Here is a 72,089-nt window from a genome sequence, read left to right as displayed (position 1 = left end):
CAGCCATACATAGAATCATTAAACAGGTTCTAGGCGACACATAGCTAAAGCAATGGTCATTTAACAGTTCTGACCAACAAAAGTACATAAGGTGCCATTTATCAGGTTCTGGCCGACAAATATAGAGCACTAATGCCATTTAACAGGTTCTGGCCACAATGCACACTAGGAATCCACAAAAGTCATTGTTTTTCATCTCCACGGCCTTGGCTTGTCTTATGTTTTCTTGATCTTGGAGGCCAGCTGCTTCCTCCTTGGAGTCATCTTCTTGGGCACGGCCTCCACAACTTATAGCTCTCCTTCTAGAAGAGGTTCAGCTGCACCCAACAATAATCTCCTGAAAAAAAAATAGAAAGTGAGGGATGTTTACAACAGCAAGCAGTGCAAAAATCCTAGTGATTATACCTCCTAGTGCTTGGACCTGATGGGGTGCTTGGACCTGATGGGGTTCCTGGAGCTGCTAGCTGAACCTCTATAGGCACAAGTTCAACAGGGAGCTCTCTGTTGGCTGCCCTTGTTGCTGCTTCAGCGGCTTCCATAGCTGTTGAAGCTCTGAGTTGAGCTTCTTCGGCCTCCAGCCTTGCCCTCACTGTAGCTTCCCTTGCTGCTGCAAGCCTTGTCCTAGGAGTGGCTTGTTTAGGAGCAGGGATGTCCCCTGTCTTGCTCTTCTTCCTCCCAGGCTTCACACTAGTCTTCTTAGTTCTCTTCCTACAAGCAAAAAAGTGAAATTTTTAGCACATTACAGCAACAACAATAATAAAGAAAAAATGTGTTGCTCCTACCTTTTCTTAGTTCCTGTCAAGCTACACCTCCAGCTACCTTGCCTGTGCCCATGTTCACCACATCCTTTACATAAGGCTTGTCTGGTTGCCTTCCCACTTCTCTCAGCTGGTGGTTTGGTCCTGTTTTTCTTTTGCCTGCCTGGCCCTCTCTTTTTTGCAATTGGAGGATGCAGATGAAATCCCTTGTTTACTTCAGGCCACTGAGATTTGTCTGTAATATTTGCTACTATTTCATTATAAGCAGCTTGGAACCTCTCAACAGAGTAGTAATTGTCCACATAGCTGCCCATGTTTGGCTGCCTTACGCTTGTGATGACTGCTAGTGCATGTGGACAGGGTTTTCCAGTAACTTGCCACTCTCTGCAAGTACATGCCCTCTGAGTTAAATAAACAACATGTCTTCTGACCTCTTCATCCTTATACATCTCAGTCACTTCAGTTTGCTCAGGATAGCCTTTGGTGACCTTTAGGTGGCTCAGACCCTTGGAAGCTGCATTGAGTTGGTGAATTACAGCAGGCAGTATTCCAGGTGATAAGGCCCTGGAGATGCTCCTCCTCTTGGCAAAAAGTATCACTAACCTCTCCCTTATACCATCTACCATGCAGTGAGGAGGCAAATCCTTCAAGTCCTTCACCCAAGCATTCCAACTCTCAGCAAGGTTGTTGTTAATGTAATCACATTTGATGTCTGCACTGAATTTACTTCTTGCCCACAACAAACTGTGATGGTCATCTAGCCACTTTGTTACTCCTAGGCTTGCTGCCACAACCTTGTCAAAAAAGTACTTGAACCCGTGTGGAGAGTAGGCTCTTGCTGCAGGCCACATATTTTTTGCATAAACCTCTCCAGTGTAGTACTTCTTCATGTTCTCCATCAAATGTCTAAAGCACTCTCTGCTCAGCCCATGGAAACACTTGCTTGACTACAGCTTCAAGCCCCTTGCATGCATCAGTGCAAACAGCCAACCTAGGCAGGGGCCCTGTTGCTTTACCTAGCTGTTCCATGAACCATGTCCAATTTTCTGTGGTTTCAGTGTCAAAAAAACCAAATGCTAGTGGAAATATCCAATTATGCCCATCTAATGCTAAAGCTGCAGGCATTTGTCTATTCCACTCTCCAGTTAAATGTGTGGAATCTATACTAATGTAAGGCCTGCAACCATATAAGAATCCATCTATGCAAGCCTTGAAGGCACAAAAATCTAGTGAAGTGCACTTTCCCATCAACTGTGACTATGTCTATCTCTACAACACTGCCAGGTGACCTCAACTCTACCTCGGCTTTGAATCTGTACAACCAATCATAAGAATCAGACCACTTACCAAATAGTTTGTCTGCTGCTCTCTGTCTCCCATACCACACAGTTTGGTAGCTTGTCTCAATTTTGTACTTGTCATCAAGAAACTCCTTAACTGCAGCAGCCCCCATACTTGGTTTTTTCTTCAATAGAGGTATAGCTTTCTGTGCAACCCAACCAATAGAAGCCATGTTGGTAACAGCCCTATTAGTTGATGGACACTTGTGGACACCACTGTTGATCTGAATCTGCACAACAAAACATACAATGTTAGAAACCAACTCAAGTCAAACAAAAAAAAGTATGCATGAACAGCCAGCTGCCTTACAAAACAAAATAATTGGTTCAAAAATGTACCCTGACACTCTTATCACGTTGAGTCCTAGCTCTAATAATCCAAGGACAGCTAGCTGCCTTGCAAAATCCCCTGAACCTCTTTTTGTCAGACTTCTCTGTCCCAAGCTCAAAATCTTTAACAATGGCATGTTGCCTTACTACCATCCTAAAGTCATCCATATAGGGATAGTGTATGCCAATTGACATATCTAGAAATTCCTTATCCCAATCTTCCATAGGCTCAGTAGGAGCTGTGTCATCAACAGTAATTGCAGCATCTTCCATCTCTCTTTCAAGTTCCTTAGAGATGGTAGGGATAGGAATTTCCTCTCTAGCAGCTTCCTCGGCCTTCTCATGAGCTTCCTGGAACCCCATTGCCTCATAAACCACATCCTCATCAGCTATTGCATTTGCCTCACCATCCTCAGCTTCCTCTTGGATGATAGTCAATGTAGCCCAGTCTACTGGAACTGCCTCATCACCATCCTGTGCTGGAGATGTACAGGTATCAGCCATTCCTTCTGAATTAGCTCCAGCATAAGAAGCATCAACATTGGTCACATCAGACATAGGAATACCACTGTTGTTTGTCTCATATCCATCCTTAGTAGTAACCTCAACAGTAATATATGCCATCCTTTCCTCCCATTTCTCCTCTATCATTTTCTGCCATTGCTCATCCCTTCTAATTTTCCATTCAGAGCCACTATCACTGTCCAAAACCCAAATTGACAATGTCTGGCTTAGTCCCCATATAATCTTCGTAGCAATTTTATCATGAAACTGAGCTAGACTGTACCCAACACTCCTATCTAGCCACAACTCATGTTCTTGGTCAACAATTTCAACAAGCCCATCATATTCAAGCACAGCAGTGTACTTAACGATTTTAACAACTAGCCTAAATGCATTGCCAGGTTCGATCCTGGCATTAATGTAAACATAAAAACATTGCATTGTTAGCCAAGTACCCCATGTAACTCAGTCCAACTGTCTTGCCTATAGTGAAAATAGAGAGACTCACCAAGGGGGCAGCCATCAGGTTCCATGGTCACAGATCTGGATCCAGCGCCTGCTACATCACCCACCTACAAACCAAAATTGTAGTAAAAATCAACGTTCAACCCTAACCCTAGCTCGGTAAACGAAGGCAAAATAAGAGGGCCAGCGAGGGGCGGAGGGTGGGGGAAGTGCGTGGTCAAACCTGCTTGGGTTCGGGGTTGTGGAAGTGTAGATCGAGGTCAACTTCCGGCCACCGTCCTACAGCCCACCTCACCGTACCAGCCGCTGCAGCTGAGAGCAGGGGCGCGGGAGAAGAACGGGGAAGAGAGGGCGCGGGCGACCGGCGAACGGGAGAGGAGGAGGATTTGGGACAAACGAAGGGCTCGACGCCGGTCGCGCGGGGCTTCTCCTCTGCTCGTCGCGGGATTCCGAGCGACCGCGAGCAGACCTGCTCCCCTTTCCGTCGCGGGTGGAGAACGGGGGAAGGGGACGACTCGAGAGGCGACAGGACCGGGATGAGAAAAAATAGAGTGGAGGATAGGGAGGTCTTTTTCCTAAGCCAATCCACCGTGGCAAGCTGAGGTGTACTACCACGATGTTAAAACGGGCAAATCTGTAGCACCATCGTGATTTGGGTGGCAAATCTATAATTGTCGTTCTAAAGCTGGCAAGTCCGTAGGAGCTAATCGTAAGGGTGGCAAATATATAAATGTCCCCAATGACTGATGCGATAGTTTCTCGGCGCAACATGCCCATGCGTGTGGCGACTGCTCCGACTGATGATAGCCTTCTTTGTTGGCCCCGGTGCCTGATGTGGTAGCTTCCCAACGTGGCATGCCTGGCACGGTAGCTGCTCTAGCGCAGTGCGGTGGCTAGCTTGCCTATCGTTAGACATGGCGGGCTTCTTTGTCGGCCCTAATGTCCAATGCGGACTATGTGGCACGGTGGCTGCTCTAGCCCGATGCGGCGGCTAGATCGCCTTGGACGCGGTAGCGGGCTTCTTTGTCAACCTTAGCACTTAGTGTGGTTGCTTGGCACGAAGATTGCTCTGGCTTAGTGCAACAACTGGCTCATCTTAGATGCGGCGGCGAATGAGGGACACCTGAGGCCGAGGTTCACGGGGTGTGAGGTGCGGCAGTAGCCCACGAAGCAAATGTCACACCCAATTTTAAGGATAAAATTGAATGCACAAAACTCGTGTGTGCCCAGGGATCAGTCACACACACAAGCTGACAAATTACCTAAAGTATCATCACGATGTCTCTTACATCAGATCCATAATATAACTTAGTCTTACATCACACAGTGGAATATAAAAAATAACTCTCTCGTGGGACTTCATCACAGGGAAGGTCAACTGGTTGACCACAAGCCTAATAATCCTCAGGAAATTCCTCATACCCGTTGTCATCTGTTACTAATCCGGGATTTTTGTCCAAATAAAGAAATAAACAAGCGTAAGTACTTCCCGTACTTAACAAAATAACATGGGGTTATGTAGCTCAAAAAGGACGATACTGGTTTACTGCAGTTAGCACTTTTAGTAAGTCCAGATTTTATTATCAAGTTTAATCAAGTTATGCTTAAGTTCCCATTTGAACCCACTTAATCAGATATCAGCATCATTTGGTTCATATCATCATAAACCATCATAACTGAACAACAATGAGTATCCAATTATTCTGTGAGTTTTTCGGGCCGCTCGTGACCGTGAGCACGGCTGTTATAACAGTTTGTTACCCTCTACAGAGGTGGTGCACATTCACCGCGAGTCATGATTCCCATATGCCCGGGTTAATTACTCCCATGTCACTGCCAAGGTGAGCGGGCAGGGTACAATATGAAGCCATTTCATAGGTTTCTCTAACAAGTTAGGGCCGCTAGGTTTCCTCGGTAGGTAGATGTAGGAACCCCCTTTCCTATGGCACATATCCATCGCGACTATACACATAGGAACAGAGGCAGCCCTATACCCAACGTGGTAAGCCCCTTTTGTGCCATAAAGGTAACCTCTAACAAGCTAAAAAAGGTCCTATTACTGAGCTAAAGTCAGAGCCATATGACTCTCCCGGTTGCACTGTCAGTCCCAGCTTTTACCGACAGATAAGTCCTTATGGAGGGCCGGGAGCAACATGATCAAAAGTCATTTGCACCTTCGCCCTATGGATCAGTTGTTATAAATCATGTTATACTTTTAGTTCCATAGAACCATTCACCATCATGTAGATCATGTTCAGTTAGAGCACTAGCAATCTACCCATATGCAATTAACCCATAGGAGTCAAGGGAACAAGTCATCAAATGACTAGAATGTCCTTATGGTTATCAAAATTAGACACATGCACATGAGTAAATGATTAAAGTGAATAGGACATCAAGGTAGACCCATGCTATACTTGCCTTGGTTCACAAACTCTTGCTGGTCCTGCTGGTCGTCGAAGAACTCTTGATCTCCAACGTTCTCCTCACCATCTGAACGCGACCAACACGGCAACATACAACATTCCAAAGGCATTCATACAAGCAAACAATCCTACAGTTAGAACAGTACACTAACAGTATAGAAAACAAGATAAAATGTTTATGAAAAGAACCTACGTCTCGCTACGATCACGTCAACGCGAAGTTCACAAAAAACGGAGCTAAAACGCGAAAGTTATGATTTAAACGGGATTTCCTATATCAATTTATTTAACTAAAGCTAACCTCAACATTTAAAAGTTGCAAACATGATTAACAGTAGTACTAACACGTAGATTACGAAATTACGAAACTAACGCAATTTGAACGGATCAATTCGGAGCTAAAATGAAGTTTTTATGAGCAAAACAAATCTAATGGCATTTCTGTAAATACTGAAAACGTATTTTGAACTAAAACAGTTTAGTTTACGTTTTCAAAAGAAGAAAACGCACTCAGGAAAATGCGCTATGGACGGCGGGTTCAAATAGACGAAACCAGGGGGTCTCTTTAGCAAATCCACCCGCGGAGGGGTATCGGCCTACGTGGGCCGTAGGATCAAGATCGGACAGCCTGAAATAGATCTGGGGGAGAGAGAAGGAGACGCCGGCGCCGGAACAGTGCGGCCGCGGCGGCTCAGCCATGGACGGCTGCGTGGAGGTCGCCGGAGCGCGCGGTACAGGGGCTAGGGCTAGGGGCCATGGTTCGAAGAACCGAGGGCACCGGGGAGTTGTGGAGGTACTCGCGAACTCAACCAGGCCGAGAATGGGGCCAGTGGACACGGTTGGCGCGGTGGCCACCATGGCCGGTGAGCAAGAGCTCACGGACGCCCGCGGATAGGGCTCTAGAAGCCACGAAACGGGAAATAAACCGCATGGGAAGAAAGAGGGGGAGCACGGGGGTTCTCACCGCGGGGGAAAACAAGGACGGAGGCGGCTCGAGGACGGCGGACCTCGGCGTCGCGGCAGTTGCGTCTTCCGTGCACGGAGAGCGCAAAGGAGGGAGCGGGGGCAACAGAGAGGGGCGGCGACGGGCTCGGCGCCGTTTTATAGAGGCCTGCGCGGGGAGGGCGCTCCCACGACGCGAGGAGCGGGCGCGGGGTGATTGCGGCAGCGGCGGTTGCTCCAGGCACGCGCGGGGCGTGCGGGAGGAGGTGGGGGACGGCTCTGACGAGCGGGGCCGGGTCGTCAGCCGCTGAGGAGGGAAGAAGGCGCGGCGGCAGTTGCCTGGCCGAGCTGGGCCGGCCCAGGAAGGTAAGAGGGGAGGGCGAGCGGGCCGCGGGAAGGAGAAAAAGGCCATGGGCCGAAATTGAGGAAGGGAGGGAAGGGAAAAGTAATTTCATTTTTCTTTTTCCAAATCAATTTCCAAATTTATTTTCAAATAAGTTTTGAATCCTTTTGAGTTTAAATCGAAAACCACTCAACATATTAAATACAATGCTCCAGCATGAGTGCATCAACATGTTACTAACCTTATATTTGATTTTATTTTCACAAAAATTATTTCTTTCCTATATTTCAATGCACACTTAATAACATAATTAAATCAAATTTTTCTTATTTCAAAAGACTGAAATTTTGGGTGTTACAGCAAACTAATTCCAGCAACACACAGTTTCGTGGAAGACAACCGGGGCTATGATGGCTCAATTCTGATGGCGGATGTGAACACGATGGGGGCGGCACAAGAAAATAACCGTTGCAGGAAAGGGAAAGAGAATGGAGCAATGTCCCCTTTGATTGAGGGATTGGTAGATGTTTGTGAGGGATTGAGAAAAACTATCCCCAAGTTTTAGATAACTATATATATAATACGCTATGTGTAATTTTTATTATTTGGCTCACGAGCTAAACGAGTTAGTTCAAGCTCGTGACAAAACAAGGTGACCTTATGTCTCGTTAAGATAATGAGTTAAGTCAAGCTGAGCTGAGCTGACTCGTTACGGAGGCCTTCCATTATCCGGCAGATACCTAGTGCGTGGGGGTAGGTATGGAAACGGTAACTTAAAGGACAAATACTGTATTTTGTGTCCTTATTGCATCATAGCTGGTTTGCCCGAGTGGTTAAGGGGGAAGACTTAAGATCTTCTGCACTGAAGTGCGCGTGGGTTCGAACCCCACAGCCAGCATCTAGTTAATATATATTTTTTCTTGCTCTTTATTTAATATTTTTAAATACTATTTTTTTTCTTACTCTTACTTTGATCCACAGCCAGGATTTACTTAATTATTTGTATTTTTTCATGCTCTTTCTTTAATCTTTTTTATATTTGTTTCTTACTCTTCATTTAATATTTTTTAATACTATTTTTTCTTACTCATAATTTGATCCTTTTTATATTTTTTTCTTGCTCTTAATTTAATCTTTTTATATTTGTTTCTTACTCTTTATTTAATATTTTTAATACTCTTTATTTTGAATGGAAATTGTAGCATCTTTGTGTAAAACTGTGACTCTAGAATTGTTTTTTCTTCTTTTTTTTAATACTCTTTATTTTGGGATGGAAATTGTAGCATCTTTTAGTATATCTTTTTTTAATAGTCTTTATTTTGGAATGGAAATTGTAGCATTTTCCTGTAAAACTGTGACTGCACAACTATTTTCTCTGGCCTGGTTCTCAATCCATCCAGAACAACAATGGAAAGCTATATCTACTGACTACAGCGTGTGTGCCATCTCTACTCATAAGTCATAGCCATGGTATTCAACGGCCATGTGGGTAGGGGTCCCAAAACAATACATCTACAAAATTCAAATGAAATCTTAGGGTTAATTCGGTAGAGCTCCCCTTCCTAATTTTTGAGTTTCACTTTCTATTCTCCGACTGAGTGATTCTAATGGGAGAGCAGGTGAAAATTGATTCTGAAGTGATTATCATAGTGATTGAACGAGGAGCAATGGAGAATGAGTTTTTTAGCTCCCAGTTCAATTTGTAAATGGAAAAGTGGTTTTCATTAGCTTTTCACCAAAATCTAGTTGCATTTTAAGCCTTTGGTAGAGATACAGAATGTGGTTCTAAAACACTTAGAGTCGGGCTCTACAAACTAAGGGCTTCAACGAATCCAGATTCCACTGGACAGCAGGAAAACACAGTCCCTAACTGGCCATTCCAGTATCAACCGAATATCAGCACAGAACATAACCCACCCAGTAACTCCATATCCCATTCTTGCAGCACGGCTGGCCGGTAGGACTCATAAGCAGGTATATCTATGCATGTAATTTTAATAATAAGCCTATAATGTAAATGCACATCACATATATATATCTAATGATTATTTAAAATAAGGGTTATGCACTGGGGCTTGTCTTGGACAAGTGGGGGTGTCAGCAAAGTCAGTCATTGGTGGCTCCGAGGCTCCCTCCTGTATGAGAACCTCCTCCTTATACTCCTCGATCACCTCCTCATACTCCTGTTAGCCCGCGGTCACGAACTCCACCAACTCGTTCTCTACATTCATACAATGATGATGCAACACTTAGTATTACGATAACAGCAACTCTTAAAATAACAATACATCTACCAAGCTACTAAGCTAACTGTAATGACTAAAATGCTAAGCTACCCATCCTTTCCACTAAATAGGTATGAAACATTCAAGTATTATCTTAGCAACTAAAATGCATTTCTTCTTTTATTAACGATTTAATGTATATTAAAACAAGGAGCACCTAACTACCTTATTTCTTGGTCTATTCTAGGGCAACAAAAATTACAGTGAGCACATAATAATATAATGAACCTACTATAAAAATTTCATGAACAAAACTATTACCAATTTGCCACAAAAATTTCTACAAATATTAACCTAAATAATGTTAAACACTCTCAAATGATTTAATAAGCCTTCGCATCAACTCAGACCTGCATAATCTAGTCATACCATCAGATAGACAATATTTTTAGGAACCCAACAAAATTTATTTCATAATTTTTGGACACCTATGCGAATTGATATTAATTTTTAAAATTCAGCTCAGAAATTAAAACATAAAGCTATTTCTAATTTCTTAAGAAAAGAAAAAACGAATTCACCAGCACGGCCCACAACCACATGGACTCGGCCCACTTGTGCGCAGCGCGCGCGCACGCACGGCCTGCAGGCGCGGCCCACTCACACAGGCTGGCCCACGGCGGGAGACAGCCCGCGCGCTGGCGCTTTTGCAGAGACACCCATGCGCTACCTAGTATTCGCACGGCGCTGTTTGCACTATTCCTATAGATAGCAACTTTGCAAGAACACCCTCACAATCTCCCTCCTTTACAACGATATGGTCCTTGACCATCCCCGCGCGCGCCGGCGTGGCGAGCGGTGGCACTGGTGCTTGCGCCGGCCACACGGGACCCACGCTGACCTATCTACGAGGCCGACGCTCACCTAGGGTTTGACGCGAAGCGATGGGTGGTGGCTGCACGAACTGAGACACAGTAGAAGGGCCTCTCCACGATGGCGGGCACCCTACGGCAATGGCGACTGCGTTCTGGTGAGCCACAATATTAACAAGGCAGTAGGGATAGCGGGTGAGCAACATGGACTCACCACTGGCCTAGCGGAGGTGGTGGTTCGGCCGGAGATGCCCCGATCGAGCCTGACCACGTGCACGCGGTGAGCTCAATGGTGAACCGCAGCGACATTGTTGTGCCAGCGGTGAGGAGGCAATGGTAGAGGTGCGGCTTAGGTGCGCATGACGAGGAGGCATTCTAGGCGGGGCTAGTGGTGTAGCTAATTCGGCTCGAGACGTTGAGGAGGGGCTAGGCACGGTGAGGGCGGTTGTAACAGAACCGACCAATTATACGAAATTAAGTAAGAAATCATCCGCTAGAGCAGACGATTTAGCAAACTTAAGCCCGTATAACCCGGTAGTCCGTGAAATCACGAAGGATTTCAAACCAACTCACATACCAGCCAAGATCGTAATAAAGTTTAGCGGTCACCATCACATATTACATAAAAGTTCGCATCACAGGTATATTAGAGTTTAAACATAGTTATTACAAACCGAGTTCAAATAGAAGTAGCGAAAGCTATTTGTTCAAAACCACACACACTCACATGGAGTTCAAGTACAGTGCCAGCTGATGATCATCTCCAACAAAAGCATTAGACGAGACGTAAGGAATGACCATGCCCATGGTCCTAAGCATCACCTATTGCAGGATAAAGGCAGTTGATACAGTAGCCGTAATATATCTGCCCATCTGCAACAAGTGGGAACAGAACCCTGAGTACGAGAAGGTACTCAGCTAGACTTACCCGACATAACCGAAAATAAAGTGACACCAAGGATTATGAAGGGCTTTATAGTAGGGTAGCTGACTCATTTGCAAAAAGGCATTTTTAGCATTTCAAGAATCTTTCCAAAAGCATCATTGTCAAGTTAATTATTATTAACCTGTCGACTACATTTGCACCTATACTAGAGCAAGCATGTGATTAAGCAAATAATGATAACCAATGATCATTAACAACTTCCATAATGTCATATCCATTATAACCGTCCAAGTGTTCCATCAACATTACTACGATGAAGTAACTCAAGTCAAGTGTTCACTATCCAGTGAACGATGGCGATTCGAATCGATTATTAACCAGCTGGTAATTTATTCCTTACACAAACCTCACTCACCCGCTAAAGTGAGGTATCGGTCACTGAGTCAACTATCCAGGAAAAATCTCTAGTTTGCCAGGAACCACATGTACCTGGGGGCCGACCGACTGCCTTTCGAACTTATCATCGCGCCCCCATGTCCTACCACACCTGCTCTGGTACAGTGCGCTGCGGGCAATCCACTCGGCCCGAATAATCTTCCAGCTTCGTGGTCGAAAGGTACGTTATTCGGCCAGCTAAATATAAGGCATGCGTTCAACATGACCTGAGGCCCAACAACGGTCGGTCCTTAATCGACACAGATGGAAAGCACTACAGTCCAAAACCCTGTAAGTCTCCGTCCCGTCTCAACTTCAAATTAACACTTAGTTATACCATGACTACATAGTTATCTGAGCAGATCCAGGTAACCACCTATAGCTCGCAGGTGACAGGAAATCACCCGACTTCTACCGGTCTAAGCCAGCTAAGCATTGACTCGACTACGGATACCAGGGTAACAAGGATATAGTATAACAAAGGTAAACAAGGTATAATGCAGCAACGGTTGCAAACAACTCCTGAACGTAATGCATCAATTAAAGTAAAGCATTAATTAATAATCGCAAACCAGGGAGAAAAATGCTCTGGGGCTTGCCTCTCTCGAAGGAGCTCGGGCGGTGATCGGGGCACTCCGAAAGTTCCTCAATGTCCTCCTCGTCTGCTTCGGTCACTTCTTGCGACTGCACCTCGAGCTGCTCCTCGGGCTCCTCGGGTACGACGACCGGGCTCTCGGTTTGCGATCCTGTATGATGCAGGTACGTAAGTGCTTATGCAAAAGGTGCATCAGATGAAATAAACACAATGAATATGCTTGCATGCAAGGTAGATGAGCATGATTCGCTTCAATGGGGAGAGTATAATACAAATCTCATACAAGGTAGTCAACATCATCCAAGAACATGTACTACAAGCACATGTCATATACTGCATTCTCTTCTACTACTAATATGCTAAGTCAACACATCTCATTAAATGCTTCAAAGATACACCAAAGCTTCACTAATTTCTTAATCATGCATAAAGCAACATTTGATTAAACCCTAATTAATAATATGTTTGAATAGCAACATCTATTTTTATAGCATAGAAAAATCTTATAAAATTACCATAGCACAGTACTACCCTAAGTAGTCTACCATCAAATTTTTATGGCATTTGGATAAGTGGAATAGCCTACACAAAAATGACAAGCTTGGACCTAAATATGAGCATGAAAATACTTTGTATTATGAAAAGTGTCAAACAACAGATTTAGTATTTTTCCCATGATCTTCATAGCATACAATCATTGTACAAAAAGTTTCACCTACCTGTATTATTCATATTTTTAGCCCTAGAAATTTTTACAAGAAATTAGCAATTAATACACATAGCATACCTAGCCATATCTTTCCACATAACATGTATGTTATATATTTTTAACAGAAAGTACATCACTTAAATAGATCAACAAAATTAGCACCATATTTTTCTGACCTATATTCTATTTACTATACATTTTCCAAGAAATCAGCATTTATTCAATTTAAATAAAGCTACACAGAAAAGTATCACAAATTTGACATGCAATATTTTTAACAGATAGATCTAGTCACAAGAAACCTAGCAAAATTTGTTTCAACAAATTTGGAGCTATTTTGAGCAAGTTATGACTTTTTGGAACATTTAACATTTTCTGGAAAATCATTTCCTAAATCCTTTTAAAAAACCAGCCGATGAAAACGTTGGGTGCACCCGGTGCTGTGCACCTAGACCCGAGTCAGGGCGCTGACGAGCAGGCCCCCACGGGTCAACAGCCCCCACCTGTCGGTCAGACCGAAACAGGGGCGGAGCTGACCGGCCGGCTCTCGCCGACAGTACGGTCACCACCAGCAGCTCACCCGCGACGAGGCGGACACGGTGCACCAAGAGAAGGCACTAGAGGAGCTCGGAAGTGAGCTCAATGGCACGCATGGCGGAGCGGTGGCGCGGCTCGTCGGCGGTATGCCGACTCTGGCCACGACAGGGCGCGGGGAGGCACGCATGACATTTACGAGGGCAAGGCGGTGCTCACGCGTGCGAAAGGAAGGAGAGAGGTGGAGCGGAGAGGGGGTGGCAGACGCGGCGCGGCGGGTGTAGGCGCGACAGGAGGGGCGCGGGGCAGGCCGGCGGTGCCGCGCGGCGAACTCGCCGGCGCATGGCCGCCACGCGGTGTGCGCGCTCTGGCGCCGGTCGGGCGCGTGCACGGCGAATGGGCACGGCGCGCGGGAGCAGGAGCGCGGCGCGGAGGTAGGCCAGGCCGGCCTGTGTGGCTGGGCCAAAAGCGAGGCGCGAGGCCCACTAAGGTGAAATGATATTTTTCAAATTCTTTTCTCTCCCAAATTCATTCAAATGAATTTTTGAACTTTTTCAAAGCAATTTCAAACTTTGGCCCAAAAATAAAAGTTGCTCAAAAATTTATTCTCCACAACTTTGCTTTAGGGACCAACTAAAAATTTTGCATAGATTTTGAATTGGGAAGTAAAAGCTAAATAGGGAGGATTTTTTACCATTTTCAATAATAATTTCAAAAGCATATTTTGTCAAAAGTTTGAATACAAACTTTGCTCCAAAAATTGTGCTAAATAATTCTAGATTATTTACAATTATAGCCAAACATGTTTTATTAGCCTAGCAAGCATAATTAGGGCAAAAATAACTCTAAACAAGTGTATGCAACATTCATGTTTCACGAGCATGTTTCATATGTTTCAAAGCATTGTTTCAGTTATTATTTACATGATTAGGCATGTATGATTATGATGCTTGATGATGCATAATATGCATGATTTGCAGTGCCTAAATGCTTGCATAACATCGGGGTGTTACAGCCCTCTCCCCTTATAAAAATCTCGTCCCGAGATTTGGGTTACGAACCATTTGTTATAAAAATCTTCATAAGCTTTTTATAGATATTCTCCCGTTTCCCAAGTTGCATCCCCCTCATCATGATGATTCCACTATATCTTGTATGTTTTCACCACACTATTCCGAGTAGCACGTTCTTTAGTGTCTAAAACACGGACCGGTTGCTCACGATACACAAAATCTGATTTGAGTTTGATGCCTCGAGGTTCTATTCTTTCCTCCGGAACACGCAAACACTTCTTGAGTTGTGATACATGGAAAACTGGGAAGACGGTACTCAATGTCTCAGGTAACTCTTACTTATAAGCTACTAGACCCCTTCTTTCCAAGATCTTGTATGGTCCTACGAATCTAGCGGCAAGCTTTCTTCGGACTCCAAACCGTTTCTTCTTCATTGGCATGACCTTCAGATAAACATAGTCACCAACTTCAAACACAAGGGGTCTCCTTCTTCTATCTGCATAACTTTTTCTGACGTGATTGGGCCGCCTTCATATTTTGTTGAATAATATGAACTTTCTTCTCGGCCTCTTCTACAAAGTCAATACCATAATACCTTCTTTCTCCTGGCTCGACCCAATTCAGTGGTGTTCTACATTTTCTGCCATACAAAGCTTCGAATGGAGCCATCTTGATGCTTTCTTGATAACTGTTATTGTAAGCAAACTCAGCTAAAGGTAACCATGACTCCCATGAACCCCTAGAAGACAACACATAGGCTCTTAACATATCCTCTAGAACAGCATTAACTCGTTCAGTCTGACCATCTGTCTAAGGATGATAAGCGGTACTACGAATCAAACTAGTTCCCAAGCCTTTTGTGCAAATGTTCCCAAAAGTGAGCCATGAACTATGGCCCTCTATCAGATACTATAGTCTTTCATATACCATGCAACCTCATAATTTCTGCAATATACTTCTCGGCATATTGAGGTGGTCGATAATCTGTCTTGACAGGTAAGAAATGAGCGGTCTTGGTAAGACGATCCACAATCACCCAAATCGAATCATGTCCCTTTTGAGTAGTGGGTAAACCCGAGATAAAATCCATACTTATATCATCCCACTTCCAACTAGGTATGGACAAAGGTTGCAACAAATCGGCTGGTTTCATATGAATAGCTTTCACTCTACAACACGTGTCACATCTAGCAACATAGGCTGTAACTTCTTTCTTCATCTTGGTCCACCAATAACGAGGTCTCAGTTCTTGATACATCTTACTACTTCCCGGATGGATAGATAGCTTAGAAAGGTGAGCTTCATCCATGAGTTTATTCTTAAGCTCTCGATCCTTGGGAACCACAAGACGGTCGTCAAACCACAACATGCCCTGTTCATCCACTCTAAAGTGCTTAGACAGCTCTTCTTTTATTTTCTCTTTGATGTGAAATATTCCCTTATCTATTTTCTGGCCTTCTATTATCTTACTCTCCAAAGAGCAACTAATCTGAATACTATGTAACATAGCAGGATGCATCAGATCGAACCCATCTTCAGGTAATGGCTACACATTCAAGCAATGTGACTTTCTACTCAAAGCATCTGCCACTACATTGGCCTTTCTAGGATGATACTGCACATTCAAGTTGTAATCTTTGATCAATTCTAACCATCTTCGCTGTCTCATGTTTAGCTCTGGTTGGGTAAAGATGTACTTAAGACTCTTGTGATCTGTGAAAATATTGCACATATTACCATGTAGATAATGTCTCCAAATTTTTAGGGCATGCACCACTACAGCAAGTTCAAGATCATGTGTCGGATAGTTGACATCGTGCTTTCTCAACTGACGTGAGGCATAAGCAATGACTCTTCCTTCTTGCATAAGAACACAGCCCAATCCAGTTTTCGATGCATCACAAAACATATCAAATGGTTTCTCAATGTCTGGTTGTGCTAGAATAGGAGCAGTGGTCAACAGTTTCTGTAAGGTGTGGAAAGCTGCTTCACACTCATCTGTCCACATGAACTTGTGATCTTTCTATAGCAGACTTGTCATTGGCTTGGAAATCTTCGAGAAATCTGGTATGAAACGGTGATAGTAACCAGCTAATCCTAAGAAACTTCTAACCTCAGGAACTATGGTCGGTGCCTTCCAATCCATAACCTCTTGCACCTTACTTGGATCGACTAAAACTCCATTTTCTGACAGAATGTGACCAAGGAAAGGAACATTCTTCAACCAAAATTCACACTTGCTAAACTTAGCATATAGCTTATGATCTCTAAGTCTGGTCAAGACAATTCTCAGATGCTCTTCATGATCCTTCTCGTTCTCGGAGTACACCAGAATGTCATCAATGAACACAACCACAAACTTATCCAATTCTGGCATGAAAATTATATTCATCAAAAACATAAAGTATGCAGGAGTATTTGTCAAGCCAAAGGACATAACAAGATACTCATACAATACGTATCTGGTGGAAAATGCGGTTTTCGGTATATCTTGTGGCCTAATCTTGATCTGATGGTAACCGGATCTCAAATCTATCTTGGAGAACACCTTAGCCTTGGCTAACTGGTCAAACAGAACATCAATATGAGGCAAGGGATACTTATTCTTGATGGTTACAGCATTAAGTGGCCTATAATCCACGCACATTCTCAACGTGCCCTCTTTCTTCTTCTTCACAAATAAGGCGGGACATCCCCATTCAGACTTGCTTGGCCGGATAAACCCCTTTTTTGATAACTCTTCTAGTTGCTTCTTCAGCTCAACTAATTCATTCGGAGGCATCCGATAGGGTCTCCTTGAAATCAGAGCTGTTTCGGGGATTAACTCAATTCCAAACTCAATATCCCTATCTGGCGGAAGACCAGGTAACTCATCTGGGAATACATCTGGAAACTCATACACTACCGGAATCTAATGAATAGGAATAACTTCAGTAGCACATGTCACACTTATAAGGTCCATTCTCCGAGGCAATGGTACTTGGAAAGTATCCTCACCCTGGGGATCCTTAAGGGTAAGTACCTGACTTCCTGTATCTATAACTGCTCCCCAATCCTTCATCCAATTCATCCCTATAATGACATACAGAACTAGTCCAAGCATAACTATCAAGTTCACTCGAAACTTTCTGCTACCTAATTCAAGGGTTGCCCCTCGAACCATCTGATTGGTCAAAACATCAGCCCCCACAGAACTTATACGGTAACCATAACCCAATTCTGTGCATAGTTGTTCATGTTTCCGTGCAAATGCTTGACTCATAAAAGAATGCGATGATCCAGAATCAAATAGAACAACTGTAGGGTGTTGGTTGACAGGAAACTTACCAGCGGTTATGGGCTCTCCCTCAGGAATCTCATCCACAGTCGTACTATGCACCCGAGCAGTATAGGTCTGCTGCTTCTTCTGCTTTCTTACCTTGAGCTTATCATCACCACGCAAGCCAGTCAAAGTCCAGTAGGTACACTCAAGACCCTGATACGTTCTGATAGCGGCAAACATAGCACTCATAGCATGGTTGTCGCTAGCCTGTCCCTCAGCTGGACCTCTGACCAAAGCACTTCCCTAAGGCTGAACCCAAATAGCATCATGAGGATCATCCCTAGGAAAGGTGCCAGCTAGAGCTGCTGCAAGCTCACTGGGAAATCTGCTCATGATGTTCCTGATGACACGGAAAGCTGCTCCCTCTGCACCCTCAACAGGAGTGCAACCCTCAAACTCCAAGTGCCAACCATCCCACTCTGGAGCATCACCAAGAGCAGGAACTGTGATCTCTACCACTGCAAGTCCATCCTCTGCTAACTGGCTCTCATTCCAAGAGTACACCGGCTCTTGACCCTCTGGGTACCCCACATCATGGAGCACTCTCCAAAGCAAGGTTGGCATGCCAAACTCGCTCAAGAAGGTGTCCGTGGTGCGGTGCTCCCTCAGGGCCAACTGACGTCGAGGTGCTCTTCCTCCGGTGGACTTACGGGCGGTCTACTTTGTGCGGGCCATCTATAGCAAAAAAAATTATTACCCCATGAGAACATATTTTAGGTGATACAACTTTTATCAAAATGAGATAATCAATTTATAAGGGGAGGAATGCATGACATGAATGAAATGCACAAGTAATATGATGTATGTACGTGCCGTACGTTCTCACAAACTTATGAAATAAATAATTTCTAGTGATGAATTCGGTGGCATACAAACGATCTCTCAAATATGTATCTAATTCGTTCTACACGATAACGTTGTTATGTACCTGTAGAAGATTCATTTCAGTCCAATTCCCAATGAATGCATAAAAGCAGTAAATTTTATCTACACGCTCTACACGAATCCCCATATATGCGTACAACGGTAGTAACTACCCGAACCATCGTCCTATTGACGGCATCGACTCAATGGACGGAATACCCACACATGAGATACCTTTGTAAAACATGTATAGAACATGTAATTACTCCAGCATCATATAAGCATTCACCCTAGATCGGTGGTGTATCCGATCATGCTCTCACAACTCATACTTACCGAGGCATAGAGGCAAATGATCCATACACTACCACTCAAACAAGTGGCACTCATACAATAGCACGCCGTATGGGCAACGAAAGAGAAATATGATGCAAGAACCCCAAGTTAGTACTTAATTAAGCCACCTAGAGTCCTTAACTGGGCATAAAGGATATGACCACTGGCACACTTTTTAGTTTGGAACTCACGTTTTTCAAACGCCTTTTTGTTTTAAATACACTTGTGAACAGTAACACGCTAAACCATGCTCTGATGCCAGCTATAATAGAACCGACCAATTATACAAAATTAAGTAAGAAATCATCCACCAGAGTAGACGATTTAGCAAACTTAAGCCCGTATAACCCGGTAGTCCGTGAAATCACGAAGGATTTCAAACCAACTCACATACCAGCCAAGATCGTAATAAAGTTTAGCAGTCACCATCACATATTACATAAAAGTTCGCATCACAGGTACATCAGAGTTTAAACAAAGTTATTACAAACCGAGTTCAAATAGAAGTAGTGGAAGCCATTTGTTCAAAACCACACACACTCACACGGAGTTCAAGTATAGTGCTAGCTGATGATCATCTCCAACAAAAGCATTAGATGAGACATAAGGAATGACCATGCCCATGGTCCTAAGCATCATCCATTGCAGGATAAAGGCAGTTGATACAGTAGCCATAATACATCTGCCCATCTGCAACAAGTGGGAACAGAACCCTGAGTACGAGAAGGTACTCAGCTAGACTTACCCGACATAACCGAAAATAAAGTGACACCAAGGATTATAAAGGGCTTTATAGTAGGGTAGCTGACTCATTTGCAAAAAGGCATTTTTAGCATTTCAAGAATCTTTCCAAAAGCATTATTGTCAAGTTAATTATTATTAACCTGTCGACTACATTTGTACCTATACTAGAGCAAGCATGTGATTAAGCAAATAATGATAACCAATGATCATTAACAACTTCCATAATGTCATATCCATTATAACCATCCAAGTGTTCCATCAACATTACTACGATGAAGTAACTCAAGTCAAGTGTTCACTATCTAGTGAACGATGGCGATTCGAATCGATTATTAACCAGCTGGTAATTTATTCCTTACACAAACCTCACTCACCTGCTAAAGTGAGGTATCGGTCACTGAGTCAACTATCCAGGAAAAATCTCTAGTTTGCCAGGAACCACATGTACCTGGGGGCCGACCGACTGCCTTTCGAACTTATCATCGCGCCCCCATGTCCTACCACACCTGCTCCGGTACAGTGCGCTGCGGGCAATCCACTCGGCCCGAATAATCTTCCAGCTTCGTGGTCGAAAGGTACGTTATTCGGCCAGCTAAATGTAAGGCATGCGTTCAACATGACCTGAGGCCCAACAACGGTCGGTCCTTAATCGACACAGACGGAAAGCACTACAGTCCAAAACTCTGTAAGTCTCCGTCCGGTCTCAACTTCAAATTAACACTTAGTTATACCATGACTACATAGTTATCCGAGCAGATCCAGGTAACCACCTATAGCTCGCAGGTGACAGGAAATCACTCGACTTCTACCGGTCTAAGCCAGCTAAGCATTGACTCGACTACGGATACCAGGGTAACAAGGATATAGTATAATAAAGGTAAACAAGGTATAATGCAGCAACAGTTGCAAACAACTCCTGAACATAATGCATCAATTAAAGTAAAGCATTAATTAATAATCGCAAACCGGGGAGAAAAATGCTCCGGGGCTTGCCTCTCTCGAAGGAGCTCGGGCGGTGATCGGGGCACTCCGAAAGTTCCTCAATGTCCTCCTCGTCTGCTTCGGTCACTTCTTGCGACTGCACCTCGAGCTGCTCCTCAGGCTCCTCGGGTACGACGATTGGGCTCTCGGTTTGTGATCCTGTATGATGCAGGTACGTAAGTGCTTATGCAAAAGGTGCATCGGATGAAATGAACACAATGAATATGCTTGCATGCAAGGTAGATGAGCATGATTCGCTTCAATGGGGAGAGTATAATACAAATCTCATACAAGGTAGTCAACATCATCCAAGAACATGTACTACAAGCACATGTCATCTACTGCATTCTCTTCTACTACTAATATGCTAAGTCAACACATCTCATTAAATGCTTCAAAGATACACCAAAGCTTCACTAATTTCTTAATCATGCATAAAGCAACATTTGATTAAACCCTAATTAATAATAGGTTTGAATAGCAACATCTATTTTTATAGCATAGAAAAATCTTAGAAAATTACCATAGCATAGTACTACCCTAAGTAGTCTACCATCAAATTTTTATGGTATTTGGATAAGTGGAATAGCCTACACAAAAATGACAAGCCTGGACCTAAATATGAGCATGAAAATACTTTGTATTATGAAAAGTGTCAAACAACAAATTTAGTATTTTTCCCATGATCTTCATAGCATACAATCACTATACAAAAAGTTTCACCTACCTGTATTATTCATATTTTTAGCCCTAGAAATTTTTACAAGAAATTAGCAATTAATACACATAGCATACCTAGCCATATCTTTCCACATAACATGTATGTTATATATTTTTAACAGAAAGTACATCACTTAAATAGATCAATAAAATTAGCACCATATTTTTCTGACCTATATTCTATTTACTATACATTTTCCAAGAAATCAGCATTTATTCAATTTAAATAAAGCTATACAGAAAAGTATCACAAATTTGACATGCAATATTTTTAACAGATAGATCTAGTCACAAGAAACCTAGCAAAATTTGTTTCAACAAATTTGGAGCTATTTTGAGCAAGTTATGACTTTTTGGAACATTTAACATTTTTTAGAAAATCATTTCCTAAATCCTTTTAAAAAACCAGCCGATGAAAACGTTGGGTGCACCCGGTGCTGTGCACCCAGACCTGAGTCAGGGCGCTGACGAGCGGGCCCCCACGGGTCAATAGCCCCCCACCTATCGGTCAGACCGAAACAGGAGCGGAGCTGACCGGCCGACTCTCACCGACGGTGAGGTAGCCGGCGGTGCGGTCACCACCAGCAGCTCACCCGTGACGAGGCGGACGCGGTGCACCAAGAGAAGGCATTAGAGGAGCTCGGAAGTGAGCTCAACGGCGCGCATGGCGGAGCGGTGGCGTGGCTCGTCGGCGGTATGCCGACTCTGGCCACGACAGGGCGCGGGGAGGCACGCATGAGATTTGCGAGGGCAAGGCGGTGCTCACGCGCACGAAAGGAAGGAGAGAGGTGGAGCGGAGAGGGGGTGGCAGACGCGGCGCGGCGGGTGTAGGCGCGACAGGAGGGGCGCGGGGCAGGCCGGCGGTGCCGCGCGGCGAACTCGCCGGCGCATGGCCGCCACGCGGCGTGCGCGCTCTGGCGCCGGTCGGGCGCGTGCGCGACGAACGGGCGCGGCGCGGAGGTAGGCCGGGCCGGCCTGTGCGGCTGGGCCAAAAGCGAGGCGCGAGGCCCACTAAGGTGAAATGATATTTTTTTTAATTCTTTTCTCTCCCAAATTCATTCAAATGAATGTTTGAACTTTTTCAAAGCAGTTTCAAACTTTGGCCCAAAAATAAAAGTTGCTCAAAAATTTATTCTCTACAACTTTGCTTTAGGAACCAACTAAAAATTTTGCATAGATTTTGAATTGGGAAGTAAAAGCTAAATAGGGAGGATTTTTGACCATTTTCAATAATAATTTCAAAAGCATATTTTGTCAAAAGTTTGAATACAAACTTTGCTCCAAAAATTGTGCTAAATAATTCTAGATTATTTACAATTATAGCCAAACATGTTTTATTAGCCTAGCAAGCATAATTAGGGCAAATATAACTCTAAACAAGTGTATGCAACATTCATGTTTCACGAGCATGTTTCATATGTTTCAAAGCATTGTTTTAGTTATTATTTACATGATTAGGCATGTATGATTATGATGCTTGATGATGCATAATATGCATGATTTGCAGTGCCTAAATGCTTGCATAACACCGGGGTGTTACAACGGTAATGGGTCTTAATGGCGCGGTGGCGGGGCGAAGCTCCAAATTGGAGCTTGGCCTTGCACGGTTCAAGTCTAGATGGGGCGGGCAGCGAGAGGACATGAGAGCGCAGGCGTAGGCACATGGAATTGATGGGGGATGGCTTGTGGCATGTAGGCGGCCTGGCGCGGCTCGATGGTGGTAGCAAAGAAGAGGACAGGGGAGGGGCGGGAGACGGTGGAACACAGTCAAGGCTCGCCCTATGCTTGCTTGGCGAGACACGATCGATGCGACCGGAGCGACCACGGCTAGCACTAGCTGACAACACACGCTCAAGGTCGGCGTGGCCCGCACGCCGCAGTGCCATAAATTGCATGGCGACGACAGTTTGGCCTCGTGCGTGCAGCGTCCAAGCGGGCCAGTGGCGCAGCGCAGCAATGCGACGGTAGCGGCAGCGGTGTTGTCGTGGCATGGCACGGAGGGCAGCAACAACGCGCGGCAACGGCAGCAGGCGGGGGCAACGTGACGTGCCGAGTCGGGTAGCCACGGCTCCGCGCAGCGACAGCCCGAGGCGGCCAGTGATGTGGCCAGAGCGCGGCCACGCGCGTGCTTGCGCGCATCGAGTGCCACGACGTCGAGGCCGCTCGGCATGGTGATCGCGCCCCGCCAGGAAAAACAGCCCGAGAACACGCTGTGCATGGATTTTAAAGCGTTCGAAACAACTACAGTTGATCTAATCCCCAAACCACATAGACTACTCTAAAGAGGGCACCTTAGGCTATCAACAAGAGCTAAAGAACGACACCACTTCTAAACTCATTTTTTACATAATAAATTACCAAACATAGCTTTGTCAATCTGTTTTCAGATTTAAGAAATTGACTAAGTCTTGAGTTGTATTTGCTTCAAATTCAATTTCCAAGCTATTAGAAATGTTAGCTCGCGTTATTATCTTGTTAAAACAAAAGTTGCACTATCTTCTACAAAATGTGTACTTCAAACTTTATTAAGGTGTCACATATATGTTTTATAGCATTTTTGTTCAATAAAAATTAGTTAACATATCTGCTTGCTAACTTTATAAATCATGAATTAACTTTTCGTTTTACATTTTTACGACTCATTTAAGTTACAATGCTTTACCTATCCATCACACCACATGCAATATCACTTAAGTATGATGCTCATGATATGTTTTAGCAAGTGATTCACTGTGTAACAGCGAGGGTGTTACATGGGAGCATGATGGTGGAGGCTAGAAGGGGAGGGAAGCACAATGGTGTATATTATGAAGGGACCATAATGCCTAGGAGGGGGGTTAATAAGGTCACTCTAAAACTATAGGCTTTAAAAACCACTTATAAAAACCTAGACAAGTTTTGTCTATATGTGCATTAGATTTTCTAAGTGTTGCTATGTGTGTTAGACACAGCAACACTTAGAAGATCACTTATTTAAAGCGGCCGTTCCAATCTTATCAACTATCCTAGCAAGCTTGTGACTTGCAGGAAGCATAAAATAATGACAAATGGAAGTGTGCCATAGATGTTGAACATCAAGCTTTGAAGAAAAACAAGACTTGGCGTTGAGGTGATAAAAACATAATTGACTGTTGTTGGGTCTATAAACTCAAGGGAAAAGTAGATGGATCTATTGGTAGTTACAAAGCGAGATTAGTGGCAAAAAGTTTTTTTAGCAAAGGTACGCCATAGATTATGAGGATACTTTTAGCCTAGTTGTTAAAGCTGCTACTTTCATGCTTTTGTTGGCTATTGTTGTTTCTAAAGGTTGGAGCTTACGATAGTTAGATGTGCAGAACACATTTTTACATGTTGCTTGGAAGAGGACGTTTATATGAGACAGCCGCTAGGTTATGGAAATTCACAAGCTCCACATTATGCATGTAAGTTGGATAAAGCTATTAATGGTTTAAAACAAGCTCCTAGAGCATGGTATTCTCAGTTGCGCTCTATGCTACAACAAACTTGGGTTTATGTCATCCAAGTCAGGTACATCTTTGTTTATCTTCAACAAGTCTGGAGTTACAATACTTATGTTAATATATGTTGTTGATATCATTGTTACTAGCTCATCTGATCAGGCAATTTTAGCACTAGTAAAAGACTTGGGTAGTTGCTTCGGATTGAAAGACTTGGGGGATTTGCATTATTTCCTTGGTATAGAAGTGAAGAGAACTCACAATGAAATTGTTCTCTCTCAAGAGAAATATGCACAAGACCTGCTGAAACGTGTTAATATGGAGAATTGCAAACATGCATGTTTCTACTCCATTATCAGTTTATGAAAAATTGTCTACTTATGATGGTGAATTGCTTAGCTCAGAAGATAGTACAATATATAGAAGCATAGTGGGTGCACTTTAGCATTTGACAATCACAAGACCTGACATAGCATATTGTTTAACAAGATATGTCAATATCTTCATGTGCCAACCCCTGTTCATTAGATAGCTTCAAACTTGCAAAGGGAGTCCTAAGATATGTACAAGGAACCATCGGTTTAGGGGTGACATTCGGAAAGTCACAATATACTCTTATTAGTGTATTCTCTGATGCAGACTGGGCAGGATGTGTCGATGACAGAAATTCCACGAGTGGTTTTGCTATTTTCTATGGGAATTATTTAATTTCTTGGATTGCTAAAAAAACAGGCAATTGTATCTCGATCAAGTATTGAAGCTGAATATAAGTCTATGGCAAATGCAACTGCACAAATAATTTGGTTACCATCCATATTAAAGGAACTTGTATTTCTCAAAAATCAAAAACCTTGTATTTGGTGTGATAGTTTGGGAGCTACTTATCTCTCGGCAAAACTCTTAGAGATGCTCTTATTACTTAAAATTGGTGTAACTAGAAATTCGGGTATGGGAAGGAATATTTCGCTTGATTTTTCTAGGTAGAATTGGTATAACTAAAAACACAGTTGTGTTGAAGGAATATTTCATCTGATTTTTCTAGGTAGGAACATGTAACTAAAAATCTAGGAATATTTCACCCCATTCTTTCACACTTCTATATTTCAGGTGCCTAAATTTTAAGATAATTTCAGAGAACATCTTGTACAACCAACTAGTACGAGTAAATTGTTACTTTTGTGATTTGTTATTCGTCTTTGTTGTATATATCGATTTTTTGTCCTTTTCTTGCTATAGATTGTCAATTGTCTTTGTGCTGACACAGATCAGATTTTGTAGTTTTGTCTAAAAGGTTTTTCGTTTTCAGAACCGAAAATTACAGATTATGTCTGTATAAACTGCGGTTTAAGTATAAAACATATGCAATAACCGTTGCCTAAAAACACTTGAATTTTAGCAAGTCCCAATTCTGAGTGTAGGAAGGAAAACTTTCGTCTAGCAAAACTAATTTCTTATTTAGGAGACATATCCTATTTATAAATCGGAAGGAAATTAATTGCTTTGGTAAACTGATTTTGCAAGGACCTGTGCCAGTCAACGGAAATGCGTCGACGTCTTCTACCGGTCGCCATGGACGTAGCCCGTAGCCGTTGGCAGGAAACCTCTGAGCTCTGCGCCTCTGCCTGAAGAGGAAACAGCGTGCTTCTCTTGCCGAGTTCCCGTCCATGTCCTTTGGCGTGCAGTGCTCTCGATGCAGAGGCAATGAGGCTCACATGACATGGAGTCATGGATCTAATTATTTTACGACTTTGCAGATAAGCCTCTGAGTTGCTGAGGAATAGTCAAGAAACAGAGTGGAGCGTTGCTCGTCGGAGATGAAGCTGAAGCATGCCTGGGACGTATGGGGGGAGTGGGAGATCCGCGTGCTGGTCCTCTCCAGCCTCGCCCTGCAGGTCTTCCTCCTCTTCGCTGGCGGCCAGCGCAAGCGCGTCGCCGAGTGGTGGCTGCGCATGCCGCTCTGGCTCGCGTACCTACTGGCCGACTACGTCGCCATCTACGCGCTGGGCAACCTGTCCCAGAACCAGAAGCTCTGCGACGGGTCCCGGGACGCCGAGATGCACGTGCTCGTCTTCTGGGCGCCGTTCCTCATCCTCCACCTCGGCGGCCAGGACACCATCACCGCGTTCGCCGTGGAGGACAACGAGCTCTGGCTGCGCCACTTGCTCAGCCTCGTGTCGCAGGCAAGGTTTTAAATAGCCGGCTAAGCCATTTAGCTTTCAATGTCCGAAAACAGGCTATAGCCAGCTATAGCGGGCTATAGCGACAGCTAAGGGCTAACTTATACATGAAAAAACTTAGCTAAATCCTTCTTAAACAGCTGTAGCCGGAGATAGCGGATGCTATAGCAGGAGATTTAAAACATTGGTCGCAGGTCGTCCTCGCCGGGTACGTGTACTGGAAGTCGCGCCCGGGCGTCCGGCTCATGGTCCCGGCGGTCGTCATGTTCGTGCGGCGTGACCAAGTACGGCGAGCGGACGCTGGCGCTCCGGGCGGCGAGCATGGGCAGCCTGCGCAGCTCCATGCTGACGCCGCTGGACCCGGGCCCCAGCTCCATCCTGCGCAGTTCGTGGAGGAGTGCCAGTCGAGGAGGGACGCCGGGCTGGTGGTCAAGATCGTCATCGTGCCGGAGCGGCCTCCCGACGACGACGCCCACGTCGAGGTGAAGCGGGTGGCCTACTGCGACCTGGTGTACAGCGCGCACCGGCTCTTCCACACCGTCCGCCGCCTCTTCGTGGACCTCATCCTCAGCTTCCAGGACCGCATCGACAGCCTCGCCTTCTTCCGGAAGCTGAAGATGGAGCAGGCGTTCAAGGTCGTGGAGATCGAGCTGGTGCTAATGTACGAGTCCCTCCACTCCAAGGCCCCCGTGATCCACGGCTGGCTGGGCCGGGGCCTGCGCGTCTTCACCCTGGCCGCGCCCGTCGTGTCGCTCGTGCTCTTCGCGCGCGCCGCCGGCGAGACGCGAGGCTACGGCTACGCGAGCGTCGACGTCGACATCTCCTACGTGCTGCTGGGCGGCGCCGTCTTCCTGGAGACCTACGCCATCCTCCTGATGGTCATCTATCCCTGGACGTACGCCGACCTGCGGGTCAGCGAGCGGCTCCGGCCGGCGGCGAAGGCGGTGTTCTGGCTCATCGAGTTCTTCCAGCCGGAGACGAGGCCGAGGTGGTCGAACCAGATGTCGCAGTACAACCTCATCAGCTACTGCCTCAGGGACGAGCGCCGCTGGTACAAGGACCTCATGGAGTGGCTGGAGTGGAGGTGGAACATCCGCGTGAAGACCATGTGGGACAGCTGGAGGTACACGAAGAAGATCGCGTGTCGGAGCCGCCGAAGCGCCTCGTGTTCGAGCAGCTCAAGAGCAAGGCCAGCAGCACCATGGACCCCAAGAGCTACCGGACGATCGGCGAGCACCGCGGCTAGTTGAACTTGGGCAAAAATAACCGAGAACCGAATCGAAATAACTGGAATCGAAACCGAATTAACCGAAACCGAAAATTTTAGTTCCTAGTTCGGTTCTCAGTTCTTAGGAACCGAAATAATGCCGGGTAATTCGGTTCCAGACCTCGGTTAACCGAACAAAACCGAAGAACCGAATCTGTACATATTGGCCCAATAGCAAAAGAACCGAACTGTATGGCTGATGTAATGTATGGCTCGGTTATGTGATGTATGGCTCGATTTTCATTTTCCCCCTTTTCTTCCCTTCTGTTTCACTGATGTAATGTATGGCTCGGTTAGTTCGGTTCTAACCGAAACCGAAACGAATTAACCGAGACCGAATTTCCTCGGTTCCAAGTTTCCTAGCGCTAACCGATCGGTCCAGTTTTATGCTAACCGAATTTTATAAAGAATCGAGGAACCGAATCGATCGGTTTCGGTTAACCAAATGTCCAGGGCGACGGCTAGTGGGCGCTCCAGCGCAAGGGCCTGTACAAGCAGCTGGGCTGGAGCGTCGACTGCGATTTCGACGAGAGCATCCTCCTCTGGCACATCGCCACCGACCTCTGCTTCTACGCCAACCCTGAGAACGCCGGCGGCGGTCCGGAACGCCAGGACGCTCTGCCGGCGCTGAGCAGGAGATATCCAGCTACATGCTGTTGCTCCTGGTGATGCGCCCGTTCATGATGATGGCGAGCATCGGGCAGATCCGGTTCGGGGACACCTGCGCGGAGGCCAAGAGCTTCTTCCGGCGAGCCGACGAGGCCGGGTGCGCGGACAGGCTCCGGGCCGTGGACACGTCCATCGCGGAGCCGCGGGACGTGAAGGGGGACCGGAGCAAGTCGGTGCTGTTCCAGGCATGCAAGCTCGCGAGGCAGCTGCTGGAGCTGGAGGGCGTCACGGAGGCCAAGCGCTGGCGGCTCGTCGCCAGCGTGTGGGTGGAGATGCTCTGCTACGCCTCAGGCAAGTGCGGCGGGAGCGCCCACGCCTGGCAGCTCAGCCAGGGCGGCGAGCAGCTCACCGTCGTGTGGCTGCTCATGGCGCACTTCGGCGTCGGCGACCAGTACAGGGTGGAGTCCGGCCACGCCAGGGCCAAGCTCGTCGTCGACACGTAATGTAGGCCCGGGGCATGGCATGACAGTGTTTGAAGCGTTGGGAGTTTAGCGACGGGGGTCGGCCGCTCGGGGAAGTGACACAAGCCACAGCTGGCGAGAACCGGATGCCGGCGGCTACAAGGCTGTTTGCATGCCTTCACCGATGCTGAGAAAAGTCTCAGCAGAGTTCAGACATACGTACAAGTTACGCAGTCCAGGGTTCTAATGTTTTGTAGTACAAGAAATCAGTAATTGAACACTGCAACTTGTTTTTCCACAGTGAGGTTCAATATAAATATATAATTCCAAGTTCTTTGTTTTCTTGTTTTGTTTTGTTTTTTTGAAAAAAAAATAGTTTTGTTTTCCAATCATTAAGGTATAATACAGTATAAATATAATTCCAAGCTCTTCAATGTATTGTTTTATTTTATGCAAACTAGGCTTTTAACACCTAAAGAAGCCAACTAACCACAATGCTTACAGCAGAAAACTAACTACCGAAAACACTGAAGCTCTAAGGCAGAACATTGATGTATACATGGAAAGCGACGTTGCTGGAAGTGTCATTCAGTCTAACAACAAACGCAGGTCCGGGAAGTTTTACATTACACTCTTCTTTGACTAACAGGCATCAACCATTACTCTGAAAGTGATGCGAAAACGAAACAACGCAGGCACACATAATTACAGACAGCACACTTACATGACTTTTGTAGTCAAAGCGACATAGAGTGTCGGGTTTGCAACTGACTTGCTACTCCAACAGTAAGGTGTTGTTCCAAGATCCGTGCATCTTTTTCTTCGATGGATGTCAAGGAGCCTTCTTTCCTAGCCACCTTTTCTTTAGTAACCACTAAGAATCAGATCACGGGAACATACCTTCGAGGTACTCCTCGAAGCCTTCGTCATTATTCCCTGAACTCCTTGAAGAAGCTCCACTCCGATCTGCAGAATTGTTTGCAAGGGTGAGTTTCTGGCTACCACAATTTATTGCATCCTCAATTTCCCAAGGAAAAAAAAACACAACTATACATAGCATGGAACAATCGACAAAGCTCAATGCCATCACAGGTTCTAGTGAGCCTAATGCCAGCCATATGTTCTCTCCAGATATGTGGCACCTTTTTGTTGCCTCGATGAGCGCCAGGCACCACAACCACACCATTTTTTATCATTTTAATTTTCTGATTCTTTTTCCTTACCGTATTCTATACAGTTATTTTCAGTGCCAGAGGGGTTCACCCACCGCTCCAAAATTATCATTCTACCAATCTACCATATGGCTGGTTAGGCAACAGGGATGTTATAAAAAGCCGGTTTGCGGGTTTATAAGCCTGAGTTTTTAAATTTGGGGCCAAACAAGCCCTTAATTAAGCATAGCATGCCTGCCCCCAAAATGCATCATAGTTCATAACCACACACAAAGGTGTCCGCAATCATGGATACCTTTTTTCTTTCTTCTATATTTCTCGTCCTCGTCCTCTGAGGTATCATCATTTTCCTCATGTTTTCTGCAGTATGAAAAGCGGAATTAAAGAATATAGGGTAAAGAAACATAATGGGGGTGGAGAAGAACTAGAAGTACCTCTTTCTCTTGTCGCTGTCTTTCCATTCAATTTCCTTTTCACCAGAGAGCTCATTTTCCTTCTCTTTCTCCTTTTGCCTCTTATAAGCAAGCTTTTCTGCACATCTTTCATAATGTACTACAATCAGGCTAAATAACCAATTGAATGCTTGCTTCAACAAAAAGAAGGCAGGAATGACAGCAGGACTCGGTGGTCCATGGAAAAGCTTAATTAAACAAATATCATAACAAGAAAGTACAGCAGTGATAGTTAAAAACTGTTTCAAACAAATACTATCACGGAACAATGGATTCACTAACCTTTTGCAGGCTACCAACTTCACTAGTGCTTGTTTCTGTTCCCCTGCTTCAACATAAGAAAAATTGACCTGAACATGAGATAAAGAAAAAAGAAATGTAAGGACTACAAATACAGCTAAAACAGTTCTTTGGGAAAAAAATGCATTGTACACATTTTAGTATCAACAAGATATTAGCACATAGCATACCTCATAACTACCTAGACCATGTTTTTCATCACAATGCCTATTGCCACAGATAAATTGCCCTGCATAAGAGCATATTCTGGTTATTACGGAAGTATTATTGATATTGATCAACAATAGCAGATCTTGTTTGCAAGAATATTATATTTCTGATCTCTCGGGGAACTTTCTGCGTTCTGTTACACATAAGTATAATAATATATGAGAAAACTACAACAATGGCTTTCAAAAACTAGAATTCAGTTCTGATCCATTTTGGAGTTTGAGGTTGTTCAATGCAAGCAACCCCCACCTGTCCTTTGCTAAGTGTAACAAGCAACCCTTTAAGCTCGGTAACATTGATAGTTTGATACAGTTTCTTTAAATACCCGTTTAAGTTCTGGACTTCCATTTGAAAGGTCTGTTAGTAGCAACAGAATACTCATATGATCCAAATTCAGCCACAGTTTTCAGGTAAACCATTTTAGATGGAATTTAACTGATAGGATTACTGAATAATACCCTTGCCAGATATCACCTCCTTTTCTGTTCTCCATCTCAATCCAATCTGCAGCAGAAAATGCCCTCATAACATGCAAATCACATCCAAAACTACAAATCATTTCAGAAACAAAAGAAGTGGTTGGACACTCATTCATCGTCCTATCATGAGTATGCATGACTGTCATATGCTTACTACTTGTTTTCACTTCTGATAACCAGTGTTTGTGCTGTTGTGCATGCCTACCATATCTAAACATTAATAATGGGTGTGGCAAGCATGCTTACTGCAATATGCACATCGACACAAATCCATAACCAAGGAGAACAGTCATCCTGCTATTACTGCCCATTTATTAATTTATGAAATACGAAATCAAGTTGAAAGAGTATCACAATTGGCATGATATAATTCTTGCAATCCTGCCCGTACGTACAGATCACTCTCTAAAAGTACATAATGGCCCCTCTAAAGGTCATGCTACAAACATTCTTTCTGTTCCATGGTGTTCAAGAGTGAAGGAAAAACTAAGTGTTTACATCAAGAAATGGCTTTCAATGGTAGTATGACACATGGTTAAAGGAACACACCTTGCCTTTTTTGTACTGGGTCATGTCAGCAATGCAATACCTTCCTCAGTTAAGGACCCTAAGCACAATAGAGTTAAACCTTACAAAAATTACAAGGAATAATAAAACCCCATAAAATATAGTTCCCATGTAGACAAGCATCAATCAATCCTAGCTGACAGAATGCGTAAGTTCATGAGGTGAAAGTACGAATTATGAAGTGCTTAACACAGAAGAATGTGGCAATGCAGAGGTCACCAACAGATACATGTCCTTCATATGATAACATTCACATGACTTATGCCTATTTATATCACCAAACTATTAAATATCTTCGTTTAACAACATTAGCTTCAGCATATATGAACATGTTACTTCACAAACTTATCTGAAAAATATGTCATGTACTGACATGTCCTTCCAGAAAAAAACAAAACAATATCAAATATACCAAAAAAAAGGATACTCCTTAAAAAGCTTGTCATAGTAACGTTTGACCAGCCTCTTCTCCCAAGTTGAATCCATGTCATCTTCCTCGGAAAGAATGAACCTTTTACATGATAGAAGTAAAGTGAGGCACTTACAAGTTTCCCAAAACCACAGGGCACATGCATATGTTGTACCATGAACATTTAACAGACATCAGTCTGACCTGTATCCTTCTCTCAGTGTATCTTTATCAGTTTTGATGGGCAAACTACTATCCACATTTTTCTCATGGCCATAAAACTGAACTGTTTAAAGACAAAACAAGTATCAGTGGCAATACATAGATACATCATACAGGAAAGGAAGGATAGATGTGATCTACACTAATATAATAGGGTTTTAAAAAACTGTAAGGTTGAGTGTCTGATCTCCAACTCTTTCTACAATGAAGGGGTAATTCTTTCACGCCACTATTCTTGAAGACTGGGATACATAAAGCAAGAGTTTTTGAAACCTAAAATACATTCTCCTAGTTTTGAATTCATGCATCAGAGATTGCTCATACATATATGATATATCCATGTAGAAGTACTCAAGTACTACCCTATTAGAAGTATGCCAACCAAACCAGTGGCTCAAGAAATCCATCAAAATCCAAGCAACCCCACTTAAGATTATACTTGTCATGCTTTTCAAAGGTTCACACTTCTCCTGGATGTACATGTAGTCAGGTATCAGTATATCACCAGACTGGGAATTGGGATAACAGGACATCATATTGATTCCTTTGTGAAGAAAATAATCCAAATTTGAATGTGTTTTGTATTCAACTAGGGGGTGGTAAGTTACAGATCGAAGTATATGACCAATGTATGGATGAAGGTAGACCCCAATTCTTTCTACAATAGATAGGACTGTTCATCATCCTATTTCTTTTGGAAACCAAGAGTAAGCAAATAAATAGCTTGTTACATGCCACTATCTCAGCTTCCTTCTCACAATAAAAGGTCCATTCTGTGATCTATCCATGGGTTGGCATTGGGCGAAAAAGTAAGGTTTACATAGCTTATTATTCCATTACCATGCTATTCTATTCCGGAACCATTTATTTAAACCTAAAATACAATTCTCATAGTTTTGAATTCATGCATTCGAGATTGCTCATAAATATATCCATGTAGAAATACTCAAGAACTGCACTATTAGAAGTATGCCAACCAAACCAAAGAAACCCTTCAAAATCCAAGCAACCCCACTTAATATTATACTTGCCATGTTTTTCCAAAAGTTTATACTTCACCTAAATGTACATCTAGTCAGGTACCAGTATATCACAAGACTGAGAATTGGGATAACAGGACATCGATTCCATTGTGAAGAAAACAATCCAGATTTGAATATATTTTGTATTCAACTAGGGAATGTCAAGTTACAGATCTAAGTATGTGACCAATGTATGGATGAAGGTAGACCCCAATTCTTTTTACAATAGAGGGGAGTGTTCATCATCCTATTTCATTTGGAAACCAAGAGTAAGCAAATAAATAGCTCGTTACATGCCACTATCTCAGTTTCCTTCTCACAATGAAAGGTCCATTCTGTGAATCTGTGATCTATCCATGGGTTGGCATTGGGCAGAGAAGTAACATTGCACCAGGTTGGAGACCAGGGCTTAAATCCCATGTAAACAAAAATCCCCATTAAAATGTTTTCTGTATTAAGCTAGCTAACAAGATATATTTTGAAATACATAATCCATGTATTAATGAAGGTAGCCCCCAATTCTTTCTAATGTAGAGGGGACTGTTCATCATTCAGTTTATTTTGGAAGCCAAGGTTAAGCAAATAAATAACTCATTATATGCCACTGCCCCAGTTTCCTCTTCACCATGAAAGGGCAAATCAAATCTGCCCAGACATTTGCAGTGGGACTGTGGGACAAGTTACCGATATATCAAATTTAAAGCTATGCCCAAAGCAGTCACGCCACCATGTTGAATGGCTGTGATCCGATGCAGAAGCCTATAAAGGAATTCAATAAGATTTTTAGTGTGTTGATTGCTCCGTTCCATACATAATGCAGCATTTCAGGTAATTAGTAATAACAGAAGTGCCAGCAGCTTGCGGCATATACTTTAGAGCATCATGAGTATGTTGTATGTGCTGGTTCCTACAGTAACAGAAGAACTGCAAGTTACAAATGTTCCCTATTTCTTTTGACATAGAGAACACCATCAGTTTACCAGGTATAATTTGGCTTACATAGCTTATTATTACATTACCATGCTATTCTTTTCTAGAAACCATTTATTTCAACAACAGATCAGTGGCGGATCTACACTTAAGCTGTGGGTTTTGCCACAACATGTTAAACCCCATACGTAACACTTGTTAATTAACTTGCAATTAATCTATCTTGTGTATATCTATGTCAAGCTTGGCCCCACAGGGTTTGGATCTTGGATCCGCCACTGCAACAGATAATACCTTAACCTACACAATTCCCAAATGAATCAACGAAAAACGTGGGGAAAGACAAGGTTGGAATGCATTTGCCAGAAAAGATTGCAGACAAAGATCATACCATAATCCTTCATGAACTTCTTATGGCGATCATAGGCGTTGAGCCCGCGGATGTGCGATTGGTACTGCCTGCATCCATGAAACCCCCATCCAGATTAATGAGACTACTATGCAGCACAAACACCGCAAGAGTACTGAAGTAAGAGCTCAAGATTCCTCGCCTTCGGTTCTGCACTAACCTACACTAACTAGTAACCACTGCAAAGCAATTACAGACAAATAAGTAAATTATTAGGGTTCGTGGACCCAGTAATTTTACATTTCCCAACCGAATGAACCAAGGCATGGTGGAGACGCAAAGAGTACTGAACCATATAAAACATTGCTCTTCAGCAGCCATAACAGCAAGGAATTTAGAGATAAAAAGGCTAGGGTTTCTCTATCCAGTTTGAGCCGCAGGAATCTATCTAAGAATCGAGGGGCGCCAACACAACGGACACATCGAATCGAAGAAGGTAAAGAGAGGCACAGGAACGACATGGGGATTGGCGGATTGCCGCACGAGAGGCTTACATCTTCCTCTCCTCCCTATCGAAGATGGCGGACTTGAGCCGCCCCAGCGACGCCATCGCACTCGCCCGCCCGCGCCGCGTCAGCCCCGCCTTAACCCTAGACAGCCGCGGCGGGCGCTCGAGCACCAGCTCCAGCCGCCGCACGGCTAGGATCCGCGCCGGGGTTCGGGTTTGGGGGCGGCTGGGAAGCGAGCACCTTGTGCGGCGGCGTCGCCCGGAGGGCCACGACTCAGAGCATCTCAAGATAATCCTTATTTTTAGAAACATAAGAAAAAATTCCTCTCCAACTCCTAAAACTTCCTCATAAAATTTAGGCAGCTGGAAAATCCACCCCCCGTTCCATGTAACTTTGCGTGGATCCTACATCGCGTGGATACTGTTCTCCTGTGCGTATCGGTCAGTCGATGGAAGGGCGAGAGAGAAAAAATATATAAAAGTGGTTACGATAATTTAGAAATAATATAGGATTTTTAATATAAAATTGTTTTCAATATTTTAGGAGTAGATTATTAAAAACTTTTAAGATAACCTTTTTTTTCTCTCAGTACCTTTTTAAGAGTTACAAGACTATATGTTTTAGGAGGGAAAAATATGATTCTCTTCGAGATGCTCTCAGGCCTGAGCGTTGCGGAGGTGGAAGAAGAACGGCGGGCCAAGGTGGGCCGTGGGCCGGAGCGCTTGTGTTACCATCCTGCCGTGTCCGCAGTGGCCCATCTTGGCCCACTCGAGGATTGAGCACACTGGCAGACAGTGTGTTGACTCTGAGCCCGGCTACCATAGGGTGCATAAGAAACATTTTAGATTTACGATTTTTTTAAAAAATATTTAGGAGATAAATTATAATCAACTTATAAGACTATTTGGCTAGTAGGTTAGATTTTTTGATTTATAAGAAAAAATGTTTTTAAAAAAAATATTTAAATAAAAACATGTTTTAAAAATCTATTTGTAGGCAGAGAATAACTTAAATACAACATATTTTAAATTGATGCAATAAAAAGGATTATATAACTAAAATACTAAAATTGATAGCACAAACGGATGCAACAAAAACTGAAGAGAATCAGCGCGGGAGTCTAGGCGACATACATGAAATGTTTCTGGTCTAAAGCATTTTGGCGCCGTTCCACAGGATTCTCGCGAGCAGAACCAATTCGATCAACCGAATGACCCCCCCTAAAGTAGCGGTCGTTGCTGCTACATTGCCTGGTGAGAGAGTTTGTAGCTGCAGTTGCTTTAGCTGCAACAAGTGGAGCATGGGCATTCGGTTTGTTGCAACAAACTGGAGTTGGTTTGTTGCACTTAAAACCTATGCCCAATCTCTTGGTGTTTGGAGAGTGTTTCAGTTCTGTTTCGGTTCGGTTAGATTAGGTTTGGTTGTAGGTTTTCGGGTAAAATGTGCCCAGTCCTTTTGTTTGGAGAGTGTTTCGGTATCGTGTAATTTTACCATGTGTTTTCAATGGCAAAATGAATTTTGCCATATGTTTGCAAGTCCTGCAAAAAATCTTAGATTCAGTGGCAATTTCATGGTCGACAGGCATGGTTAACATTTTGGAGGTCGTTATAAGTCAGAGAGTTTAAAGCTATTTGCAACTTGACTATGTGCGCTGTGCGGTAAGTTGAAGATGTAGCCAAATATTTGTCCATACCTTTTGCGCGGTGGACGGAGGAAGTTGGGACCCATACATGGCGCTCTCTTTGCACAAAAGTAATACAGACGCCACACTTGATGCTTGGCACTTGGCAGGCATCAAGGAACGTGATGTGCCTTTTGTTATTTGTTTGGTACTACAACTTGGCTTAACTGTGCTGCTAGCATGACATGGAAATGTACCCAAGACTTAAGACATGCCGTGCTACAGGACAATTATGTGTGCATTGTTTAATACATCTCCGTTGGAGACGGGACTGTTCTTATAATTTGATCACAACGCTATGCTCCATTAATAATAGTGATTTATGAGTTACATGTACACTTTTTTTTTATTTTAGGGGCCGTTTGGATCCATTCATTTTAGAGGAATTAGAATCTACTTAATGGATTATGCTATTTTGCTTGGAATTTGACATTACATAACATTCCCAAGCTCATAAGTAGACCTATCTCAAATTCATAAGGTAGGAGATGAAAATGGATTCTATAGATCATCATGCTATATTTATACTCTCCAACTTATAGCACACTCTTCAACATGCTCATGCTGGGGGGATTCTTACTGCACCGAAAGTATAACCGTATACCTTTTCAAGATGAAAAGCTGCTAAAGGTATATTTGACTCCTTAACTATTAAATAGTCTCACATCACGAAGCGAGATATAAGATGAAGAGGTTGTTTATAGTTGGAATCGCATCAGGGCGTGTGCTGACAAGCCTTTTTTCTTTACTTTAATAAAAAAGTCATTTTGGCTCACCTGGTCTTGCTCGGACGAGCAAAGCCATGTGATCTAACCCTAAAGCCAAATGTGCGAGCCCTCGACTTCAACTACCATGACAAATAGCACACCACACACCACTTGAAATACTAAAAAACAAATAATATCACGCCCACGAAGCTGCATAAGAATGTTTATGCTTATTAGATTGAGGTTAAACATTTGTAGAAAAAAAAAGGAATCACACAAGCAACAAAGGCAATGAAATTCGTAAAACAATGTAAAAAAAAAACACCATGATCCAAAAAGAAACAAGAAAACGAAAATGTACTTATAAATGCACCTGTCGGTATATGTCCATTTATCAGACCAAATCCAATGCAGCCACCGGCTTCATAATAAAAAATCTAACAAAAACTAAATACGAATGCGACTTCGAAAAATCCAACAAAATTCAGGCCCAATGATTTCACCAGCTGTCCCACGTCACACGCACACAGGCTCATTGTAGTCACAAGCTAAATAATAGACTAACTAATTCTTAATTCCACGTGGCGGCACGTAACTGGGCCGTGCCCCTGGCCCACCCATCATTGCCCTATCACCATCCCTCTCCTATAAACACCAACCAAGCAGGAAAAAAAAGCTGCTAAAAAATACCCAAAAAATCAATAATTACATAAAACACCTCTCGGCCACCTCCCCTCCGACCCCCACCCAGATGCCGGCCACGGCGAGCGGCGGCGGCGCGCGGCCGGAGGAGGCGTCGCCCGCGCCACCCGCGTCGACGTCGTCTGCGTCCAGCTGCATGGGGACGAGGCCGGAGGAGCTGACGGCGAAGCTGGCGGCCGCGGGGGCGGGGCCCGCCCCGGGCGCGGTCCCGGGCTGCGGCGGCGCCGGTGCCGGCGCCGGCGGAGAGGAGGTGGAGCACGAGCGTGTCCGTGCGCTGCGCGAGATCAAGAACCAGATCATCGGGAACCGGACCAAGAAGCTCCTCTACCTCCGCCTGGGCGCCGTGCCGTCGGTCGTGGCGGCGCTGGCAGAGCCCGGAGCCTCGCCGGCGGCGCTCGTGCAGGCGGCCGCCGCGGCGGGGAGCTTCGCGTGCGGCGTAGAGGATGGCGCGCGCGCCGTGCTGGCCGCCGGCGCTGTGGAGCACCTCACTCGGCTCCTCGCTCACACCGACGAGAAGGTAGCGTCTGTGGTCTGCCCTCTTCACTTAGGCCCCGTTTAGTTCCAACCCAAAAACCAAAAATTTTCAAGATTCCCCGTCACATCGAATCTTGCGGCACATGCATGGAGTACTAAATGTAGACGAAAAAAAAACTAACTACACAGGTAGCCGAGAAATCGTGAGACGAATCTTTTAAGCCTAAATAGTCCATAATTGGATAATTTTTGTCAAATACAAACGAAAGTGCTACAGTAGCCAAAAGCCAAAAATTTTCGGAACTAAACGCGCCCTTACTCGTTAGCTTGTGTCTGCGGGAATCTGATTGGTTTTGGTAATAGAAAAGTGAGTTTCTTGCTTAATTGGGAAAAGATCTCTTGCGCCCAGCAGAGTTGACGGAAGCTAGCAGCAATAACTGCTTGCCTTGGTTCCTGTTGTAGATTTTGGGATACCTTAGCAATTATGCTTGGAATTTTGAGCCTGAACTGGGTACAAATGGTGTCCATTTCATCATTTATGTGAGAACTATTGATTGGATTGTTGAAGAATTTTGACCTTACCTTCTGCAATTGGGAATTTGGGATGAGGTGTGTGGCAACTGGCAACTACATCATTCCATTTGCTGTTAACATGTTCTGTAGTATAAGGGTTTCGATTCTAGTTAAAATTTGAAATAAATTGGGGTAAGTTTGATGGCCAATAACTACGGATTGGTTGAAAAGAAGTAAACAACTCTGCATTAGGGAATTATGATTGGTGGTTTGTGCTTAAAGCCTTGGAATGAGGGATTATTTGAGCTAAACTGTTGGAGAATATGTTGGTTTAGTTAAGGTGAGAGCTACTGTTGCCCTGTTCGCTTGGCTGATAAGCCTTGGCTGAAAGTACCGTTGGCTGATTTGTTGTGAGAGAAAAATACGGTTCGTTGGCTGAAAAAGTACGGCTTATAAGCCAAGCGAACAGGGCGTGGCGGTTGGCATTTCGTTTTCTCTTCTTTTCTATGCCCGTTCCTTTTTATGCTGTTCTCATCATTTGGTTGAAGTAGTGTAATTATTGTTCATTTGTGCTTGAAATCAGGAGAGTTTGGTAGCGGGTCAATGGTTAGGTTTGGTGATGGTGGGGGAGGATGTGCTGGAAAGTCGTCTTTTTATGTTGGATTCCTGTAGAGATCGTCTATATTCATCGATTAAAATTTTCTTCCTCTTTTGAACACAATCTAAAAAATCTGTGGTAAATTGCTTCTGTTAGTTATGGCACAACTGGAGCTCATATTTATGCTTGAACTTAGAACTTGTATGGTTCCTGATGTCAGAGTAGTAGCATTCAGTCCAGGATTGCAGTTCGAAAACCCCACATGCATTAGTCAGAATTTTGCCTCCCCAAAAATTTCAACCAATATATAATCGCTCACATGATCTATAAACTGGTGATGCAATCGATATATGAGCTTGAGTGAATTATGGAGGTAGTCTGCAAGTGAACAAACTGTTTAATTTGGTGACTATGAGGCCAACGTTCACTCCTTTGTGGTACAGAATGACTATTAAGGGGGGAATATAACACGGTAGCTGGGTAAGAAAAGAAAATAAAGGAGATGAAATGATTACTTTGGTATTTTTCTATTGTCACATCTCAACATCCTTATCACAACCACCGCTATCGACCTTAATTATATAGGGATTGTTATAAAAGGATAAGCATGCCTGTTTTTCTGACATAATGATGTGGCAGTTGCTGGTTTTCTTTTCTCCCTTTTTCTAGTTTGTGACAAGGTAATTTCTGATATTTATATTTGAAAATGGTTCTTGTGCATATTCAGGATATAAACATGGCTCTATTCAGCGAATTTGGCTAATGCCTTTACCTGCTACATTTTTCTGATCAACAAGCTTTCGCCTGATTGTCTTACTTCAAAATTCTCTTTCAGAAAATGTAACTAATTATGACAGAAAACTTCAAAATCTCCATTATGTTTCATTACCAAGTAATTCATTGTTATCTCTCTGAAATCTTAAGCTTTCATTGTTGCTTAAATTCAACAATTATTTAATTGTGTTTTTGTTAGCTGTAGCACATGTACAATTGTAAGAAGGGGAACCCAAGAAAATCTTCTTTGTTGAACACATGTTTATATATTGTGCTTATGAGCCAATTTTGGTTAATGATTATTCATATTGTTTTGTATGATATGGTTGTAGATAATGCTGCTGCAAATGTTTTATTTAATGTTGTTCTCTTGATTACAGGTTGTGGATGCAAGTGCACGTGCTCTCAGAATGATATACCAATCAAGATTAGCTCCAAAGTTTGATGTTAATAGTGGGAAAAACATGGATTTTGTTCTTTCACTTTTGGACAGTGAGAATGAGAATGTCACAGAGCTGGCTGCTGCTATTATATCTCACTCATGTGAGAGTAGTGCAGAACAATTGTCACTATGCAGTGCTGGAGTTCCACAGAAACTTGTTAGCCTTTTTGGAGGATCTATGAATCTAAGGGATGCTTGTTTAGGTTCGGTCACTGCAGTCATTCGAAATAACAGAGACGTTGCTTCAAGATTTGCATCAACAGACCATGGAAAAGGTTTTCGTTCAGTAGTTGGGTTAATACATGATCGGAGTCCACGCACAAGACTACTTGCTTGCCTCTGCTTGATTGCACTTGGGCATGCTTCTCCCTGTCATTTTCAGGACAAACAGATTAAGACCAAGTTGATTATGGTTTTGCTTGAGCTAATTGAAGAACCTGGTCACGTAGGAGATGAAGCTCCCTTGGCATTAACCACCCTGATTAAAGACAGCTTCGAACTGCAGAAACAAGCTCTTACAACGAATGCAGTTGAGAAGCTCAGCAACCATCTGCTAGCAAATCCATTGGAGACAAGGCGAGCAGTGACCATATTGCTTGCGTTATCTGAACTTTGCTCAAAACTTGAAGAGTCAAGATCTCAACTGATGTCGGTTGAGGTATGTCATGTGTGAAGAGTTCCAAAGTTGCCAATTCTAGTTCAGTACTCTGTAGGGTCCTCCTATTGTTATTGTTAATTTCAGTTAGGTTGATAACTCAATCAACTGTCTTAATGTCAGCTCCCAACGTTTAAGTTTTTAGTAGTGGATGCATACGGTTGTCCATTGACAAATAACTTATGACTATTAACACAATCTCTTAAAATAGGTATCAACCTTACTCCTTGAGGCATTGAAGCATGATTGGGCTGATATCCGCATTGCAGCATGTTCATGTCTGAAGAATATCTCCAGGTCACCAAAGGTAAGATGCATGCATCTTTCCATCTTGACTTTTGTTGTTCATCCCAGATGATTCAATTGATGTATTTAATCTCCAGGTACTCAGTGGAGGTCGATTATCCTGCGATACAGTTATTGGTCCCCTAGTCCAGCTTTTAAATGACTCATCTACTTCGGTCCAGGTATGTGAATCCTGCCAAATCTACAATAACATAGTCCTGAGATAGTGTGTGTGTGTGTGTGTGTGTGTGTGTGTTTTCTGGAAGGTGCAGTGCAGATGCTTCAAGTACCTTTTATTCTTCCAATGGTCTAGTTAAGTTATGAACATGTGGTATTCTAAAAGGAAATCGAGTTTCAGTGCATGGCATGGCAACTTATGTATTTGCCCACCCATCATGTAGCATGTTAGCTGATTCCTGAATTTAAAACTACCAAGGCAGCTTACCCCTTTGTGGCATGGTGTGGTTGCAGTTTTACCTACTCTTTTTTTTGGAATCCAGTTTCTGTAAAGTGCCCTACAGAATTTATAGTTTTGTTGTCGAAATATAAATTTGTGCATCAACATATAGTTGCACAAAAGGGACCTAAAAGCTAGCAGGTGAACTTGTACCACTGCTAGGGTTTTGTTATTGGAGCAACCTTGTTACAGAAGCCATGCTAAATTCAGTACTCCCTCCATTTCAAGATATAGCGTATTGGAATCTAGAAAAGTTAACATTATTAGTTTGACCAACAGTTTATGAAATTATATAAATGTGTAAGGCATAAAAGAGATTTCATTGGATTCATATTTCAAATATCTTTCAATACGATTTGGTTTTATTGAAACTCATAATATATTATAAGTGATGTGGCTAGTTGGCTCATTAGCTGGGAATGGAAGGGTAGATGGTGAGCTGGTGTACTCGCCCTCACAAGGAGGCTCTGAGCAGGCTCTTTAGATGAAATTAAGTTTAATAAAACAGACTCTGAACTAACTGAACTGAACAAACCCTGAGTGAACTGAAACAACTCCTGAACAAACTCTATCCTAGCTACTTGTGGATGCTGTGGTTCCTTCTTCCTGCGACGCTCATATATTTTCCAGATAAATGTGTCAACAACAATAAGAGATTAGTGAAATTATATCTCAAAAGACTTCTGCAAATCCTAACATGCGTTATAAAAAGAAATGGAGGCAGTATTCAACTAGCTAGTGAGGCATCACTACAGTAGGTCTTTTAGACATTAGGATTGATTAGAATCTTACATACCAATGTACAGTAGCAAAGTAATGATTTGAAAGCTAGCAGGTACACTTCCTTATTTGGCTACTGGTAGCTTGGGCACCGTTTCATTGCTTTATGGGTGGAGGAACCTTTCTGGCATTATGATGTGCTAAATTTGGTGTCGATTGGGCAATTAGCTGTATTTTCAGACATCAGTAATCAAGCCTTTAAGCCATTATCTTATCAACGCAAAGTTGCACAACAATAATTGAAAGCTAGTGCCAAACTTTCTCTTCTGGTAATCTGCACCCTGGCTACCAATTCTCAGGTTTATTGTTCTAGCAACCTTTTTCTCATTGAAGTTGCTAAAGTCAGTATGAATTTGGCAATTAGCTGTACATTGAAACATGACTATTTAGGTCTTTAAAGTTTAATCCATTATGACTCAATAAAAGTTTCCTAATTTATCTCTCACTTATTGATTTGAAGCAGGTTGCTGCACTTGGTGCCATTTGCAATATTGCTGTTAATTTGACACCCAGGAAATCAGTTCTTCTTCACTCTGGGGTCGTCTCACAACTTGTTCATTTGTCAAAGTCCATGGATGCAATGTTGAGGCTAAAATCTGTATGGGCTCTCAGGAATATTATGTTCCTTCTTAGTCCTAAGGATAAAGACTTCATTGTTAAGGAGTTGACCTTATCTACTCTTTCAAGCCTCATATGTGGTAAGTCTAATGCCTAAACATGATTATGAGGGAACTGCCATAGTATGTTGACTGCTAATTGTGAAATGTCATGCAGATTCTGAACATTTTGTTCAAGAACAGACCTTGGCACTTGTGCACAATCTTGTTGATGGATATGTGGATTCTGCTAATTATGTCATTGGCGAAGATGGAATGGTTATGGATGCTATTGCAAGGCAACTGAACAATGCATCTGCCCCGGGAGTGTGCATTCAGGTCAGTTTTCTTCAAAAGTATAGTCTATTTATTTACTTATTTTGAAGATTTGTAATAATATAACCGTATGTCAATTCATATGCATTTTTTAACTTTGGAGGGACAGCTGGACAGTGGAGAGAGAAACATCTATTCTAGTGAACTGCATAGTTTTTATCCCATTCTTTGATATTTTGGACATATGTCATGTGCTTCTCTATGACTTAGCATTAGCATTTTATAGAAGAATGCAAAAACCATTGTACGGCAAGTCACTGATCTTGCTGTTCCCTTTCTTCAGGGTATGTATGTGCTTGCAAACATTGCGGCTGGAAACGAATTGAACAAGGAAGCTGTGATGAATGTTCTTCTTCCTCACAGAGCAGATCGCATCAAACCATCATTTGTAGTGAACTTTCTGCAAAGCAAGGATAAACAGTTGCGGGTTGCCACCCTGTGGTGCCTTCTGAACTTGATTTACCCAAAATGTGAAACCTCATCTGGTAGAGTTATCAGACTACAAAATGCTGGAGTGATCCTACAAGTGAAAAGCATGATAAATGACCCCTGCTTGGATTGCAAGGTACTCCCTTCTTAAACAATTTGATCCTATGATGATTAGCATCACTGGTACTAGTCTGTCCTAATTGACAGTTCTCAAAACTAATCTTGATGTGTGATAAACCTAATGTGCAACGTTGAATCTCTTCTTCAGCTTAGAGTTCGTATGGTGCTTGAACACTGCGTGGACAATGCGGACGATTGTTTCATGTGAGCAACCAGTATTTGATCTTGGCAAACAAAGTTTATGGAACCATATTCAGATCAGGAAAGAGGAAATCAGTGCGCTTCAGATCCAATATATGCCCTGAACAGTGGAACATGGGCACCATATTCGGATCAGGAAAGAGGAAGAAATCAGTGTGCTTTTGCTGATCTCTCCAGGTGGGCAAGAGCCAACTGTCATTTTTGCACCATGAGAACCTGACAACCGGTACCTGTTGTGCATATTGTCCATTACCTTGTCTGGAAAACTCGAGCTGCCTGCTCGCACACTGAAAAGGCTTTAGGCGCTTGATCCAGGAATCCCATGTTTCCCAGTGCCTGCCGAACCTGGTGCATGCTTTTGCGATGTTGAGTGTATAATTGAGGGACTGCTGTTGCTGTTGTACAAAATTTGTATTTCTGTTGCAATAATAAGGCCTTTTTACATGCACCTACGTGTCTTTCCCCTACCATATTCTTCCAGGCATGCTCGTCCGGTGATATATATCCAGAGATACGTCCTCTCAAAGTACAGGGGAGGGGAACATTGGTGGAGACTGGAGAGAGCGAGGACATTGGTAGGTGGAGAGAACGCTGGTGACGTGCTTAATTTGAAGGACTCAAGTTTGCTACTTCGATTGAATTGGCAGGACGCCATTTTGGTTCTATGAGAATCACGGAGCCGGCGGTGGAGCTTGCGTAGGTTGCCATGACTTCAAATGTGTGGACCTTGGATAAAGACGGTGGCTGGGCTTGTGTAGTTGTGTTCGCTGCATCGGTGTCGTTGGACGACAGAACAAGTAAAACCAGATTAAAAACTCCGATGAAAACTAAAGCGGAAGTCAGATTCAACATTTCGCACAACCACATATCAGATTCAATTCATCCACATATCAGATTCAGTTCATCCACGTATCAGGTTCACCCACGACTGAACATCCAGAAACAAAAAACTTGGTTCATCCACAACTAACATCCAGAAACAAAACACTAAAACTAAAAGGCAACGATTGGGTACTCGAAACGCCAGTACGCCAGCGGCTCACCCAAGGGCACCCCGCCCAACAGCTTTACCTCACGGCGCAGAAGAAAGCCAGCAGTACGAAGCCTCGTGACCCTCTTCTTTAAGGAACCATTGGCAGCATCAGATTTCATAAACCCAGACACCAGTATCTTCTCAACCTTGCCCTGGAGCATCCTTGAGATCAGGGTATAAAGTCTCAGCAAGTGCTTGATTCCTACTGTCAACAGCCTTGTTACCAGTGATGGCATTCATTGGAATTGAGAATTTCCCCTCACAGACAACCTGTCAAAGGATACAATTAGCTCTATTTCCAAACAACCTGTCAAAGGATACAATTAGCAAGCAGTTACGCAAAAGTTAAGATATACTACAATTAGTAGTCGATAGATTGAATTTTTTTAACAGTACAATTAGTAGTTGAGAGATTGATTTTTTTTAACAGAACAGTTGTGGCCATTCGTTGACTAGCAGCAAATTAAAAGGACATATACAATTGTTCTTTTGTTTAGAATAGCAAAGACAACATAGTTAGTCATAAGAAAACAGAGACCATACAGTCAGTATTCATCCATCTGTAATTTGTAGTTCTGTTCTGTTTTGAGTGATAACTTTTTTATTTATCCTTCATGTTCTGGCGTTTACAGATCTGTTCTTTCATAGAAGAAATTCGCAAATATCCAGTTCACTCAAATGGACTATTGGATCCTCTTGTGGAATCTCTTATTGGTGCCATATACTGGGACTCCATCTTCGACCAAGGAGGTTTGGCGGGTATATATTTCTCTAAACTGAGAAACCTTAATCATTGCTTTTGAGTCAACACTTTGCTGATATTTCAGTTTCTTATGTTAGGTCTTTCGAACTTTGGTTGATCCACTTATTGGCTTAGAGACATTAGGCAAGCACCTGGTAACCGAGCTTTTTTTAGTTTTGCCAAAAGACTCGGCGAGGGGTGAAATTTGTGAAAGATGAATGGGATAAGAGTTTGAAGGTTGACGTGTTGACTGATGGTGAGCTAGTTGCAAGTGCTACTTATGGTCAAAAGAAGGAGATAGCTCAGAACCGTGCTGCCAAGGCTGCTCTGGATAAGCTAAAGGAAACACTTGGATAGACCCAAAGTGAATCAGCATCAGCAGATGTTTCTGAGGCATTGAACGAACTAGACATAGCTGGAACACTAAAATGTCAGTGACATACAGATGCATCATAGGTGCAATGAATGGCATGTTCTGTTATGTGCTTCTATGCTTCACCATTTTAACAATTAAGTCCTAGTGAAATGGTGAAGCATAGAAACACTAGGTTGGTCCATTTTCATTGAATTTCTATGTTGATATGTAATTATCGATATTCAAACACTGTCGTTACCAGCAATTTAGGTGACAAGTTTGAAGCGCATCAGTAATTCATACAGAATGAAGAGCAAGCATAAGAAAACAGAGACCATGCGCAGTCAGTATTCATCCATTTGTAATTTGTAATTAGTAATTCATACAGAATGAAGGGCAACCAAGCAAGATAAATAACACTATTCAACACGCCAAATGAAGATATAAAGATGCATGCAGCACGAACAAATAATAATATACTGAGAGATTGAATTTTTTAACAGTACAATTAGTAGTTGAGAGATTGATTTTTTTTAACAGAACAGTTGTGGTCATTCATTGACTAGCAGCAAATCAAAAGGACATATATAGTTGTTCTTTCGCTTAGAATAGCAAAGACAACATAGTCATAAGAAAACAGAGACCTGTAACAGTCAGTATTCAACCATCTGTAATTAGAAATTCATACAAAATGAAGAGCAACCATAAGAAAACAGAGACCATGCAGTCAGTATTCATCCATCTGTAATTAGTAATTCATACAAAATGAAGAGCAACCATGAGAAAACAGAGACCATGCAGTCAGTATTCATCCATATGTAATTAGTAACTCATACAGAATGAAGAGCAAGCATAAGAAAACAGAGACCATGCAGTCAATATTTATCCATCTGTAATTAGTAATTCATACAGAATTACGAGCAACCAAGCAAGATAAATAAGATTATTCAACACACCATCAAGAACAAATAATATTATACTACAAACCAAAAACAAGATGCCATGTTAATATAAGTTTATAAACTACATACTGGTTCTGTGTGTTGAATAAGATTATTCAACACACCCGCTTCCACTTGTTAGTTACCCAGAGCATCTCCGCTTCTAGCTCACAGACGAACGCGACGAAGGTTTCTGCATCGTCGAGTGGATGCATTCGTTCGGCAGGCAGCGGTGGCAGTGAGAGCCGATTGGCCTGGATGCGTTAGGCCTACATTGGCAGCAGGGGATCCCGGAGGGTTCCCGGTCGTTTCCCCGTGGAGGAAGTCCCCGCGGAAAATTTCCACGCACCGGCACTCCGACTTGTTTGGAAGCACGCGAATCAGGGGTCTCCGCCCCGCAGGAGCCGGATTTTGACGGGAAACCTGTCCGGCCTCGTCACATCGGGCGGCATTCCCCGCCGACTCGACTCGTCTCTCCTCTCTTTCTCGTGACTCGCCTCGACTCTCCTCCGCTGCCGCCCCTCCGCCCTCACCTCGACTCTCCTCTTCCATCCCCATCACCGTCCCAGCCACAGTCCCCGCCTCCACATTGGCTTCGTCCCCTCGCGGGTGAGACGTGACCGCCGCAGCAGCTAAAAGGTGGGCTCCAAGATCCACTCCAGTTCTTCTCGGATTTGTCTTCCCTCCGAACGAAGGAAGGCGGTCTCGATCTGGTATGCACCCACTCGGATTGTTGTCCTCATATGTGATGTGCTTGTTTCATGGTTGAACCACTTTGCTTGCTTCGATCCGGTTGATCTAGGGTTCACTAAATTGTTGATTCACAGGTGCCCAAATATAGTCGATCTAGGGTTTCGGTAGATTATTGATTCTCAGGTTTACTGGTTCTGGTAGTGTGCTGTCTTGTTTCTAGAACTAACCGGTTCTGGTAGATCCAATTTACTGGTTCATGAATGCACTTGTTGCTACTAGCTTCAGTAATATGATGCAGAGGCCAAGTGATGCTCTTGAGCTGACAGCTTACTGTACATAATAATTGCAATTTAATAGATTGGTATCTTTAGACAATCCAGCAACACTGAATTTACACATTTCGTGGAGGTTGCTGAGGTCTGACTATGACTTCAGTTCCTGACTTGCGCATGGAAATTGTTAATGCACCTAATTTGTGCATTGCTTTAGCACCATTGGAGTGTTTAATTATAGCTATGAAAAGTATGAGCTTTTACTAAACAAATTAAGGCTGAACTTTGAATGATTGGTCCTCGTTCTCCTAAATAGTGTTGATTGGCTGTCCAACAATAATTTCCTTTTTTAGAGGAAGTAATAATTTTCCTTTTTTTAGAGGAAGCAATAATTTCTTTCCATCTTGTGTAGGGACAGTTCTGAAAAGGGGCTGTTGTTTGAGTTTAGTGGATGACCAATACTCTAGAATCAGATTGATTTGTGTGGTAGGCATATATATAGATACAAAACTATGTCTAAATTTGTGAATCAGATTGATTTGTGTGGCAGGCATATATATAGATACAAAACTATGTCTAAATTTGGTTGTAGTTTTTCTTGTCAGTCCTTCTGTTCTAAAAAAATAATGCATACATGCCTGGATGAGTAGGTGCTGTTGTAGGTGTTGCCTGGATGATTAGGCGCTACTGTAGAATGCTATAAATATGATTAGGTGCTGCCGTAGAATGTTATAGAAAATGATTAGGTACTTCTGACTTCTTTAGACTTTTAATACTTGTTTTCTCTATTGGTTTATATATGTAAATGTAATAATATAATTTCATATATGTAACACTAGATGGCTTTTTGGGAGGAGCTTGCTAGGAATTTTTTTGTTGGAAGAGGAAGAAGAAGATGAGGAGCTATTCTTTGTTCTTCTCCCTGCTGTAATGCCCTTTCTCGATGAAGAGAAAACACCTGAGCATACCTTTTCTCTTTCTGGTGCTAAAAGGTTAAAGAGATCCTCTAAGGACACGAGAATTGGTGCAAGCAAGAATTTAGGATGGAGGCTGAAATATTTAGAACTATAGCAAACTTTCTCAGGACTGAGAACTTGCTACGTGACACACGTGGTATGAAGATTGAGGAGCAACTTGGTCTTTTTATGTTCATGCTCTCTCATAATGCAAGCACAGATAGGCTAAAGAAGGAGTTTCAACATAGTGGTGAGACAGTGCATAGGAAAATAAAATGAGGTCTTCAATATCATTCCAACATTAACCCAAAAATTCATCAGACTTCCGAATCCAAGCCACACACACGTGAAGATTACATGTGACCCTAGGTTTATGCCGTTCTTTCATGTCAGTTCATACATACAGTACATTTTCCTTAATACCATTCCTAAATATAATCCAAAACTTTAGTAATTTTTCTTACCTGCAGAACTGCATCGGTGCTATTGATGGTACGCACGTCCCTATAGCAGAATGTAATGTTTACCTGTGACTTCGACCTGAAGTTCACTTTCATCTCATCTGGTTGGGAAGGATCCGCATCTGATGTAGGAGTGTTGCGGTCTGCTCTTGGCAAGGTATTCCTGTGCCGGTAGGCAAATTCTATCTTGTAGACGGTGGATATGCAAACACACCATCATTCCTTGCTCCCTACCAAGGAGTTAAGTATAATCTTAGTGAGTTTAGGAGACGAGGCCAGAGGGGAAATGCATATGCCAACTACAAGGAATTGTTCAATCATCGGCATGCGATTCTTCGAAACCACATTGAGAGCCTTTGGGGTTCTCAAAAAGCGGTTTCCAATTCTGAAAGTGGGGGACACATTACCCAATTGAATGTCAAGTTAAGATTCCAGCTGTTGTTGCTGTGTTTCACAATATCATTAGAGGGTTGAATGGGAGTGAAGAGTGGCTAGACATCCTACCTAAATAATATCAACCCATCAAATTATGTCAACATGCCAGAGGGAGACACTAACTACCCAAGTGAGATGGAATCAAACGATGGAAATACCCTATGAGACCAGATAGCCCATCAGATGTGGGCTACCTACAATGTGTAGGATAGTAGTGTTTGGAATGTAATTTAATAATACTTTGTATCTCTTTATGAGTCATGTATTTCTGTAATACTTTGTTTCTGATTTATGAGTTATGAGTTATGTATTTTTGTAATAACAAAGTATTTCTGTAATACTTTGTCTTGATGATGAGGCCTAAATGTTGTGCTACTTTCACCTTGTAAAATTAGATTCGACTTGCTTACAATATTTGTGTTATCATGCTCAAAAAATATTTATGTTATCTTCTATCATGTTTTGGAACACATACACCCTATCCTGTATTCTCACAATCCTGAATTATTTCTTGTAGCAATGTCAAAGGAAAGGGCTACATGGAACTGGAGATATGAGAAAGGGCTTGTTGACACTATGAGAGACCACGTGAACATCCCAATGTTCAGGGTCAGAATGGATGGACTGGAGATGGTTGGAGAAGTATCTCAGAAAAGTTAAACCAGATGTTTCCTTTTGCACACTTCACAAAGCAACAGCTACAAGAGAAGGAAAAGGAGTTAAAGGGCAGTTGGAAGGCGATACATGTAGCGAGACAGGAAAGTGGTGTTGGTTGGAATGACTCATTGGCCATGGTCATTGCGGAACCGGAAAAATAGAAGAAACTGATCATTGTAAGAATTTTTCACTGAACCAAAAAATTGCTGCCATATTCTGGTTATAAGAACTAACTATGCTGTTGTCTTGGTATTAAATAGGATAATGGAAAAATGGCTAGGTTCCAAAAGAAGCCGTTTCCTTTATATGAAGACTGTACGTCATTGTATGCTGGTATGCTATTTGAAACTTCTCCCTAAGGTTATGTAGCCTTATTGTTCTACTTGAGAGTAAAGCACCATCTAACTTGATAGTATGACTGTGCATTGTTTTCAGTCTAAGTTATAGTATGCCTGCACTTGAAGTATGATTGTGCACTATTTTTTTTGCATAGGAAGTGTTGCTATAGGAGATCTAAAGTTCACGTCAACCGAGCACTTGCAACCTGCTCCTCTTGTTCCTATTGCTGCTCCAGCTGCTCCCGCTGCTCCAGTTGCTCCCGTTGCAGTCTCTGATAGCACAAGTCTATTTGCTACTTTTGATGGGCTAGACGTCTCAAGTGCACGCAATGAAGCTCAATCTGCACCTTCCAATTAAGATTATGTGCAAGGAGCGAGGGGTGGGAGAAAGCGTAAGCAAAGTCATATTGGTTCTGCTATTGAGGATTTTGCGCAGTATAAGAAGATGCAAACAAGCAAAACCATGGAAGCTCTCAATGAAAAGAAGAAACAAGATGAAGAATTTTCAATCCATAAGTGTCTCGATGAAGTGGATGCAATGGAACCTACTGATGTGGAGAAGGCATATGCTATGAGTATCTTCAAATCTGAGATAGACAGGGAGGTATTCATGAAAATAAAAAACAAAAATGTTCGCTTGATTTGGCTCAAACAACAGATTAGGTAATGCTTAGGTGCCACTGAATTAGTTTACTTTGGTATGTCTTAGTTGCTAATGCTTTTCCTTGTGTTTACTTGCAGTGCTATTAGTGGAGGCAATGTTGGTGGAGGCAATGTTTGAATTGAGAAGAAAAACGCAGCTGCAGTTATTGTATGCAGGTATATTATTTGAATCTGCCCTTCTCAATTATGAAAATGGGTTGCTGTTTGAGTTTAGTGGATGACAAGTACTCTAGAATCATATTGATTTGTGTTGCAGGCATATACTCTAGAATCAGATTGATTTGTGTTGCATCTGCGTCTGGCGTTGTTAAGCATAGTAGGTCATATTTCTTTGGCTTTAAAATATATAATTTGGCTGTCATTTTTGTTGTCAGTCCTGTTCTATGCAGGTCTGATTGAATTTGTTTATGCATTTTGTGACTGGTCTTGTGGAGCTTAGATGACTAACCTACAGCTGCACCAAAACTTAACAACTTTTCCACATTTGTAATTTGCTTGCTGTGGCATGCCACATGTTACCCTTGGTTCAAGTTGATGTATCCTAGCAGCACTAGATTATTTTACTTTAGGTATGTCTATAGCTACTAATGTTTTTCCTTGTTTACCTGCAGAGTTCTTGGTGTGGAAGCAAATGCATGATTTGAGAAGAAAATTGTTTTTACTAGCTGCAGTGCCTATGTGAGAAGCTTATGCAAATGAGTTCTTTTTTTTTCTCTCGAACACTGCTTATGAAAGGAGTTGAACCATAATTTTTTTTGATTATATGTCTTGATATCTGGATGGATTTGATCAGTGATTTGGTGACGAATGGATTAGCTAGGTTGGATTTGCCACTTGAATTAAATTTTCTATGTATCGAACTATGTCAAAAAATTTATCATTCCATATTCTTGATGCGGGCTTCTCATGTTATTCAATTATTTGTATTATTTTGGTCTTGTGATTTTCCATGCATTATTTTTATGAAAATGTTGTGGTTGACATTGATCTGTGGTGGATTCCTCGTATTATTCACAAAATTCTGTTTCTTTCTTGATTTTCTAAGACATCATTGCAAACCTATTGCAAAGCTGGCATCAATCTGTGAATTATAACATCAACGCAAAGGCACTCTGGACTACGGCCAACCTCCTGCGAAAGGGCGACAGGGAAACTCCCACATGGCGTGGATATCTCCCCTAGGTTGGACGGGGTTTCTAGTGTAAAAAAAAATTCCTCCCCTCCCGTTACTTGCCTGAGTTAATTACCCTATGGCTGTCAAAGTAGGCCTTAGGGCAGTCCCAATGGTGTATTGATGATGGTTTCTATCCTCATTAAATGACTTGCCACGTAGGTAAAACGCTGATATGGCAACGTAATTAAGTTATCTTTTAAGTAAAAAAAAAAAACTTTTTCAAGTTGGCCGAATTTATAGAGAAAACACCAAGATCTATAAACACCAAATTAGTATATTAGATTAGATATACCATAAAATATATTTTTATGTTATGCTCATTTGGTGTCCTAAATATTTATGCTCATTTCTATAAATTCAGTCACACAATGGAAAGTTCGACTAAAGATAACTCTACATGTTCATTTATTTAAGGATGTATGGAGTAGAAAAGAAAAGGCACAAAGATTTTAAGTCAAGAGTTGAGAGAATGAAGCCTTTCCTCATTGTACACCGAAAGGATAGAGATCAGAGAGCATCTGGTTTGACCCATTTGCAGTCTCTAGCACTCAAATAGCAGTTGTACTCGGAACAACACTCAAATCTCCTCTACCCTGCTTCTCTTTTGATCAGCATACAGACATGATGATCATAGCGGATAAGATACTCAAATGCACTTTTTTATGTTACCCTTTTCACTGGATTCCATGCACAAAGCCCTGTATTCAACATCCTAACAATCAGTGAAGTACGCGCACATTGGAAGGAACAGCACTAAGATTATCAGTAAGATCACATGAAATACTCGAGCAGTTAAACATGAATAAAATCTTGGAGTTCCTCCTAAACTGGGCTACAGCCTGATAAGCTAGCATTTCTTGCAATGCAAATGGGCCTGCCTACAGACTTGTTAAGTAAGCAGTTCTTGCAAAATTTTTAGCAACGGGACCAATGAGTTGCTGCTAAAGTGGGCTTCAGCCTTGACAATGTGACCTCCCTTGTTTATGGAATTCATTAGGGCTTCAACCTTTTCTTTTGGGAAGTTGGCAGGCTATCATCAGGCCATAAAAGCCTAGGTGTTAAGATTGTTGTCTGACTGTGTCGCACATATTTTAACTCATCCTTACACGTGCTCTAAGAGGGTGATAGTTATTGGAGAGAAAAAAAAAGCATGGAAAGAATAGGTGAGTCACCTCTTTATGTTTACTTACTTCAGTATTTGTTCTGAATGACACAGAAAGAACTAATAGGTAGTGATGGGCTTCATTATTGGACATGCTCTAATAAACTTGGGATACATAAGCTACACAATCTACCTCTACCTGGAGCTTGGGAGCTCCACGCCCAAACCCTTACCCCAAAACCTTCGCAACCGAGAAAATGAGGCGCTCGCCAAAGATGGGGAATTGGGGACACAAACTTTCAGGAAAATCTTTTAGTATGAAGTTCAACAGATTTCCACGTCCATAGATAAATAACATTCCTCATTTTAGCAAGGTATATACACTAACAAGAATGCAAGAGGCCACACAAAATACAGAAGTGTAAATACAGGGCAAATTCTGGCAGACCACCGTGCATGTGGCCTGCAATGCATGTCTGCTGAAAGGAAAACTGTCAAGATGTTGCATACCTGATGCAAAAGCATGAGGATGGGTGGCTTTGCTTGAGTCATGCCACAGTTATCACGATGCAGGGTCATTTACAGGAACATTGATAGATGATTAACTACAATAGACCACAGAAACGTGAATAACAAGATAAATTATTTTTTCAAGCTATTGATGTTAACAGAAAAATGATATTTTCATTACACAGGCTTTAAATAGTGATTCACAGAATCATAAGTTTACTGCAAGTGGGAACAAAAAAAGTATTGAGCAAACACGTGCATGCATGTCATGCCATCGTTGTTAATGGTGCTCTCCGTAATAAAAAAAAAACTTTGCCCAGTAGACATACTTCCTCCTATAGTTTTTATAACACAAGTTGGGACTCGGCACATTCACTATATTGTTTGATTGGCACATTTCACACATCCATTCCAATGGATATTACAAGATACACACATGAGTAGCAGATTGCATGTTTTATGTATATATGCAGGCAGACATGGCAAAGTAAAGCTAGAGCCCCCCTTCCCACATATGTTTGTATCATAGGTCAGAGCACTCAGATATATATAACGAAGTTTGGGGGGAAAAAGATCTAGCTTCATTACCAAATTTACATCCAGATAATGATAAGCCACTGTCGATAAATGATATCGGTTCTTATTTATCGGTAGCTCAGATTGAGAAAAACAGACCACCTTAGGAGAAAGATCAAAGGAAAATTGACCAAAGATGCAGTATAGTTATAAGCAAGTTGCCATCAAATGCATATCCAAGAATTTGTTTGAGAAAAACTGTACAGCATCAATGAGAAAATAAGAGACGCCACATCTAGTTAACATCACAATGTAAGAAACATAACAGATGGAATTAACAAACTGCATTGAATCATGGAATGTAATAAATTGAAAATATATTAGCATCAGCAACATCTTGGAGATAATAATTGACAATATGCACTACCGGACAGAGCATCTTTGCCGAGGGCCTGTCCCTTTGCCGAGGGCAAATAATCGGGCACTCGGCAAAGAACAACCCTCGGCAAAGACAAGCACATGGCAACAATAATTATTTATCGAGGGCTAAACCCTCGGCAAAGGGCCGGCCCTCGGCAACACCACCTGACACGATGTCCGTCTTCTACCGTCAATCTTTGCCGAGGGCATCACCGTTAGGCCCTCGGCAAAGACTTTTTAACCGTTTTTGCAATTTTTTTTAAAAAATCCTTTGCCGAGCGCCCTGTGACCTGGCGCTCGGCAAAGACAGTCTTTGCCGAGTGTCAAGGTTGGCACTCGGCAAATTAAAAAAAAAATTTGTTTTTTTTCTCTCCATTTTTCCTGGGCCTTGCTACAGTAATTGAAACTCATTTCAATTACTGTAGCAAGGCCCAGGAAAAAATGGGGAGAAAAAAACAATTTTTTTTTAATTTGCCGAGTGCCAACCTTGACACTCGGCAAAGACTGTCTTTGCCGAGCGCCAGGTCACAGGGCGCTCGGCAAAGGATTTTTTAAAAAAAAATTGTAAAAAACTTTGCCGAGTGCCGCTGGGCCCGGCACTCGGCAAAGCTTCTAACCTAAAGGCCCACAACGGGCCGGCCCAACCGACCCCCTCCTCTCTCCCACCCGCGCCCCCGCGCCCCCGCGTCCCTGCCGCGCCGCCGCCGCCGCCCTCGGCCGCCCGCGCCGCCCCCGCCGTCGTCCCCCTCCGGCCGGCGAGCTCCTGTCGGGTCCGCCCCGGCGCCCCCGTCCCACCCCGGCGCCCCCGTCCAGCTCCGGCGGCCCCGCGCCCGCGCCCCAAGCTCGCCAGCGCCCGGCCGGCGCTCTCGTCCGGCCCCGGCGGCCCAGCGGCCCCGCGCCCGCGCCCCGGCGTTCCCGCGCCCCTGCGGCCGGCCAGCAGAGGGAGAAGGAGAGGAGCAAGAGGAAGAAAGAGAAGGGGGAGGAGGAAGAAAGAGAAGGGGGAGGAGGAAGAGGAAGAAAGAGAAAGGGGAGGAGGAAGAAGAGGAAGGTGCCGACCCGACCGCCCGTCGATCCTCGCTTCGTTCCGACCGACCGTTGATCCTCGCGCTGCTGCGGTCATCCCCGCCGTCGTTGTCGGCCCTCGCTCTTGTCGTTCTTGCCACCAAGGTAAGCCCTACCCTTGTAGGGTTAGTAGTAGTAGTAGTAGTTAGTAGTAGTTAGTTGTAGTGTTAGTAGTAGTAGTTAGTAGTGTTAGTTGTAGGGTTAGTAGTAGTAGTAGTAGTTAGTAAATAGTAGTAGTTAGTAAGTAGTAGTGGTTAGTAGTATTAGTTAGTAGTGTTAGTTGTAGGGTTAGTAGTAGTAGTAGTTAGTAAATAGTAGTAGTTAGTAAGTAGTAGTGGTTAGTAGTAGTAGTTGTTAATAGTTAAGTAGTTCTTAGTATTAGTACTGTTAGTAGTTAAGTAGTTGTTAGTAGTAGTTTTAGTAGTAGTTGTAGGGTTAGTAGTAATTGTTGTTGTACTACTTCAATACTTTCATCTGAATGGAAAGAGAACTAAAATACATGGCTCCTCTTGATATATTGGTGGTTGTTGGCCTTCGTGCCCATGTTTGGTATATATGTGGTTGTTGGCCTTTGTGCCATGTTTTTTGCAGGTTTTGGGAACCTCCCCGTGCAGGGGAGGTGATGCCGAAATTTTGAGTCGACACTAACCATTTTTGCCCTTTTTTGCAGGAGGACCTATGAGAGGGACTCGGTGACCTCGATCGTCTTCGTCGGTGCTACGGGTCTTCCTGCACCGCGTCGACTCGCCACTGCACCGACTCTCCACCGCCCCGCTACCCTGACCTCACCGGCACCCTAGTTATAACCCCTCTATCCGTATGTGGTCTTTGGTCGCGTAACCTAGTTAGGTGTCTCCCGTCCGAAAGAGATACGGTTGGAGGTATACAGATCTTTGTATATCTGCGACCGTATCTATTTCGGATTGTCCACGTTTTTTGGACACCCCACGGATGCGTAGATAAGTTAGTTTCCATGGTCCGCTCTGGTCCGAGATGGTGTTTCAGCATCACCCCTGTTGTTCTCCGGATACACACTCTCCCTTGTAGGACGTGCATCGAGAGAACAGCGGGGAGGTGCTGCCGAAATTCTGTCTCGGATAGGGAGCGGAGCATGGAAACTAACCTCATCTACGCATCCGCGGGTGGGATTAGGACCTATCCTCACCTATTAGAGAGTAGGAGCACCGCGTAGATGCAATTGATGGTTACATTACTATGTTCTGTATATGTGGAAGGATGGAAGACCATCAGTGGATGTACACGGGCCGGAGAAGCAGGAGTGACTTTGACATTGAGTGGGTGAATGGGACAAATGCTTTCTTGGAACACGCATGGAGCTCGGGTGTAGCTAAAGGACATTCTAAACTTTGGTGTCCCTATAGCAAATGTGACAACAACAGAAGGGTAGACAAGGTGACCATGGGTAAACATCTTGTGTACAATGGTTATACGGCTGGCTACCACCGGTGGATCCACCATGGTGAAGCAGATCGTATAAGAGCGGAGGTGGTGAGACCACGCCTCGAGGCTTTTGATGATGATGTCGGAGTAGCAGACATGCTAGATGACACTCACCAAGCTCACTTCGCAGAAGGACGTGAGAAGGAGGAGATGGAGGAAGCCGCTAAGGCCTTCTATGAAATGTTGGACTCGGCACAGAAACCCCTTCATGAGAGTACAACGGTTTCTCAGCTGGATGCCATTGGACGTGTTATGGGGTTGAAGGCCGAGTTAAATCTAAGTCGCGAAGGCTTTGATAAGATGTTGGCCGTGTTTGGCAGCATGCTACCGGAGAAGCACATTCTGCCGAAGAACTTGCACGAGTCACAGAAACTACTTCGTATGCTTAAGATGCCATATGACAAGATACATGTTTGTCCGAAGGGGTGCGTCTTATTTAGGAAAGATCACAAGGATGCAAAGTACTGTCCGAAGTGTAAATCCTCAAGGTACCTGGAGGTAGACTCTGGAGATGGCCAGAAGAGGCAGCTTACGATCCCCGTGAAAGTCCTATGGCACCTTCCGTTTATGCCGAGGATCCAACGGCTTTTCATGACCAAGGAATCCGCGAAACAGATGACATGGCATAAAGAAGGTGTACGGTACAAGCCATGGACGATGGTGCATCCGTCCGATGCCGAAGCATGGACGTACTTTAATGACAAACATCCTGACAAAGCTGCTGAGGCTCGTAATGTACGTGTCGCGCTGGCAACAGATGGGTTCAATCCTTATGGACAGTTGTCTGCCCCATACACATGTTGGCCCGTGTTTGTTATCCCCCTGAATCTCCCCCCCGGCATCTCCTTTCAACGGCATAACGTCTTCTTGTCGTTGATAATTCCTAGACACCCGGGGAGTAATATGGGTGTGTACATGGAGCCTATGATTGATGAATTGATCGATGCTTGGGAGAAGGGGGTATGGATATACGACCGAGCTACAAAATCATCCTTCAAGATGCGTGTTTGGTACCACTACTCCCTATATGACTTCCTAGCGTATGGGATATTCGCCGCCTGGTGTGTCCACGGGAAATTCCTGTGCCCAATATGCAAGGAAGCTGTGAGGTTCATTTGGTTGAAGAAGGGTGGCAAGTATTCGTCATTTGACAGGCATCATCAATTCCTCCCTTCTAACCATCCATTCAGACAAGACATCAAGAACTTTACGAAAGGTGTTGCAGTGATAGACCCTAAACCGCGCATGAAGAGTGGTGCTGAGGTGCGTGCTCAGATAGATGCTCTCGTGCCCAATGAAGGAGGTGGTTTTGTGGGATATGGTGAGGAACATATGTGGACTCATAAGTCTGGCTTGACGAGGCTCCCCTATTTTGATGACCTTCTTCTGCCACATAACATTGATGTAATGCACACCGAAAAGAATATCGCCGAGGCACTTTGGGGAACTCTCATGAACACTGACAAGTCTAAGGACAACGTTAAGGCTAGAGTGGACCTAGCGACGTTGTGTGATAGACTGAAACAAGAGATGTGGCCTCCTAGTGGCCGAAACAAACAATGGAAAAGACCTAAGGTCGATTTTGTCTTGGAACCCGATCAAAGGAGGGAAGTACTAAAATGGATCAAGACGTTAATGTTCCCAGATGGATATGCAGCGAATCTGAGCAGGGGAGTGAACTTAGGCACTTTACGAGTGAACGGGATGAAGAGTCATGACTACCACATATGGATTGAGCGGCTTCTTCCGGCGATGGTCCGAGGCTATGTCCCTGACCATGTCTGGCAAGTGCTGGCAGAGTTGAGCTTTTTCTTCCGTCAGCTTTGTGCCAAGGAGATATCTCGGACCGTCGCTCAGGACTTGGAAAAAGCGGCACCTGTGTTGCTCTGTAAGCTAGAGAAGATCTTTCCACCCGGCTTCTTCTTGCCCATGCAGCATCTGATTGTGCACCTCCCATCCGAGGCATGTTTGGGGGGGCCCGTGCAAGCCCGGTGGTGCTATCCAATCGAGAGATGTCTAAAGACTCTTCGCAAGAAATGTACAAATAAAGCCAGAATTGAGGCTTCCATTGCAGAGGCAAGTCTAAGGGAGGAGGTGGCAAACTTCACAACACTATACTATAAGCCAAAACTTCCTAGCAATCATAATCCACTCCCTCGTTACAATGTTGGCGAAAATGAATGGACCCACAGCCTATTCCAAGGCCAACTCGGCAGCGCAAGTGGATCGACCAATAAGATATTGGGAAATGAAGAGTGGCGAAGTGTCATGCTATATGTGTTGACCAACCTTCCCGAGGTGCAGCCGTTCGTCGAGTAAGTTCTCAACGAACTTGTTTCAATACGCCCTGAATATTCTTCATGCAACCCCACTGATTCTCGTTCGGACAGGGAATTTGTTCGTGAGTCCTGGCATCAATCAAGGGATTCTACCTCGCAGGAACATGACACCCTTCTTTCTCGGGGTGCGGGTGCGGGGAGGCCTGATTTCATTTCTTGGTTCAAACAAAAGGTAATGTCCAATTTAGCTCCCACGTTCCATATTCCAAGTTTCTCGTTCGTTCGATTAATATAACGACCTATCATGCTTGAGCTTGCAGGCCCAGACTGACTCATCCATGAGTGAGGAGTTGAGATAGGTTGCAGGCGGCTATGACGTTAGGGTGCAGTCATTTACCGGTTATGACGTGAACGGATATCGCCTCCACACAACAAGATATGAGCAGACTCGGCCCAAACGGAAAACCACAAATAGCGGAGTTTGCACGCCCGGCACTGATGGCCTCGACTATCATGGTAGAGTTGAGGAAATATATGAACTCTCATTTCATGGTCACAAACATAAACCTGTCGTGTTCAAATGCCACTGGTTTAATCCTCGAGAAACGAGACGGACCCCTCATCTTGGGCTAGTCGAGATTCAAGAAGATTCCGTCTATCCAGGAAAAGATGTCTACATTATGGCTCAACAGGCTGTGCAGGTGTATTATACGCGATATGCCAACCAAGACAAAGCAGATCTTAAGGGTTGGGCTATTGTGCACCAGGTGTCTCCACACGGTAAACTACCTGCCCCAAACGATGACGATTACAACTTCAACGCAAACACATATGATGGACAGTTCTTTCAAGAAGATGGGCTACCAGGCACGTTTGAGATAGTCTTACCCGAAGCGATCGAAATGGAAGTAGACAACGAAACGGAGGATGACGAGGTTGATGGAGATGTGGTGCAAAATGCCAAGGACATAGAAATGCTTGACCGATTAAGGCTAGGCAATGACAACGAAGACAACATAGAACCTTCAGATAGTGTTGCCCATTTGGACAATTTTGATAGTGATGACGACACCTATGATCCTAATCATGAAGATATTCCTAATACATGTAATACTACGTTTGTTTTAGTTTGTGTTTTCTTTATTTATTTTGAATCTATTTCTAATATATATACTAATAAGTCTTGTTCATTCTTTATGATTGCAGGTGATGGCGAGCAGCCGTCCACGACGTGAGACGGCCTCCCTTTACGGGAGACCACGCCCTCCCATTTCAGACGAGGGGTCGGGTTTGGGGTAGCGTCCACAGGAGGTCAGAGGAGGAGGACCAGGGTCAGTAGGAGGCAGCGGACTCCTTCCCCGCCACCTTCAGATGAGGTGATGGAGGAGGAGCACGTGACGGCCACGCCCGAGGACGAGGTCGAGGACGAGGACGTCCGACAGACCCAGGACGAGGCAGCCGAGGACGAGGCCACCGAGGGCGAGGCCGCCGAGGGCGATAGTTCCGCTACCCCGACTGTCTACCAGCGAGGTCCCGCGAGTCTCCCTCAGCCTCCGCTTCCTCACAACCGGGCACTGATTCGCCCTATGGTGAAGAGGTAAGTAACTATAGATGTTATCACAACTACTTCATATGGTAATGTTGGAAATCAAAAGAGGAACTGATAAATTTTCTTAATCACTTGTGCAGAGCCTGGTTGGTTTTGTTGGGTACTTCTGCACGCTCCCCCGCGAGCATCCTTGGTGTTTTGTGCAGGAAATGGTACCCCGGCCTTGTGAACGTGTCCGAGGACATGCGGGAGCCGTCCTACACGTGGGACAGGTACCAGTTGGCCCCTGACGACATGTACCGCAACAAGCAGGAGCGGGTACTGGCGGAGTTTTGGGTAAGTCTCTCTCGCACAACATTTTCATTGGGCAAGTCTTTTATTGAAATAATGAATGGATACATCGGTTTTGTATGCAGATGTATTTCAAGCCGGAAGAAGGACTTGAGGCCCGGGCGGATCAGGCGGCTGCCACCGCCTGTAGGAAGTACGTCACCGACATGCACCACGAGGCGCGCGTGCAGGCCCACAGAGACTACTACGCCGTGGTGTTGAAGCAGTCCATCAGCAAGCCTGATGCAAGACAAGTGGAGCTGTCCCGGGCCCAGTACCTTGAGGTAGACGAAAAACATTAATAATGATTCGTTTTGAGATTAAGTCGGTTTAATTTTATCTTTTTCTATGTCAAATAATCGATGACTTGTAGGTGGTTCCCTGGTGGTGCCGATCCCACTCCTTGTGCTGGGAGATGATCGTGGACAGGTGGTTGTCCAACGACTTTGCTGAGAACCACGCGAGGCAGCGGGACCAGCGTCTACTAAGGCGAGGTGCTACTCACCATCAAGGCAGCCGCAGCCTCCCGGCCTACAAACAAGCATATGTAAGTGATTTCTTTTATCTTATTTGACGCTGAGTTCTGCCTTATTTCTCACCATCTTGCCGTCTTACTCGCAGGAGGCTGCACACCCGGGCGTGGAGGTCTCGGAGTTCTCTGCGTGGGCTATGTCCCACATGGGTAGGGCGTCTTCCTCTGTCTCCTTCGACCCGTCTGCCCCCGCGCGAGGTGTACTCCGACCCGACCGTGCACACTAAGGTCCAAGAGTACACCTCAAAGGTGAGGGAGGTCCATGGGGAAGATTACGATGTGCGCACTGAGCCCATTGATGCAGAGACCATCATGAGGCTAGGAGGAGGCAAGAAGCATGGGCGGCTGTGGATTGTAGACGGCGCCATCGACTCCACCACTGTTCCCTCTCTCGACGTGCTCCGAGCACGGAGCACGAGCTCCAGCCAGCCCATACGCCCACGGCCTAGTCCGTCACTGCAGCGGGTCGACGCTCTCGAGGTACGTCCTGTTTTACTCGTCGTACGTTCATCTTTGCACACCTAAGTTACATTTGCATTACTGAAACATTGAAGTTTGTATTGCAGGCCGAGCTGCAGGCCCAGAAGCTCGTGGTCGAGGCTCAGAGTGCGCAACTGCAGGCCCAGAGGGAAGCGTTCGCGGCCCAGGAGAGGAGGATGCAAGAAATAGAGGCCTTCATGCGGAGTGTCCAGCAAGGGAGTGTACCTTTGCCGTTGGCAGCACCTCCACCGCCTACTGCTACAGCCACTCCTGTAAGTATGAAAATTCACTCTTACTAGATGCTTCCTTGACATACAACCATGGTTGACATACAAACTTACTAGATGCTTGACATAGAAACTTACTAGATGCTTGACATAGAAACTTACTACATGCTTGCACTAGCTATGACATACACCAATGCTTCACATAGAAACTTACTAGATGAACTCACACATGCAACCTCTTATCCTTTTTGCAGCTTTCGTCAGCGGGTTCGAATAACCCCGCTAATGCGTCACCGAATGAACCATCATGTCATAGGCCGCTTTTTTGAGGAGTTGTGCTTCGTCATGTGCTTGGACTTGAGCTTCACTTGTGGTTGTGACTTGTGCTTTGACTTGATGGACTGTGTTTGTGAATTTATGACTTGTGGTTGTGATATTTGACTTGTGGTTGCGATATGTTGTTATTTGAGTTGTGGTTGTGATATAATGTGTGAAAATGGTTTCGTTGTGATATATATGTGATTATTGTGATGTTTGTGATATATATGTGACATGTGATATATATTTGAACTGTTTGTGTCGGTGGAATGCAAAAAACAAAAAAAAAATTGCAGTTTCGGTTGATTTGCCGAGTGCAATGGTCATGACACTCGGCAAAGCTGGGAAACTTTGCCGAGTGCCAGGACATTGCACTCGGCAAAGATTTTTTTTTTAAAAAAGCAAAAAATCTTTGCCGAGTGCCAAGCTGGGAGGCACTCGGCAAAGAGTTTTTTTTAAAAAAAATAAAAAATGTGTTTGCCGAGTGCCTTGCCGCCGTGGCACTCGGCAAAGAGTTTTTGAAAAAAAATAAAAAATGTCTTTGCCGAGTGCCCAAACTGTCGGCACTCGGCAAAGACGCCGTCAACGGAGCAGCGCCGTTGACGGCTGCTTTTCTTTGCCGAGCGCCGCCGTTGGCCCTCGGAAAATGCTTTGCCGAGTGCCCGACAACTGGCCCTCGGCCAAGAGCCTCTTTGCCGTTAAATTTTTTTCCGAGGGCTCTTTGCCGAGGGCGGCGCTCGGCAAAGCCTTTGCCGAGGGCTTTTAGGCCTTTGCCGAGTGCCCTGGGCCCTCGGCAAAGATGCTCTGTCCGGTAGTGATGACAATAGATTAGCAACAGCATCTAAGGGATACGTTACTTTAAAGCTTCTGTATAGTGAAATTTAATTAAGAAAAAGGTATGTGGTTCACCAAATGAAAACTTCAGGCATCTGAAATAGTCATGCAATTAGACAGCAAAAAAGGCATGTTCAAAGATCAGCATGCAAGAAAAAAAATTCAAGGTTCCAGACAAGCAATCGGAAGCATAATACAAGGCATGCTCAAATGTCACTCAAAAAGATTGAAGCATCATGAAAGCATAAGCACACTCATATATATGAAAAGATTGCCTTTTGACCTTTTTGTGGTGAGTTTACTCCATAAACTCTTGACTGGACTCACAGCAGGGGGTTTGGATAGTTATCAAGGTTACATTAGGCGCTATGTGGTCTCCAACTAGAGTTTAGGCGAGCCTAGGCATGCAAGCGTTTTAAGGCATTTCGCACATACATCTTAGGCCCAGTGTAGTTGCCGAAATTTTTGGCAAAGCGACACTGTAGCATTTTCGTTGTTATTTGACAATTAGTGTCCAATCATAGTCTAATTAGGCTTAAAAGATTCGTCTCGTGGATTTCGTCTAAACTGTGTAATTAGTTTTATTTTTTATTTATATTTAATGCTTCATGCATGCGTCTAAAGATTCGATGTGACGGGAAATCTTGAAAAATTTGGCGTTTTGGAGGGGAACTAAACAGGGCCTTATCTTACATCTAAAAAGAAAAGAAGAAATAACAGACAAGTGGGTCTCGATTGGATAGAAAGGTAAATCAAAGAGCCCAGCCCTCCTTATCCACTCCCACCTTATCCATCGCCTCCCCCACAGTTCCCAGTCGTGCCTGCCTCTACCTTCTCCCAGCCGCGCCAATCACCCGCCACCTGCCCTCCTCCCAGCCACGCCTGCCACTCGCCTCTTCCTGGCACGCCCTCCGCTTCCCGACCATGCCATCCACCTCCGCTGGCACCCGCCATCCCTGACAGGCGCTGTTCCCACCTCTTCCCCCGGCGCACCGGCTTCCTTCTCCACCGCCGACTTACGGGTGCCGCCTACCCCCATACGCGCCATGCCCCCCCTGCTGCCTAGCGCATAAGCTTTCCTAGGCGACCGCGGAACGCCGCCTTTTCGAACACTGGTTGTTGGCTAAGGCCCTGTTTAGTTTCCAAAAAATTTCACCCCAAAGTGTCACATCGAATCTTGCGGCACATGTATGGAGTACTAAATGTAGACGAAAAAAACTAATTGCACAGTTCTCGGTAAAATCACGAGACGAATCTTTTAAGCCTAATTAGCCCATGAAAAGCCTTAAGTGCTACGGTAACCCACATGTGCTAATGACCGATTAATTAGTATCATTAGATTTGTCTCGTAGTTTCCTGATGGGTTCTGTAATTTGTTTTTTTTATTAGTATCTAAAAACCCCTCCCGACATTCTTCCGACACATCGATGTGACACCCAAAAATTTTCATTTCGCGAACTAAACACACCCTAAAGATGGGGGCAGGCAAAGCAAAACAGAGCGACACATGATGAGCGGAAAAGAAAAATAGAGTGCAGTGCATACCAGATGCTTGGCAATAGCCTGAACCTGTTATTTTGGCAAGGCATTTATTGTCATCAAGCACCTCAAAAAAAAAATTCTTCGTGCATTTTCACTGAAGTTGGACAACCCAAATCAATTGAAAACAATCAACGATGAGAAAGCACAAGGTAATCATTTGAATTATGTTCTCATATTCGAGTTTCCTGAGGAGAACATTCAGGTCAATCAAAAGCCAAATATATTCTTCATTTACATTGCAGATTCAGCTAAAACTCCACGCACAGAGCCCATATCCCAACTACTCATATGTCAACAACATGGGGCACTTTCTATTCTCTTTTTGTTGTATTTTGCAACAGCTTTGCCGCCTGCCCAGGCAGTTCTAGATGTTTGTGATGGAAACATTGAGAGTGCGGCGGAGGTTGATATTTGGAAGAAAAAATTTGTACTAGGCCAGAGTCTATACAACCCTGATCTGGGGACGCAAATGTACCTGCTAAACAATTGGTACATGCAGGCGTCTACCGGTGGAGACTTCTGCGTTGGTGTCAGAATTAGAGACGAACATTGGTTCCGTGGCGATGATGTTATGTATGTTGACTTTGCAGAATTTCATCAAATATGCCACCTGGCCTCTCTGGACAAAGTTATCATTAGCTGCTATTGCCTGTAAGTAATAATTCTTTCGATCTATTATTAAACTCATCATATGTGTGTATATGCATATAAATTATCCTAACAAGTACTATATATATGTAGATTTACAATGACAGAGCTCAGAAAGGAAGGCTGCAATGAAATTGGTTTTGTTGATCCCCATATAATATTCAAAGACCCAATTACTCCAAAGACTAATTGGAAGTCTGAGTCAGAGAGTAACCTCATGAACTTCTTAGTGAACCAACGCCACAAGAAGGATATACTCTTTCCCTATAACTTCAAGTGAGTGTTAATAATGTCGATCATCCTTAATGACTCATATGTTGATTCTAGTTAATTAATGAGTGTTATGCGTTATATCCTATAAACACATGCAGCAATCACTGGATATTGATGGACATCGATCTGGTGATAAGTCACTTGATAATCTACGACTCGATGAGAAAACCACAACAAGACTACCAAGATATGATAGATATTATCCAGAGGTAATTTCGGGATCTCTAGCAACTATATATACACACAAACATGATGATTAACTATATCTGATGGCGTGGCAAATTTTTTATTGGGCAGTGTTTGGAAAACCTTTATTGAGAAGCAACACATGGAAAAATGCAAAGCGCCACTGAATATAATCCCTTTGAAAGTAAGTCCCCTGAATCGCATCATCTTTATTAATTAAACATATAGCTTTCACCGGATCACCAGATTGGATGACAAATCTTTTTCTCGTAAAGTGGTGTCTGAGGCAGGAACAGGGGAACAACTACTGTGGTTACTATGTTTGCAAGTTTATTAAGATGGTCTCCCAAAGAACTCCTACAGAGAGACTCAAAGTACGTTAAAAATACACTATATATTCATTTAATTATTATTATTGATTGTGTTACTATGTCTTTATATATATATATATATATATATATGTATGTACATATATTAATTTATTTTCCTTTAATTCAAACCTGTAGGCTCGATGGTTGGAGGAAAAGGTCATACGGCAAGACCAAATCAAAGCAATTCAAGAGTCTATAGCCGGATTTTTTAATGAGCAGGTCATCGATTCCAAGGGCGAGTTCTACTTCGACCCAATACTGCCATGGAAGCCAAGTTAGAGGATGAGAGGAAACTTGTTATATCACAACAACTGTAATGCAATCTTTTGTAATATATGCACATGAAATAATATAATGTAAAATACACATATGCATGCATGCATGTAAATATATATATGATGCATGCATATATATATATATATATATATATATATATATATATATATATATATATATATATATATATATTTTTATGCTTGAATTGTGTGATTTAATACGTTCATTGTGCTTGAACCGAAACATACTATACGCGCGTATAAATGTATAATTAGCAGCGTACAATACGACTTCGAAAACAAAAAAATGAAAAGAAAAGAAAAAAGAAAAAAACCTTTAGTCCCGGTTCGTATTACCAACCGGGACTAAAGGTGCCGGCCATCGTGGCATGTCAGGAGGCACCTTTAGTCCCGGTTGGTGTTACCCACCGGGACTAAAGGTCCTCCTTTAGTCCCGGTTCCTGACCTAGGACTAAAGGACCCCCTTTAGTCCCGGATGCTTGCTCCCGGGTGGGGAATCGGGACTAGAGGGAGTTCCCCACCGAGAGTAAAGCTCGGTTCTCTACCAGTGTCTCTTCCCCCATATAGACACAGTCGAAGTATAACCAGGAAAGGTAACCATGCAACAGCTACACGTATTATGTAAACTGACAACCAAATCACTATATACTTGCTTAAGTAAGCATGTAGGTAAAGAAAGAACTCACTTGAAGGTAGCGTGGAGGCTATTCTGTTGGTTACACACACATCGAAACAAGGAATTCACATGGCGTGCCTATAGTCCTGTAAGAAATAAACAGTAAAAAACCTACAAACCTCTAAGCAAATGGTAGGTATTTATACTCCTCGCCAGCATCGGAAAGGGAAAAAAAGAAAATAAAAGGAGACAAACAAAATGTAAGACTTGAAAAACTTGAATATTAATAAACTTTGAAAGAGAGCTGTCATAGGCACATGCGAGACCAACAGATTTACAGATAATGACCATTTCATATAAATATCCCCAGTCTCGGAAAACTGGACCGAGCTATAACTGTGAGGATAAAAACTAAACAATACAGAGGCATACCTATCGGTATTAGACGGATACAAACAATATTGATATAAACAATTGTACAGATTAAAATTATAATATCAGTATTGCAGTAGCAGCCTAATGGAATACTGAACTGCATTTCTTGCTCAAGCAGGGAAAAGGAAGGCTCATGCAATTCCAGAACTCTGATGGCTGGGAAAAATCAAGAACAGAGGAGACAATCGGAAAGACAGGAAGGGCCTCACACAACCGAGCCAGGGCCACCAAGTGGGCCTTTTCTTATGATGGGCCTCAGCTAGGCACAGGATCCGGTCCATCTGATGGGCACCGCAGCCGGCGGCCTCTCGGGACTCCGCAGTGCGCCGCCTCTTCCTCTTCCCCTTTGCTAGGTCATCCACACTCGCCGGCGGCGAGGGCAGCAGGTACGTTAATACTCCTTGTTTTACCAGTACTAGCAAATATGCACGTGCGACACGCACGTGTTTCTAAAAACTATTTCAAATGCAATGGAAATGTTAATTTTATTGTCGATATACAATAAAGGTAGATGGAAAGTGCTTGATCGATTTGATCAGATGTGTAGAACAAGGTTCAAATCGTTTTTTTTTGTTACGCCAGTCTCAGTGGGGTTTCATGGCCCAGTTACCAATGCACTCATACTTTGGAAACAGTGCACAAGAGTTTCAACTTACTACTTATATGTTTTCAGCAGTTATCCTGAGTTTTAGTATCCATACTGATTAGGGGTCACAACACGCATTCTTCTTAGGGTTGTAGCTGTCATATCAATTAGGGGTCCAGCACCCATCCCAATTAGGATCGCAACAAACGTACTCATTAGGGTCGCTTCATAAATAATGATTAGGGTTATGGAGTTTGTCCCACCGTAACCTTAGTTTGGTACTTTTTATAATTCTCAAATATATATTTCCAATACTCGTGCATACTAATTAGGGTTCGTAACATACATCGTTCCTGACATACATACTAATAGCGGTTGCAACATACACACTAATTAACGCCACAATAGGCATACTGATTAGGTTACAGGTTTGATGTTCCGCGTAACCAATCGACTCACAAAACAAATAAAATGTATAATTTAATAAATAGTAAAAATACATATTTACCCCCAAATTTTTATAATATAGTTTATTGTTGTAATTTTGTTTTAGATGATTGAGCTTTGATTGGTGGGACAAGGCGGTCTTGACAGTAAGCGAAGATGCGCGAAAGGGACTGAATTCCCTCATTATCCTAGGAGCCTGGACCATCTGGAAACATCGAAACGATTGTGTCTTCAACGGAGCTACCCCTAGATTATCTACAGCTTTGAACCTTGCTAGGGAGGATGCCCTCCTTTGGTCTTTGGCTGGTGCTAGGGGACTATCCCCGATACACAGCTCTTGATGTTTAGAGGGTCTCTGGTCATGGTTTTCTTCTCAAGCATAGGTGATTAGTTCCAGTCAGTAAGTGGAAGTGGAGGTGTGTTGGTGTTGTGTTTGTGGGTGTGGGTGTGTTTGGGTCTCTGTAGGACTCATTTCTCTTCTATTAATACAATGATACGCAACTCTCCTGCGTATTCGAGAAAAAAAATGATTGAGCTTTGCACTATGAGCTGCCATGTAATTTTAATTTTTTGGCTTAGTCCAATTATTTGAACGTGAATCATATAGGAAATATTTTATCGGAGGCCTTGGATACGTATCAAGCTGGATACGGTTTTTTTTT

At 43.5% G+C, this 72,089-nt stretch overlaps 3 protein-coding genes, 1 non-coding gene and 2 pseudogenes across 4 annotated transcripts; 4 read left to right on the top strand and 2 right to left on the bottom strand.

Moving 5' to 3' along the window:
• Positions 1 to 911: 911 nt before the first annotated feature.
• LOC136485954 (uncharacterized) lies at positions 912 to 3,079 on the bottom strand. The gene is made up of 2 exons (XM_066482743.1): positions 2,482 to 3,079; positions 912 to 1,111 (listed from the first exon to the last, which is right to left on the bottom strand). The coding sequence occupies exons 1-2, from the start codon at positions 3,077 to 3,079 to the stop codon at positions 1,038 to 1,040; spliced, it is 672 nt and encodes a 223-aa protein (XP_066338840.1). The 3' UTR covers positions 912 to 1,037.
• A 4,844-nt stretch (positions 3,080 to 7,923) lies between these two features.
• Positions 7,924 to 8,006, top strand: TRNAL-UAA (transfer RNA leucine (anticodon UAA)). Its single transcript has one exon. It is a non-coding gene; the product is annotated as a tRNA-Leu (tRNA).
• An 18,180-nt stretch (positions 8,007 to 26,186) lies between these two features.
• LOC136489468 (uncharacterized) lies at positions 26,187 to 29,610 on the top strand (annotated as a pseudogene).
• A 130-nt stretch (positions 29,611 to 29,740) lies between these two features.
• On the bottom strand, positions 29,741 to 36,359 carry LOC136487087 (uncharacterized). The gene is made up of 11 exons (XM_066484220.1): positions 35,983 to 36,359; positions 35,471 to 35,538; positions 33,110 to 33,191; positions 32,924 to 33,007; positions 32,479 to 32,518; positions 31,909 to 31,954; positions 31,411 to 31,469; positions 31,223 to 31,290; positions 30,923 to 31,027; positions 30,784 to 30,848; positions 29,741 to 30,282 (listed from the first exon to the last, which is right to left on the bottom strand). The coding sequence occupies exons 1-11, from the start codon at positions 36,246 to 36,248 to the stop codon at positions 30,203 to 30,205; spliced, it is 963 nt and encodes a 320-aa protein (XP_066340317.1). The 5' UTR covers positions 36,249 to 36,359; the 3' UTR covers positions 29,741 to 30,202.
• Positions 36,360 to 38,694: 2,335 nt separating this feature from the next.
• LOC136487086 (uncharacterized) lies at positions 38,695 to 46,135 on the top strand. Its single transcript, XM_066484219.1, has 8 exons — positions 38,695 to 39,544; positions 41,767 to 42,486; positions 42,695 to 42,790; positions 42,867 to 42,950; positions 44,469 to 44,703; positions 44,780 to 44,940; positions 45,221 to 45,502; positions 45,635 to 46,135. Exons 1-8 carry the CDS (start codon positions 39,077 to 39,079, stop codon positions 45,692 to 45,694), a joined length of 2,106 nt encoding a protein of 701 aa, XP_066340316.1. The 5' UTR covers positions 38,695 to 39,076; the 3' UTR covers positions 45,695 to 46,135.
• Positions 46,136 to 47,334: 1,199 nt separating this feature from the next.
• LOC136489467 (ribonuclease 3-like protein 3) lies at positions 47,335 to 47,900 on the top strand (annotated as a pseudogene).
• The last annotated feature ends 24,189 nt before the right edge of the window (positions 47,901 to 72,089 follow it).

Source organism: Miscanthus floridulus, chromosome 10 (assembly GCF_019320115.1).
Source record: "Miscanthus floridulus cultivar M001 chromosome 10, ASM1932011v1, whole genome shotgun sequence".
NCBI classification, from domain to species: Eukaryota; Viridiplantae; Streptophyta; class Magnoliopsida; order Poales; family Poaceae; genus Miscanthus; species Miscanthus floridulus.
The sequence above is the reverse complement of the archived record's forward strand: the minus strand, read 5'-3'. Positions and strand labels throughout refer to the sequence as shown.

Bases quoted from the DNA above. Each gene is read 5' to 3' on its own strand.
- LOC136485954 (XM_066482743.1), bottom strand. From the start codon at position 3,079: ATGATAGAGGAGAAATGGGAGGAAAGGATGGCATATATTACTGTTGAG. The intron at 1,112-2,481 runs CTTGGATTATTA...AAACCCTGTCCA, and splicing joins TTGCAAGGCAGCTAGCTGTC to CATGCACTAGCAGTCATCAC.
- LOC136487086 (XM_066484219.1), top strand. From the start codon at position 39,077: ATGCCGGCCACGGCGAGCGGCGGCGGCGCGCGGCCGGAGGAGGCGTCG. The intron at 42,487-42,694 runs GTATGTCATGTG...CTCTTAAAATAG, and splicing joins CTCAACTGATGTCGGTTGAG to GTATCAACCTTACTCCTTGA. The intron at 44,941-45,220 runs GTCAGTTTTCTT...CCCTTTCTTCAG, and splicing joins CCCCGGGAGTGTGCATTCAG to GGTATGTATGTGCTTGCAAA.
- LOC136487087 (XM_066484220.1), bottom strand. From the start codon at position 36,248: ATGTTTCTAAAAATAAGGATTATCTTGAGATGCTCTGAGTCGTGGCCC. The intron at 33,192-35,470 runs GTATGATCTTTG...GTCTTTAAACAG, and splicing joins GAAGTTCATGAAGGATTATG to TTCAGTTTTATGGCCATGAG. The intron at 32,519-32,923 runs GTATCCTTTTTT...TAACTGAGGAAG, and splicing joins TATGACAAGCTTTTTAAGGA to GTATTGCATTGCTGACATGA.